The following is a 72,089-nucleotide window of genomic DNA, read 5'->3' as shown; positions in this document are numbered from 1 at the left end:
GATTAGAGAATTTGATATTTATGTTATGGCCACATGTTGTGAGGCAACTCACCTTTGATCCAGTGTAGTTGAATCTTAAATCAGTACGTGCAGCATCATAATGACTACAAGCAATACTATCTCTACACTGAGGCAACAGCATGTTCATCAACTTGGACTATGTGGTCTAGATATGTGGCTTTAGTCAATATTGTCAGAAAGTACTCACAAAGAAGACATTCAAAAATGTATCAGTATACAGTATATTCTTGTAACACTGGCTTGTATAATTAAAAACACTGTTAGTAACACAATATTGATATTTGTGACTTGAAAAACATGTAATTAGATGTTGGTAATGCTGCTGTAATAACCAAGGTAAGATGGAGAAAAGTAATTTGAGGGCAGTTCACTACAATGCGATGACAGATAAGACAAATTGTTATATGTAGTGTAAAGTAATACACATTTATTTCAAAATAAAAATGTTCCAATGGGCGAAACATTCTAAGCCATATTAAGCATTACTAGATAGTCTCAGATACAAATAAGACCAATCATCTATGGACTGAAACACTAGTTTGTAATAGCTCCAGTCCACAGAGGGCAGCTGTAATTTGTCAGTACAAGGTAAGATTCAGCAAGGGGAAGAAATCTACTGTAGGTGCTACTGTAACAAATTGAACATGCTTACTTCCAACATATGAACCAAGCTCCTGATTTGATAAAAGGCTTATCATCAGAAAGGATCACGAACAACAAAAAGTGATCTTAAAAAACATGCCACTGGAGCATATAAAACTGCCTCGCTTGATGTGCTGAAAGTGAGATAAAAAAAGATGGGGATGCTTGTCTCATACCTTACAACCTTCTTTGACTTAATTTGAGTACCCAAATAAATAAGTAAATTGTATACACTATGAACACTACATCTGAATACATAGCAATTTACTAGTGACAAGGCCAGAACACATCATAAATAAGTTCATTTCTCTTTGCTCTTAAACAAACACTGGGAGCATTTTCCAGAGAAGTGTCAGGTGGTTCCTAAAGAGCAGGAGTTTCTGTAACAGAAGAAAGTGCAGTAAGTATCTGAGGTTCAGTGTCTTACAGAGAACAGTTAGCATACAAACATCAACATCATCATGATGATTACATGACAGGGTGAAATCTATTTAATTTGTGGAGCACTTGCTACAGTGCAGAGGTGAAAAAGATGTTACCAAGTCATTGCTGTCTGACCAATGTATGAACCATCTCACACTGAAAATGCTCAACATTAAGTTCAAAATAAATCTCCTTACCAGAGGGGTATTCCACAAAGGAGGCTAAAAGTGGGAATTACTATGAAAATGACTAGTTAGCCTAACAAATCAATCTTGAATTAATTGCTTCCACAAAGCCAACGTAATCAGGGTAATTCAAGGCTGTTTTGAACAATCAAGATAGTTGTGTACTACAGTATACATATATGTATACTTTTAATTTACACATTCATGTCCGAGTGTAACCTATGCATGTGCAAGTGTAGCAGATGGATTTCTGCTCTCTAGTATTCTGCGTTGTGTAGTTTGTCAGTGAGACACACACTGGACTTAGAGCATCTGTGGGATTTATTCTTAGAAAAAAAAGGAAAACACCAGCATCACACACCACGAGTCATCGGCACCTCTCCAACATACAGCTCCTAGCATGCGTGCTCACTCAAGCTGGGCTCAGAGGTGTAACCTGCAGTATATAGCTTATATTATGCATACAGACCACAATGTGAAAATATGAGTGCACAGTATAAAACAGTATCCAAAATATAATAAAGAAGATTAAAGTGCAACGAAAACGGTATAAAATACATTTACCATAGTACAAATCATTAGATTACCTCACCCACATCAATCCATTTTCTTTCATAGTGCAAAAATATCAGGAACATAGGCTAAAATAAATACTTCAAAGAGACCTTCTTTTCTGTGTCATGTTCTGAATCAGCCTATCAACAGATTTCACTAGCCTACCTACCCTTGTCCTTATTCTAGACACTGTACTGCTCACTGTGCTATGGGGATTGTTGGCATTGAACATCCCAACAGCCACACTTGACGTACTCATTGGTCTCTGGCTCACACTATCATCCAGCTCAACGTCTTCGGGTCCTTCATCAATGTCAGGGCATTCTGAGGGTGTACTGGGGACAGGACTGCCTAAAACCCAATTGGTTGTTCGGTCTTCTGTAACATCCCTTGTCACTACCTCCGGCACCTCGCTTCGTGTCCCATCACGGCTTGACTCAGTTGACTCGGCGAATGATGATTCAACATCCTCGTCCTCCAACTCGAGTGGCAGGAAGTTTGCGCACAAGAGGAGGTTGCGATGCACTACCTTTTCATGCCCACTGCTGGTGTTCTTGATACGGTAGGTATGACACCTCGGGTCTCTTGCAACCACCACGTATGGGACAGACTCCCACTTGTCCGCCAACTTCCTGCATCCTCTTTCACCCTTGTTGGACAGCAGAACTTGATCTCCCTCCACGATGTCATGACCTTTGGTCCTCCTGTTATACACCTCGGCCTGGCGCTGCTGGCTGGTGGCGGCATTGACCTGGGCAGATGACAATGCCTCCCTTAGATCCTCCCTCAACTTAAGGACGTATTTGTCATAGTCGGCAATGTCGCAGTTTCTCTCCACGTTGTGGAACATCACGTCGACTGGGAGTCTAGGGATTCTTACGTACATTAGGTAGAACGGAGCATAGCCTGTTGACTCATGGGCGGTGCAGTTGTAGGCGAAGGTCAATGTCTGCAACATCTGGGGCCATTTCTGCTTCGATCTTGGAGGTAGTGCTCTGATCATACTTCCCAGTGTCCGGTTGAAGCGTTCAACAGCACCATTTCCCATGGGGTGATACGCCGTTGTCCTCGACTTCTTCACTCCAGCGATCAGCAACAACTCTTGAATCAGCTGACTCCCAAAGTTAGCTACTTGATCGGAGTGGATTCTCTCCAGGAAGCCGTAGACACAGAAGTATCTGTCCCAGAGTTGGCGAGCAACTTGCTTTGCTGACTGATCATGACATGGGAAGGCATGAGCCATCTTTGTGAAGTGATCAGTAACGACCAGGACATCCACATTCTTTCCATTTGGGACTTCAGCTGACCAAAAGTCAATACAGACCATCTCAAGAGGGCTTGTTGTCTTTATACTTTCGAGAGGGGCTCTACCTTCGGGTTCTGGTGTCTTGCTCACCACACAGCGCTTGCAGGACTTGACATATTCCCGGACATCTCATTCCATGTCGGCCCAGAAGAATCTCTGTTTCGCCAGGTATAGGGTTCTGTACTGTCCTTGGTGCCCAGCCTCATCGTGAACACCTTGCAGAGCTTGCTTGACCAGTGCTGCAGTGATGACGTACTGGTAGCGCCTCTTCCCAGTCAGCGGGTCTTTGAGCCCTCTGTATAGGATGCTGTCCAACATCTTCAGCTTGTTCCACTGCTTTAGTGTTTTCTGGACTCTGAGAGGCTCCTTGACCTGTTCTCTCCTAGATGGTCTCCTGCCACGTGTCACGTAGTGGATGACTCTTGCTAGTACAGCGTCTCCCTGTTGTTTGTCCTGGAGCTCTTCCAGGGAGAATACAGGTAACGCATTTTGGCCTGGTGGAGTGAGCTTTTGTACATCATGGGTCAACCAGGAGATCACTCTTCCTTTCGATCCCTTCTCCCACTCAATTTGGCCATCCAGGACTGCTGTCACCTCGTCACTGCTCATGGAGCGACATCCCACTTCAGACTCACACTGTTTCACCTCTTGACAGTTCGTGCTCAGCTGGAAGACGTTCTGTATGGAGTCATCGTGGATCTGCTGTGCTTCTTCGAGCAAGGCTCCATAAGGCTCTGCCATGAGTCTCTCGCTGACTCGTGTCTTGATGAACGGTTGTCTGCTCAGGGCGTCTGCAACGACATTCCTGCTGCCTGGGATATACTGGATGCTAAAGTTGTATGGTGCCAACTTCGACACCCACCGCTGTTCACAAGCGTTCAGCTTTGGCTTTGTGAGGATGTAAGTTAGCGGGTTATTATCTGTCCAGACAGTAAAGGAGTGTCCCTTCAGCCAATGACTAAACTTGTCGCACACAGACCATTTGAAAGCGAGGAACTCCAAACGATGGGCAGGGTACTTCGTCTGTGCACGAGTCAGGGATTTACTTGCGAAAGCGATGGGACGAGCCTTGCTCTCTCCTTCGGGGACTTTAGAAAGTACAGCGCCCAATCCATCCAATGAGGCATCCGTTGAGAGGACAAATGGGCGGCCAAAGTCAGGATGAGCTAGCACTACAGAGCTCAGCAGAGCAGCTTTCAGCTGGTTGAATGCGTTACTCTGCTCTTGAGTCCAATCGCCTGGGCTGAGTCTCTTGAAGTGTGTAGCACGTCTTGCGTTGGTCTTGCCCGTTGCAGCGGCGGTCAGGGAGAACAGAGGCTTTGCCATGCCGGAGCAGTTTTGTATGAACCTCTGGTAGTACATCACCATACCGAGGAAGGACTTGATCTTCTTTGCTGAAGGCGTGACTCCATCCTCCATCATCAGGTCCGCTTCACTCATGGCAGTGATGGCTTGCACTTTCTCAGGGTCCGTGGCAACTCCATTCCCATCAATGATGTGCCCCAAGAACTTGATGCTTCGCCGAAAGAAGTGACACTTCTTCTGAGCCAACTTCAATCCATGTTCCCTCAGCCGACCAAAAACCATTTCGAGTCTTTTGATGGCTTCTTCTTCATTTGGGGCAAAGACTAGCACATCGTCGAGGTAGCACATCAGAGTCAAGAAGTTTTGGTCTCCAAAGATATTCATCATGAGGCGCATAAAGCTTGCCGGGCTATTACACAGGCCTTGTGGTAGTCTGTTGAACTCATGGAGGCCTACTGGTGTAGTGAAGGCGGTAAACTTCTTGTCCTGCTCGTGCATGGGGATGTTATAGAACCCCAACGTCAAGTCCATGGCGCTGAATATGGCATTTCCCCCTAAAGCAGCCAAACAGTCAGCTTGGTGGGGTACTGGATGAGCGTCCTTCACTGTGCGTGCATTAAGCCATCGGTAGTCCACACAGATACATAGATCATCATTCTTTTTCCATACGAGCGCCAGCGGAGAGGCCCACTCGCTGGAGGACTTGCGTATTATGTCCTTCTCCTCCATCTCAGAGAGGGCTTCTCTCAGCTTCTGGTACTGGCCTGGTGGGACACGGCGGTATGGTAGTCGGAATGGGCGGTCATCCGTTAGATGGATCCTGTGGACGAAGTCCTTGGCCTGGCCACAGTCCAACTTGTCCTTGGAAAACACGTCTCCATACCTCTGTATGAGCCCCGCCAGCTGGCCCTTCCAGTAGGGTGACACTTCACATGACTTGATGTCAATTTCACCCAATCCGAGACTGTTGAGTTTGTCCTGAAGGGTAGGAGCTACAGGAGTGTTGTGGACATGATCAGTGTTCTTCCGTATGCTTTGACCTTGTGCCTTTAACTCTGTCAGGGGCATGGTCCATCTTGAGCTCGAAGTCTTCTAGTGCCGCACATGGCGAAACATCAGCTAGCTTCATGTTCCTCCTCAGTGTTACAGGCTTGTCACTTGGGTTCACGACCTTTACAGGTACCCACCTGTCACCACTCATCGAGGCCACGGATCTCCCTACCATGATGCTTTTCCTGTGTGACTGAGATTTCGACGGCTCCACTAGTATGGCACTTCCCTCTGAGACCGGAGCATTACCAGGAAGCTTGCCCCACACTATATGCTCATGCCTGGGCATGAGTGTCACAGCACTAGCAAGCTTCACAGTTCCGATGAAGTCTGGAATCCTGTTGCCCTTCCATCTTGTTATGCCCGAGAGCATGCTTAAGAACTGTTCAATGCTCGGTTCGCCAGAAGAGTCAGCTTTGCTCATCACACGCCAGTAGCTGGGGTCTTGCTTGAATTGACGTAGCAGGTGTTTGAGTACATTGGTGCCTACTATCATCTGGTCACGTTGGCCTGGTATGACTAATGTGGGCACGCTTACTTCGTGTCCATAGACACTCAACTTCAACTGATAAATGCACTTGGGCCGCACTTGCACACCGCCACAGCCCACCAGGACAATATCCATGCTGGATTGAGCGCTCTCTGGTAGCAGCCTTGCTTTGTGGAGCTCCTCTTCAGCGTCTTCACTCATCGTACAAGCCATTGAACCACTGTCAAGCAGGGCCTGCAATACGACTTGGTCATTCACCAGCACGTCAGTGTAGAATAGATCGTCCGCCTTCTCAAGCCTATGTTCTGGCAAATTATGATACTGCCGCTCTGAGCAGACTTGCAGCTTTCTTCGTACATGGAGCTTAGGTCTTCTTCTGTTTTGAGGGTCTGACACGATGCACTCACACTTTGCCCTCCGGAGTGTGAGTGACTCAGTTTCCCTGATTGGGCGTTCGGCTCTCTGGCTGGGTTTGGTGTGGCATGGCTCTTGTGCAGTCCCTCTTCAGGTGGCTAGGTTCCAGACATCTGAAACACCTCTTCTCCTTCATGCAGTGTTCATGTGTGATATGTGTCTTCTCACCACACACACAGCAGGAAGTGGGGCGTATCCACTGGGTCGGCTGTTGGATCGGTGAAGCTGTCCTAGCCAGGACGCCTTCCAGCATGCTCAGTACTCGCTCTAATGCCCCCGCTTCTGAAGCAGTGACTGCACTCCCCTTCGTCTGTGTGGGTAGTTCTTGAACACCGGCTCTCATCGTAGTCAACTCCTCCGCCACAGGACTGTAGGTAGCTGCAGCTGCTGTCACCATGTTGGATCTCTCTGCCTTAGTGGACCTCTTCCTTGTCCGATGTTCCCTTTGGTGCTCGTCGATGGCCTCTTAGACTTCCTTGGCTGACCATTTGCTGATGGGCTTACACCTGAACACACTAGAGAGGTCAGGGTTGGAGCAGTTCCTGATGAACATCATAGCAATTTCTGTAGACATGTTCTCCATCTTTCCTCCACTCTTTCGCAGGTGCCTGTCAGCGTGTTCAGCTGCTGTGTTCAGTCGGACCCAGTAGTCCACTGGGCTCTCATCTGCATCTGGCTGTGTGGCATAGAAATCGGCCATCGGTAAGCTGGACATGGGGATGTCACCAAAGTATCTTCTGAGTATGTCGTATATTATTTCAGGATGTGTGGCCTTGTCAGAACTACTCTTCAGCCCTACCTTGACGATGTTCTTTGCCCGCCCCAAGAGATGACTGACGACTTCATCCACCTGTTCTGCAATAGCAGCCCTTTTTGCGTAGATACACGTCCATCACATCTATCCACTCTTGGACTGTGTACTTGTCTGTGCCATCTCCTCTATACATCGCTGGTTTCTTGACATCTGTCTTCACCACGACGTTCAGTTGAGACATGTCAAGTGTGGAGGGTGGAGGCCCTACTAAAGGGAGAGTTATGGGGGGTGGGGGACTTCTTGTGGGGGTAGGTGTTTGATTGGCCAATATGCGACTAACAACAGAGTCACCAATCTGGGTCCCTAGCTCTCCTAACAGGTCACGTAACTGCTCTAGGGTGTCACTGTTAGTAGTAGCGGGAGTGGAAGTCTTAGGCTTCACTACAGGCGTGGCATCATCCATATCTGGATTACTACTAAAGCCTAGCTGCCCAACCTGCCCCCTGTCTGGGTCACCTGCATGCATCAACCCTCTACCCCTCCCAATACTGGCAACTGGTGTAAACTCCATTGTAGTTCAAATGCAATCAATACAGTGCAATCTATACAGTGCAATCAATACAGTACAATCAGTACAGTTAACTGTATAAAACCAGCGTGGAAAGTAATAATCAGATTTTTAAAAAAAACACTTTTATCAACAGTCACTACGGTCCTCGGATTCTCCCCGCCCACAGCGCGATGCGCTTACTTGCTCACAGCTTGACCTCGGCGATCTGCACCAGTTGTAGCAGACGGATTTCTGCTCTCTAGTATTCTGCGTTGTGTAGTTTGTCAGTGAGACACACACTGGACTTGGAGCATCCGTGGGATTTATTCTTAGAAAAAAAAGGAAAACACCGGCGTCACACACCATGAGTCATCGGCACCTCTCCAACATACAGCTCCTAGCATGCGTGCTCACTCAAGCTGGGCTCAGAGGTGTAACCTGCAGTATATAGCTTATATTATGCATACAGACCACAATGTGAAAATATGAGTGCACAGTATAAAACAGTATCCAAAATATAATAAAGAAGAATAAAGTGCAACGAAAACGGTATAAAATACATTTACCATAGTACAAATCATTACCTCACCCACATCAATCCATTTTCTTTCATAGTGCAAAAATATCAGGAACATAGGTGTAGCGACTAGGCTTACTGGAAACAAAGTAAAGAGTCGCTGAGAGGCTGAAATAGGGCCTTGTTTGCTGATTGTCTGACGCGCTACCAAAAAAGATTCGCTGAGATCAAAAATATACGTTTTATAACTTTTATTAATGAAAAAAGGATCAACTCAGAAAAATATACTCAAAATAATCACAGCGATCAGAGACAAAAAACAGCGGTCAACAAAAAATACAGCAACCCACTCACCCTCTCTCTTTCTACCAGCTGCCATGCAGGTGAACAGGTGCTTAAATTAACTATACAAATATCACCGCCCACATCCATGTGACCTGATTATATCAATCACCGTGATTGTGAAATAACATATAAACAACCAAAATAACCAAAATAAACCATCACAATAAATGATGGTGTTTCTACACACCAGCCCCTAATTATTAAGTTATTACATAATAATTACTCACATTACACAAGTTAATAGGAGGCATGAAGCAATTAAAAGCTCAATAATCAAAGTTCATAAATTGACTTTACATTCCTGTCTTCTTTCTTCCTCCTGATCCTGTAATGAGTCATAAGTCAGTAAGACCAGAGGTTACCAGCACATAGCCTTAGTCAGAGTGATCTTTACCATCACTCTATGTCTGTCAGTCAAAGTCAGAGTCAAGGTAGAGGTCAAAGTGTCACAATGTGCACCAGCCACTCCTTATCCAGCTTTGGCCTCCTGTAACAGACAGACCTTGGTTATTGGCCGGTCCAGGCAGCTGCTCTTTGTTTTGATGCGCACCTGACGCACAAAGCCTCTCCTGTCTGGAAAGGTTTGTAGGACTCTTCCCATGACCCAGGAGTTACGAGGTGCTGTGTTGTCCACTATAAGCACTATATCTCCAGGGACGAGGTTGCGCTTCACTCCTGACCATCTCTGATGCTCCTGCAGTTGAGGTAAGTATTCTTTAACCCATCTTTTCCAGAACAAGTCTGACATGTACTGGACCTGCTTCCATCGCCTGCGCGCATATATGTCTGCCCCTTGGAAGTCTCCTGGTGGCAAAGATGGTAAGGTCTTCAAAAGTAACAGGTGATTTGGCGTCAATGCTTCCAGGTCATTAGGATCCATGGATGCTTTGGTTATTGGACGGCCGTTGATGATGGCTTCCACTTCACAAAGAACTGTGTGAAGGCCTTCCTCGTCCAAGTTTTGCACATTCAAAGTGGAATTGAGGACTTTCCGCACTGATCTAATTAACCTCTCCCAAGATCCTCCATGATGTGAGCCAGCTGGGGGGTTAAAAGTCCATTTCATTCCTTTCTGGAGAAGAACATCATTAATCTGCGATTGATTCCACTGCTCAATGGCTGTTCTCAATTCATGCTCTGCTCCTATGAAGTTCGTCCCGTTATCAGAGCGCAGTTCCTGAACTTGACCACGTCTTGCTATAAAGCGTCTGAGTGCATTTATGAAAGAGTCCGTGTCCAGTGAAGGTGCCACTTCAGTGTGGATTGCTCGTATGGCCAGGCAGGTAAAAATGACTCCATACCTCTTCACTACACTCCTTCTGCTCCTCACCTCGAAAGGTCCGAAATAGTCTACTCCAACACGAGTAAACGGAGGTTCATCTGGAGTAACTCTTTCAGAAGGTAAGTCTGCCATCTGCTGGGACACTGGCTGAGCATTCAACCGTCGACAGATGACACACTTTGATAGAGCTCTCCTTATGGCTGTACTAGCGCCAGTGATCCAATATCTTTCACGCAGTTTGGATAACATGTGGTTACGACCACCATGTCCCACCTCTTGATGGATGTGCCTTAGAAGAATGGCTGAGATATGTAAATCCTTAGCCAGTATTATGGGATGTTTAGATTCTACAGGCATAGATGACCTGCTGAGCCGACCACCAACTCTCAGAACACCATCTTCCATCAGTGGGCAGAGTGTGTAGATGTGACTATGCCCCTTCACACTTTTGCCCTTTTTCAGCCTGGAGAATTCCTCTGGAAACCTCTTCCTTTGGCTAAACTTGATGATCTCAAGAGGTCTTCCTCTTGAAAGTTTCCATATCCTTCTCCAATGAACGTCGTCGTCGTTCCACATCTAAGTCAGACTGTGCAAGAACCATGCTCAGTTGTCTCCTCTTCTGACACAGAGACAAGAGCCAGGTCTTAAATCTCCAATCCAAGCCACAGACTTCCTCAAATGGGTCCAAGAGTCAAAGTAATGGATCATGCGAGTCACTGCATGAACCTCCTCTCTGGCCTGTACAGCATTCACTACAACAGCTTTCTTGACCTCAGGGTCATCTGATGGAAGTTGATGAACATCGTCAGGATTGACAGGACACTCACTCTCAGGTTGAAGGAGAAAATGAGGCCCTGACACCAATGTTGCATTTTTGAGAAATGCATCCACTTTCACACCCCTGGAGGCAACATCAGCTGGGTTGCTTGCAGTCTCAACATACCTCCATTGAGAGGGTTGTGAAGCCTTGCAAATTTCTGAGACTCGGTTGGCAACAAAGACTCTGAATCTGGAAGTCTCGTTCCTGATGTATTTGAGCACAGAAGCACTGTCCGTCCAAAACACAGAGTCCTGAAGATGCATGTGCAGCTCTTTCCTCCACAAGACATCAATGCAACTTGCCATGGTGTCCAAAGTCCAATGGTTTCAGACATCTCATGATGTTACATTTCTCCAAATGGCAAAGTTCATCCAGCCAACTTGTCCACTCCTGAGCAACCGACTCAGGTATGACATCATCCCAGCCAAGTGCACTCCTACACAGATCCCTTTAGATCTTCTTCGCAGACAAGTCTCCACACGCATTTGCAGATCTCTGCCACGGCAGAAGTGTAGCAAAAGTCACGTGTAAAAAGACAGCCAATTGAGAGGCCTGCCTGAGTTGTAATTGATGACTTGTCTGTATTTCCAGCTCTTGGAGCAAAATACTTAGACTTTTCAGCCATTAATATCTATGTACGCATTTACAGATTTATGTACGCATTTACAGATTTGTCTACACATTTACAGATTTATGTACGCATTTACAGATTTGTCTATGCATTCACAGATCTATGTACGCATAAGATCTATGTACGCATTTACAGATTTGTCTACACATTTACAAATCTCAATACACTTGCAAATCTGAATACAGACTTGGAGATTTTTTTTACACATTTACAAATCTGATTACGCACACACGGATTCTGAATACACATTTGCAGATTCCTGTACACATTCACAAATCTCGGTATGCATTTAGTGATTCTTTTACACATTTACAAATCTGATTACGCACACACGGATTGAGATACAGCTACACAACTCTCCACACACATTTGCAAATAGTTTTGCTACAATAATGGTTCCATAGGTGTCCTAGTGGCTCAGTGGTCTACAAAGCATGTGCCGTGTAAATGCAATGTCCTGGGTTTGAATCTGGTCCAGTACCTTTGTTGCATGTCTTATGTATCTCTTCACTTTGATCTGTCCAATAAAGGCAAAAATGCCAAAAACGTACTCTTAAAAGAAGACAAATGAGTGTCAGAGCTGCAATGTCCATTGGTGATACTGTGAAAGACAACAGAAAAGCTATACAACTGATTTCATTTGAATAACAGTTGAAAATAAAAAATGATTGGCCACTAGGCACACAGACCAGCAACAAACAGTAAATGCTTATATGCTTAGTTGAAAAAGGAAACTATTTACAATGGTTGAGCTAGGCCTATCTATAGTTAAAGGAAGAATCCTCAATACAAACGTAAATCCTAAACAAATGGATAGCCCCAGTGCCAAAAATGAAAAAAATGGAATGGGTGTATATACTGCTCCCTCTTTAATTGACTGGCAGCTATTGACACAATTTGGCAGGCAAGTGCGTGTTTTTAATTGCATTTGCTGTATTTTATGTCTATAACAGTTTTGTTTACATTAGTAATATTTGAAAACAATACAGTAAAACAGGCCCATGTGACATGCAATGGGTTAGAAGGCCTTGTTCTCTATTTACAAATCAAACTCTTCAAGAATGTAAGCGAAAATGTCCCAAATTTATATGGCCAAAACATCCAGATTGGACATTTCATTGGTAATTGAAACTAAAATATTTGGCTCAGTGGTCAATCCTGTCTTATGTAAAATAAAATGGTGCTATTTGAAGAAGGTCACATATAAACTGACTTTCAAACTTTCAAAACACTCTGTGTCTGCAGACTCATACATGTGTATTAAAACACTTAAAACTGGGTTTAGCTCTGAAACCCTCACTTTAGTATTGATTTGCCATGTTTTGTGTTTTAAAACCCAAATATTGTATAAGAGGGAGTACAGAGACCGCAGTTGTCAGGTTCTGAAACACCATAAGCAGTGCTATGTAACCACTGAAACGTTGGAATTGGTGTTTAGGTGGGGCTCGAGTTGAAACACTAATATCAGTGTTTGGGAGCACTTTAAACACAATATTTTGGTTTTGAAACATTTTTGAAACTATTGTTATCTAAAAACTACAAAAATGCCACGTTTGGAACCATTTTACACAATCATAGTTGTCTTGCACACAATATGTTAAATAAAAAATAGTTGTGATGTTTCAATAAAAAATATTAGCATTATAGTGGCAGCATAAGCTACTTTCACCATTGATTCCAATTAGAGCAATATGAGAAGTGGACCCAGGTAAAATGACTGCCATATGATCAAATTCCAGAATAGGAATTCTCTATGACATGTACCCTCTACTGTTTTATCTCTATGGTAGTAGCCTTGTCGAGTCGATAACGTTGATAACAGATCCAATTCCAAAAGACTAAATACAACCCACATGAAAACGCAAAATGAATGAAAATGAATGGAGAGACATGACCCACACACAATACCCTCACCGAGAATCGTGCCAGGCGCTGCAATCTTCTTGTGATTCGAATTCCCAAGGGTAGCGAGGGCCAGTCTCCTTTGAAATTCATGTCTGAGCTTCTTGTTGAAGTTTTGAATGATGAAAGTTTCACCAAGCCCCCCGAGCTGGACCGTACAGAGCCCCTCTGATGACATCTCATGTTAATAAAAAAATGCGTGGCCACGACTTAGTAACGCAAGGGAACGGGATCCTAATGCGTGGCCACGACTTAGTAATGCGTGGGAACAAGATAATTATGTCGTGGCCAGCCGCTGCGCTACAAGACCGCATACAGCGCTGTGCGCCCTTTTAGCGCTGTGGAGGCCTGGAGAGCGAGACACAGAAACTGGAGGCAAGAGCGGGTCACTATTTAATTCAATAATAATACTAGTAAACTTTATTTCTGATAGAAAATATGTTCAAAGACAATTTTACTAATCGAAAGTCCTGTCTGGAATAGCTTCACCTTCCTATTCCTGCTGCAATGGCTCTAACAAGTTCATCTTCCTCATTATCCTTTTTTCTCCAAGCAGGATTTTTATTCTAGCGCGAGTAAACAGGTTTACATAATGTCACCAAATTGTACAGTAATGTGGAAATAAGAATAACGCACATATCATCATAAATTATCATAAATTAATATATCATAAATTAGACCTACTCGTGTGATCAATCAATAAGCTATTATGGCTCACAATATATAGTGGTGCATAATGGCTGTGCGTAATGATATACCGTAAAACTTCAATTAAAAGCTGAGTCCCAATTAAACGCTGAGTCCCTTTTACTGGCCGGGTGTGGCTACACGTTTTGACAAATAAAGGCCGGTCTCAATTAGAAGCCAGTTGCCATTGACGCTGAGAAGCGTTTTTTTTTTTTTAACTTGCATTCAAACGTCAGTCACATTTGCTGATCGCCATGGCAGCAAAGTAGGTAGGTAGGCTACCGGTATTTTGATAGGGGCTCGCGCTCTCTCTCTCTCTCTCTCTCTCTCAGTGCATGAGGTTGGCCTAGATGCGCTGTCTCTCGGAGCGAGATCAAATGAATGATTCGTAATTGATATGTTATTCGATAGCCTAATTTTTATACAAGTAATATTCATACGGTACTGGTTTAAATAAACAATTTGATGGTATTTCCCATCTTTGCTGAGCAAGAGTTTTGTGCGAAAGGAATTAAAGGCCTGTCCCATATAGACGCCTGTCCCAAATATAGGTCGGTTGAGTTCAGTGTTTGAAGCAAATAAAAGCCCGGGCTATTAATTTTACGGTAGTGTCTGCTGTGGCACTGTTAGTAAGCAGATAACTAGTCTGATTTTTCTGGCCCATGATGATAGTTGGTATTTATGTCAAAATCAGGTTAAACGGGTGTGCATGCAATAAACATGGACATAAACACCAAGTAATCTGTATTATTTTGTATGCCCTCATGTATGTAATCACCCCCTTAAAGGGACATTTAAACATAAAAAAGTTTCAGTCTTAAGAAAAAAAGCGATTCATTGCGATTAATCACAGAAAATTGTGTAATTAGTTGTTTTTTTTTAATCAATTCCCAGCCCTATTACACACACAATGAAAATGAAGATTTTCACTTTTAAAGGAAGCACACTCTTCACATTGGTGACTGAATAAAGTGCTAAATCTCCTTGTCACTCAAATTTTTTGCCATTCATTTAAATTTTTCACAAATTTTTCCATTGATAAGCACACACAACGCTTACAATAATTTGTCAAATGTAATTCCTAACCAAATGACAGACCCTATTTTCAAATGTCTAAAAAATTGAAAAATACATTAGATTCTCTTGATGAAGGCAAAAATTGTACCCAAAGATCATTTAAATTTCAATCTACAATTGTAAGAGATGATATTTAATTTAAAGCAGGTGTGCACATAAAGTAGTAATGTCACTTTTAGGTTTAGACACCTTATTTCTCTGGATGGATATTTCCCAGAGGGATGGAGCTGATTGCATCCATGCAACTTAAAGAATGTGTAGCTATATTGTTTGCTACATTACGACATGGTTGTCATTTTAAAATGATGTATCATGAGAAACAGATGTTAATTTCAGGCATCCTTTAGCCAGAATATAATATGATAGATACAAATATTATTTGAGATAATATGTGCTCATACAAATACATTCTGCAGTCGGCGATTGTCTGACACTTACAAACTGCAACTTCAGTTGACAAGTTTGATGTATTCTGTTTTTACTGTTGTCTAATCTATTTTTACATGCAAATCATGCTGCCATTTAGTATTAGAAATCATGATATGAGACAAAATTTACTACAAGAATTTATATTTCTATTTGGCAGATAATGGAAACTTTATCTATGTAAAACATATGGAAGACTTAGACGTAAAATTAATTTTAGATTTTTCTTTAGAGGAAAAACACAGTTCTACCCAAAGCTTTTTTCTGCATCTGAGGTGTAATTATATCAGAGTATCCCCAAATCAGTATTCAGCAAAATAACAACGTTGTCATTCCCAAATACATGTTGACCTTTAAAACAAGCAAAATAAAAGGCATGCAATAATCCACAGTAATACTGAGCTGAGCTTTGGCAGAAACCAGCCACTCGAGTTTCCTCCATTTTATCCTTCTAAAGGATAAACAATATGAAATGCTCCCTCAGACCAGCCAACACTCACTCGTATTACACCACCATCTTCAATCCTAGTCAGTTCTGAGACAGTTTTTAACACTCAGGTATTTAATAGTCATTTTACTTCAACAACATAAGCCATAAAACATGAGCACATAGCCCAGTTTCCTTCAGTGGTGCTTCTGTAAGCTCCTCCCCTCCAGATCTGAGCATGCTGGGACTCTGGTGCCTCCTGTTGGTGAACTCTATGAACTGCTACTGAGTCTTCGACGAAGGAGAGTGGCCGGCTTGGTTTCTGTGTCCTCTACATCACTTTCACATTGTCTCTGGAGGAAAGGAAAATGCATTTGGCGTCAGAGTCTGCCGGATATTTTTGTGACTCCACTGAATATACCCAATTTTATCTAGTAAAAGATACAATGTGGATTTTACTATGACTGACTATCTACACCTATGGTCTATTCATACATGTGCTGGAGGACTTACAAAATAATGTTTTTATTACAGCTGTAGCTGCATGAAACCACTAGATGCAATCAAAGCCTCTGGCACTGCCCACAATTAATCAGAATAGCGCAACCCATCAACCAAATTGCTCACAGCGTAAACAACTAGTTACATACAGTGTTTATACAGTGTTCTCACCTGTTGTAGATCTGGATCTGAACTGCTTTTACACAGCAGCCTCAACCGGTACAGCCGGTTACACGCTGACACCATGTTATAGGACATCTACAGAGTGAGAGACAGCGACAGAGAGACAGTCAGACATCTGGCCAGCTGGTGGTACTACCATCCAAGAAATGTGTATGCATGGCTTTGAATGCAATTGAGGAACTTGGATACACTGGTGGAGGAACTACAGTGATTCCTGTCTGCCTGGGATTCATTTAAATACATGATTATAGGAAAAACTCCCTCTGATCCTTTTACACTGTTAGATATCATCAATTTGTGATGTTCAAAATATACCCCAGGACTTTTTTTGTGATGAGGTCTTGCAATTTACTTTTTTGGTTTACCCACTTTTCCCCAACCTGCCTCATCTACTTCAGATAGTGATTTCCTTTTGCCCCATTTACACTTACACAATGCAACCAAGACGCATTGGAGAGGGTTTGCTATCCAATTGCTCAAACTGACCTCAATTTCTGAGGTGGTCTGAGAGACGTTGCATCCTCAAGTTAGTCAAGTGTAAATGCATCGGTCTTGTCAAGCCACATATGTCAACACTCAACTCCTCCAAATGGAATGTCACTCAACGTGCAGTCTTCAGTTGTTTGTGGAAGTACTCAGCACATCATGGACGACACACCAAGGTTTTGAAACAATAGCTGCATACAACAGCCGCTGCTGCCTCCTAAAGCAGATGAGTTGGAGCTGGCAGAGGCGGGTTGTCGGTCTAACTTTAAGAATACGCAGAAATTCATACAAAAACAGAATTTCTGTGGTGCCTGCCATCTCCACACAATCCCGGACAATTAGGGCCTCCCTCATTTGCATACATAGCGGGAAAGCAGGGCGAGATTAAATCAGATTTCTATCTATTTTTTATCTATTCTAATTTTTCTATCCAATGGAGACACACTGAAGTGGCCAGGTGTAAATGGATATTATGGATACTATCCGGATAAGAGATGCATGACATGACAAGTGTAAAGGGGCTTTTGTTTCCCAGAATGCCTTCTGACAACCTGCAGAGAAGGGGCATGAACTTTACATATAGTCATAGCTAGCTAGCCAACTAGTTTGTGAACATTGGGCCGTGTCGGGACTGCGTCCCTTAACTAACCCTTATTTAACAGTGTTAGGGAGGATTTTTCGCTTAAGTTGTCAATAATTTTAGTACCATGCCAGTATAGTATTTTGTAAAGCAAAAACATTCCACTTCATATTATTGTTTTTGTTAAACAGAGCTCCCATGATGGTTTTAGTATGTTTTGAACAAGTGATGAATTGGTACTTTTTGACCACTGTTTGAAAACAAGTCAAAGGTTGTACAGTAGTTCAGTTTTTGGCATTGAGTTTGGTGTGAACTCTTCTCAAGTGCTATTTGACATATCCAGCCATTGGAGATGTAAGGAATTTTAATTTGTGACATCTTACATTAAGGATGCATCATATTTATGTATTGATGATCAACATCACAACCTTATTTTTTATGTCTGAGTGGAGCCTACCAGTGCATCATAGGACACCCTGGTGAAAACGTATCCTGTACAAATACACCACTGCAAAAACTACATTTAGGTAAGTCATTCTCTGTCTCATACAGTCCCTGGAATATTAGTCTTATAGAAACAGGGCTTTTGACTTGCTTTCCTATGGTATGCAGTACTCTTGCAGTGCATACATGGCTCAATTAGAAAACAGACCATGTGGTTTATATAACACAATGTTTGGTTTGGCATACATATACACACTCACTTTCCATTTCCTCTTGGCGTTGAACTTTTTGAAGTTCTTCATATTGATTGAGGAGCGATTCCTATTGGTCACCTGTTTCCGTGTGATGGGCTGAAAGAGAGGACAACATTTATGATTCATTATGGGAAAGCAAGCATAAACACATATTGTGAGCAGGGCTGTGGGCCTTAATGTGGTGGAAGATTTGAAATAACCTTGATCCATGGATGAAGCAGACATTCCTCAGCTGTCAGTCTATCACTGCAAGAGAGACAGATCAATATGAACCAGATCAATATTCTCTCTCTCTCTCTCTCTCTCTCTCTCTCTCTCTCTCTCTCTCTCTCTCTCTCTCTCTCTCTCTCTCTCTCTCTCTCTCTCTCTCTCTCTCTCTCTCTCTCTCTCTCTCTCTCTCTCTCTCTCTCTCTCTCTCTCTCTCTCTCTCTCTCTCTCTCTCTCTCTCTCTCTCTCTCTCTCTCTCTCGGCTGGACATCAGTAGTGGCGCTGGGCAGCGGAGACTCTGTGGCGCTGGGCAGCGGAGGCTCTGTGGCGCTGGGCTGCTGAGAGAGCCAGTGGCGTCGGGAGCCATGGGGACCTCGCCTCCTTTTGGAGACTCCGCGGTTCCCCGTGAAAAAGGCAAGGCGAGTCCCTTCATAGGGCGACCGCTGGACGTCAGGGTGGCTCCACAGCAGATCCATATTAGTCTCAGGGAATGCAGAATCAGGACAGGTAGGTAGCGAGCTAGCCGGCTCAGGACAGACAGGTAGTGGGCTAGCCGGCTCAGGACAGGCAGGTTGCAGACTCACAAACCCGAGCCTAACCGACTGGAGTGCAGGCTGGTTGCGAGCAGTCCGGGGTGCAGGCTGGTTGCGAACAGTCTGAAGTGCAGACCGAGGTGCAGGCTGGAGGCTAGCAGGCCGGGAAACAGGCTGCGATGCAGGCCGAGATACAGGCTGGAGTCTAGGATGCAGGTGGCTATCATGCTGGTGGTTAGCAGGCTGTGAAGCAGGCTGAATCACATGGCAAGATGCAGGCTGGAAGCTAGCTGGCCGGTTGCTAGCAGACAAGGCTGCTTGACGGGCAAAGTAAGCAAAAAGGGAAATAGTCTGTAATCCAGTTGCTGAGGGTGTGTCTGCTGGGTCCATGACTGGCCGGATCATACTGTTACGGCCCGGTGTGGTGAGGACCCAAGTGCAAACACAGAGACAAGGGGCAGGAGCACAGTTCAAAAAACAGTTTAATTACTGGATTGGAAGCTGGTAGCTGGAAGCTGGAGCGAGGGCCTGGGCAGGCAGTTGGAAACCCTGGAGCTGAGGATAGGCCCGCAGCTCGGCCAAGGCAGGACAGGGAAGGAGCAGAGGTAAGCCAGGCAGAGTGGGCTCCCAAGAGCGGGGAGCCGAACTGATCCGACGAGGGAAGCAGGCGAGGCAGGAAGGCTGGAGTCTGGCTGGCAGGCTGAATGGTAGCCGAGTCCTTGGAAAAACCAAGTGTATGATCCGGCGGAGAGTGGATGGCAAACTGGGGATAATATACTGTGGGCTGATAGGAAGCAGGTGAGCAGACGAGCAGACCGGTGATGAGCTGATTACAGGCAGGTGTGGAGGGAAGAAGCAGAGAAGGGAGGAAAGACCAAGGGCATCCAGTGGCTGGCAGGAGGATGGCAGGACTGGGGAGCGAAAGGGGTGGTGACCAGGACACAGGGGCAGACAGGGGCAGACCATGGCAGACACAAGGGCTAGGGCTAAGAGGGCAGACACTAGAGCTGAAAGGGGCAGATCATGGCAGACAGGGGCAGACCATGACAATCTTAGCCCTTAGGAGAGCTCCTAAGGTGAAAAACTATTAAGAGTAGGGAAGAGGACTTTTAGGAGGCTTAGGAGTTTCTTAAGCAGAGGAGAAAATGGCTGAAAGACGCAGAGGCAGGAGAGCGATTAGAGATGTGCTTAAGTCTCCCACTCAATGCAATAACGCTATCTTGGCTGAAATTAAAGTGATCACAACATTGAGATATTTGGCAACTGGAAAAATGCAACAGTGCAGAAGTGATGATCCATGAGGTCTATACAACCTTCCATCAGCAGAAGAATTACAGGTAGTACTTAGTAAGGTAGTATAACATGAGTTAATGCATTAATTAATGGTGCAACAACAATGCAAATTAATACATTTCTTTATTTTAACTGAGTAATTAAATTAATTTGTAAATGCAGTAATTAAACTGTTCATGACCTATTTATGACCGATCTGTCTCAGTTTTGGAACTTCTTCTTCCATTAATACACCATTTACTAACATTAACTAAGCATGCCCAAAACTGTACTCATCACAAATCCCTTTAAAAGAACTTCATCCTTCATTAATGGTTTCCTGTTGATTAAAAGACATTAATTAATGTGTGTTAACTATTTGCTGTTTTCTTACAATAAATTAATGTTACATATCATTCACTCCACACCTATGGAGGACCAGAACTGTCATTTTAAGAAATCAATAAATGAATGAATGAATAAATAAATTCTATAACAAATAAAGTAATAAGTACATCAATGAATGAATGAATAGCTAAATAAATGCAATAACAAATGAAGGGATAAATAAATCAACAAATGAATGAATCAATAAATGGTAAAATAAATGTGGGAATATTTATAGAAAAGCGTACATTAATAAATAAAAAAACAATAAATGAATACATATCTCACATTTTTATTTATTAATTCATTTTATTCATTTATTTATTGCTGCACATTCGATTTCCATTTCTTCAAGCATATAGTAATGAGGTGAGTCAGTGGGCATGGTAATGTGTGATTAGGCATTAGTAATCAAACTAGCATTATAGATAGCTCGATTGGTCATGAACCAGAACCCGCCCAACAGGCTATTGCAGCAGTTGCAACTAGCAAAGAATGGTGGCGGACAATGCAACAACTTGGGAGTCTTGGCGGGAGAGCGACCACTATTGGATGATCCATGTAAGGGTGCAGTGATCAATTGCACTTGCCTTGCTGTCACATGCTCATTAGCGTATGCCTGACAAAATGGGAAAGGAAATCGAATGTCCCAAGAAATAAATGAATGAATGAATGAATGAATGAATGAATAAAAAATATGGTATTTATTAATTGATTGATTTTTGAAAATATGTATTAATTTATGCATTTCTATAAATGTTCCCACATTTATTTTACCACTTATTCATTCATGAATTTATTGATTTGTTTATTCCTTTATTTGTTAATGCATTTATTTATTTATTTATTCATGCAATTATTATTTCATTCATTTATTGATGTATTTATTTATTCCTTTATTTGTTATTGCATTTATTTATTTATTCATTCATTCATTGATTTCTTAAAATGACAGTTCGGGTCCTCCATACACACCAGTGACTCCTTAGAGATCTGAAAAGCGCTGCTGAATTAATGGATGGTAGCCATTTTCTAAAGGCAAAGGTGTGTGTAGCAAATAGATCTCTGTTTGTGCATGTAAAGGGGTTCATACTGAACTGTAGAAGTATTTTTCATAGGTGCTTATGTTAAAATTGAATTACAATTTTCAATTTTATATTCACTGTAAAGCGTAATCATGTAAAATTATAAATTCACAAAATGGAATTGCATTCAGTCCATTTTGTGAGGGTATGTTTTTTTTTGTGTGGGTATGTTGGAGTACGGTGTTGTGCTGGGGTAGCGGAGCCCATAGCAATTCTTGCACTCTGCCCCTTGTGAACCTCTTAGGCCTATGACTTCACACGCAGGGGAGTTCTGGAAGTTTGTGTGATAGTAACTACTTCACACTCAATGTAAAAAAAGTCAAAGGAACTTGTGGTCAGCTTCCATTTAAAGGCTGTAAACTTGGTCCCAATTATCATTAAGGGGGAAATGGTAGAATCAGTGGACAAGTATAAATATTTAGGCGTTACTCTGGACAATAAGTTGAACTGGAAGGACAACTCAATACAAGAAAGCACAATCTAGCCTCTATTTCCTGAAGAAACTGAGGTCATTGTAACAAGATGATGATGTTTTATCATAGTGTTCTTGTTGGTAATCTCACTTGACGTTCTGTACAATAAGAGAGCCATGGCAAAAATTCTGAGCATCTTAGACATTATACAGTTGATCATGCACTCTATAACACATTGACACAACACAGAAGCCATTTCAGTAGTATATTCATACTTCCCAAAATGTCTACAGAGTACAAAGTTAATTTGTTCCCAGTGTGATGAGATTGTGGAATGACATCAATGGTCAACAGTAGGTCAATAGGGGAATACAGGATAATAATAATAATAATAATAATAATGATAATAATTAAGTTTATTTGTATAGCACTTCTGTTCCAGAGCTGAGGGACCCTGACAGGATGTGTCCAGTAAGTAACAAATATTTTACTTACTTGGGATTTTTCACTAAGAGTTTCTGGATGAAATCTTTGGCCATGGCGCTGGTCGTGCTGAAGTAGCGCTCTTCAAACTCGTAGTTCATGGCGATGACGTTCCTCAGAGTCTCTTCATCAGCCTCACCTTGGAACGGCGACAAACCACTCAGTCTGAGGAGTATAATATATATATATTGGACTAGAGCCTGTCAATGTCCAAACCTCAACCCCTCCAACAGATAGAGCTTTTAGTGATCCTAAACCTGACAACAGCCCCAAATCTGGTGTATTCGTTAAATAGATTGCAGCATATTTGAATAGTTTTTCAAGCCCAAGGCTGACCCAAACCCAACCAATTAAATGAGAATTTCAGCCCAATCTGGCGCAAGCCCATGAGACATAAATGTAAAGCTCTAGAGAGCAGACAAGTTTAGACTGGCATGGTTATAGATTTGAATAGATTGCGCAGTCATATTTCCCCAACACATGATGGTCTCAACAATGATGGTGGAAAAATAGTCACATTTCACATTCTTTCATATATTGGAAACCAGTGTCAGACAACTGGTGTGTCCCCCTGTGGACCTCCTGATCATTACATTCACAGAAAGACATTTAATGCCTACAGCGTGCACTGTGCATACATTCATTCCTCCGTGCACCACTTCAGTTGATTCCCAAATACTTCTTCAATGCCACCACACACACACACACACACACACACACACACACACACACACACACACACACTTGCAACTTACAGTATGTAGGTAATAACTCCAATGCTCCTGGAGGAATAAGCAGAATGCAATAAAAAATCTTGACAGAAAGCCAATTAGGTTTCACCATTACCATGTCATACAGAAATTAAACATTTTAAATTTTGATAATTTCATTAAATTTGCTAACACAAAACTCATCCATAAATGTGTACATAATCAGGTTACTCAGGTTCTAGTTGACATGGTGAAATCTCTTTGGGTCTCTGGCACAACCACAAGGGGTGCTGCTGTGGGGAATTGCAAAGTGCCTTATTGTAAAACCTCCTTTGGACAAACAGCTTTTTCTGTACATGGGGTTAACATATGGAATTCATTAAACACACAGCTCAAAAATGATCATAATTGGGATCACTTTAAATACAAACTGAAACAGTTTTTGAAGAGCAACCAGTCAATCATGGGTGACCTTTTCTCTCTCCCTTTCTGTTTTTTTTTGGGGGGGAATACCTGTAAATAACATCTTTGGTACCATCTTTCTTATGTTGACAACATCCTTTTGTGTGTGTATTCTATATCTGTTGTATTCTATATCTGTTTTTAACAAAAATCTAGGGACAAATGTTACATGTGACATCAGACTATTTTTTCTAAAAATGTTCTATGTCTGTGTATCTCTCCCTACTCACATACATAGGCGCCGATTCCGTGAAAATGCACTTGATAGGCCTACTGTATATGCGCCAGCGGCCGGGGCTAAATTTACATTGATTTGATAGCAACTCCACCCGCTGCGCGGCATAGCCCACGTTGCAAAACAAGTTGATCCAACTTGTTTTGCGATGTGTAACGATATTATAACTTGTTTGGCTTGTTAATAGGCCCCTTGTAGCCTACACTGTTATGTTGCATTCTTTATGGGTGTACTATAGCAGCGGTGTCTCACAGCCACGGTGGTGTCGGATTGTGTTGGATTGTGCACTTGGCCTATGATTTATGTTCATGTGAGCCTTTTTACTAAATAATTTCGGTGGTATTATTATTTTCCGTGCGTTTCATGGTGTGTATCGTTAGTTAAACTTTTGATCTCCAGTGTGTGTGTGTGTGTGTGTGTGTGTGTGTGTGTGTGTGCGTGTGTGTCGGTCGCTGTTAATTTCCTATGGTGCTGAAATGCGTGCATTTGACTACTTTTTCCAAATCCGTATAGCAACAAGTCATGTAGGCTATGGTTATTGCAGAAGGTTTATCTTGGGCGTGGGGGTGGGGCATTCAACTGTTTTGAGCACCCACCGGCAGAAACATAAATCGGCGCCTATGCTCACATAAACATGGAAATTAAATGAAGTGAAACTTGTGAAGTCAATGGAACACAGAACAGGCCCTAACATGCCACAAACAGCAGAGATTACATCCGGATAGATAGGAGGAACAACTGAGAGCGACTGTGTTTTTATAACGTTACAGAGCTGCATAACAGCCTGTGTGTCTCTCTGTGTGTACTTCTTGCATGAAAAACATGCATACATTTTTGTTTTTTTTGTAGACTAGAACATGCATCTTGCATGTGTTTATGCATAATACACCTATGTGAAGGGAGAGCCAACAAACTCACCATATATCTACTGCTGTGCTGAGAGGTTCATAGTTGATCACCTCAGGGGCTGAGGGAGAGAGAGACAGAGAGAGAGAGAGACAGATACAGACACACAGAGAGGGAGAAAGGTTACTTTCAAGGCAACTGCATGACCCTGTCCTCAACAGAATGTGCAGTAACGTTAACCTATCAAGTACATAACAAAGCTAGAGGAGCTATTGCATGTATACAAATACATGCTGAAAAAAGTTTGCTACAAGGCAGCAATCAATAAAGCATAACCCGCATTATCATGAAATAACTGTCCAAAGATTAATATAAGTTCATTAAAATCCAATGTGATGCACAATTCATCCTCATATGAACTCAATTTGGCCAGCACTGGTGAACAAATATCTTGATACTTGGACAATGCTTTTGTCAAATGCTAGCACTGTACCATGTAAAGCCACAACCACTGCTTACAAGACACAGCCAGGAAATAGTTTTACAGTGTTGTAACCATTCCACCCTCATCAGGCTCAACAAGTCACTGCTGTACTGTGCTTGTGTTTGATAACAGTTTGACATTGAACCTAACGGCGAAATAAATAAATACCTGTATGCGCATGTGCATTTCAACAAAGTTGTATTTGTGTTCAAGTTGCCTTTTGCTCATGCTGTAGTCATCCATAATGATTGATATTACACACAAAATGAAATGGTGTATTTTCACTGGAATAACTGTTACCCCTCACATAATCATTCAATAAGTATCTAAAGAACTTCCCTTTTCACCAGTAAGTTTAACCACTTTTTCTTGCACAAAACACATTCAAACACAATTAAACAGCATTTCCTGCATTTTCTCTGTCTCCATGGAAAAAGCTGGGACTCACTGCCACTGGGGAACCAGTCAGAGTGCGACATTATTGCCAACAATGGAGACACGGCCAAAATACTTTCACTGCAAGTTAAGCAGCAGCCATGTTATTCAAAACAGCTCCTTTAAGGGTATAATATCTTTGCTACTGCAACATTTAAAGAGACATTTCACTTTCTTCTCATGGTCTCTGTACTACCTATGGCCATGGGGAATTAACACTGGGAACCTGGAAAGTAAATATTGCATAAATCTGCACAAGGCTATTCTAACATTAAAAAGCTCAAAAAAATGTTATACATGTACAACATATTTGTTTTTCATGTAAAAGTAGTTTAAACAAATTGGCAAATTGGCATGTTGCAGTATTGTAAAGAAAGCACTGGCTCACAGATTTGATCATGCTAAAAAGGTCTATGTTCAGTTTTTTCATGAATGAGGATCAATGCCATTGCAACTTTAAGGGTAGTTTTTCTGACTGCTCTATAACCCTTCACTGTGACAGAGCTATCATGTATAATCATTGTGTGCCCAAAATATTCCACCTCTTCTAACAAAGCTGCTCATAAAAGCCTTACTTAATTGACAGATAGGAGTGTGCCTTTGCAGAGATGAGGTCTTTGCAATCACACCTTAAGGGCAAATGAATATGCTAGGAGAAGTACTGCCCTTCCCCTGGTCATACCATGTATCGATATGATTTATTGGGGCTCATTTTCCTTAATTATTTTCCTTATTATTATTTTTCTTCTCATTGTGCAGCCTTTTCTGTTCCATAGTTGCAAGCATGCTCTATTGCAGGAATGAGCGTTTTCTCTATTCAGTTTTGCATTTTTGCTGTAGTTGTGTGCTGGTCTGTGCTAGTGTTAGCTGCTATGCTATGAATGCAAGATTAGGTCTAACCAAGCTAGCCATGCTGGCTTTAACAAAGCTAGCCAGGACCCTCATGTATGACTGCAGCAGTGATGTTGGATCACTGCACCACTCTCCCTTGGGACCTGCTGGGCAAAATTCAGGCATGAGTATAAACAGATGGCAGATAAGTCATATCTGGCTTTGCTTTGACAGGCTAAACATTCAGGTGTCAAACTCTGAATTTGATCATGACATGTTTCAATAGCCAGGGGAGACAGCATGAAGGTTTCCATTCTCTTGCTATGCTGCAGGACCACTGAGGGCTGCCAACAGTTCATGGCTAATGGGGGCCTAAAGAGTAGTAGAATGTCCTACTCAAGTAGAAGTATTGTTACTTTGCTGATATTTTACTTCAGTAGAAAGTAGAAAGTACTTTACTTAAGTAGCTCATTTAAAATGTACTCAGAGTAAAAGTTACTGAGTTACTTTTTAGAAATGAGAACATGATGTGATCTTAAAGTACGGGAGGACAGAGTTCAAGCGTGATTTTTTTAATTGGAAAATTTTTAAATTACACAATAAAGTACACAAACAAAGTAAAGCCAGATTTCTCTTCTTTGCTGACTGACTGTTCATTGCGAATGGCTCCATAAATGGTCAATTTACGATGGTCCAGTTTCTGTTCCTTATGGAGAGCCACAAAATGTGTACTAACCTGCATGCAACATTGAATACAGGTAAACAGCCCTAAGTCCTGGATGAGTTACGTAGGATAGCCAATGCCATCCTATATCTCCCAGTGTTTCCACAGGCAAACAGATAGCAGAGGCCATTGTAGCCCACCACCACCTATGGCTGATGCTCACTGACCTGCAATAGCCCAACAACTTTCAAATCCTCTACCTGGCAAAACTTGAACCTGAGGCCTGTTACATACTCCATGCAAGGCAGCATACACTTGTAAGTTCTTGACCTACGCAAGCTGTCTGCTTGCATAGTACACACACGTCCAGCAGCTTCCTACAGCCCTGTCTGAGGTAATACTGCATTTATCTACAAGGGGGAGCAAAGCCACTAGTCTGGAGCATGGAAGTATTATATTATCTGGAGCACTAACATATCAGCATATCAGAGCATAGTTTTTAAAATGGCTACTGTAGAGGAATGTGTAGGCCTACTTTCTCCATTGCCGCCAAAAGAAAAAGTTGAAAAGAAGATGGTATGTGCAGATCAGTCTCTTCTGGCTGAACCACTGCTATTTTCTTTTTTTTACACAGGAAATTACTTATTCTTTGGTAGATGTCCATTTAGCAGTAATTTTCATTTAGCATCGCTACCTAAACGCATGATATTGCACCACGTTACAAATTTTGGACCATACATTTTGCTACGCAAGAATGTGGGAAACACCTCTTGCATTGCCCTTTACGTTGTTGCATGTGTTGCTTACATAGAGTATGTAACAGGCCTAACTGACAGAACGGTAGGCTAGATTTATCTCAGTTTTCAAACTGCCCAATTTTGAAATATCCTTTTGTTGCAACATGTTGCACTGAGGTTCAGTGGTTCAAGCTGCCCAGGGTCGGTACCAAGCGGGGGCATTCAGGGACATTGCCCCCCCTCACAACATTCTGTGCCCACCCTCAAACAAACTGCCTAAAAAAAAAAGGGTGATAAGTTGTCTTTTTTAGGTTGTCATAAAGAAGCAATTCGATGCATTATTTATGACATTTCATATAATTTATTATATTTAAAAAAATACAGGTACAAACTTGTGACTGAAATGCGTCATGGCCAATCAATTTTGTGTTGGCATTGGGGGCAGAACCATAGCTGGTAAGGCAGAACCTGGCGGACCAGCATAATTTACCAGTTGGACATGGACACCTGAGGTGACAATTGATGTGACAAGCAGCCTAGTGTTTCAAGATTAGCCAGCTTGCTTACAAAAATGGACATTAGAAAATGGTGTGTTGCGCCTAGGCCTAAACCTACAGCGAGCACTGCGCCTGATAAAGCAGGCAAAGATATAGGCACTAAGGCAAGTGCTCGACATCAGCAACAGTGGTACACGTGCTAGCAAAGAAGGCTCAGTGCCTCAGTGACTGTGGATACAGGTCAGGTGGGAGACAGCATTCCCAACCTCCCTCTACTTCTATTTTGGGACAACCACCTACTACAGCACCTGATGATCTTGGAATTGATAAACCAAACCAAATCATCCTACCACAGTACTCTAACCGTATGTACAGCAGTAAAAAGCATTCATTGTAAGTGCATGGTATCATAATCGAGACTGGCTTGAGTATAGTGTCAAGACAAATGCAGCTTTCTGCTTTCCCTGCTGACTGTTCAGTACCAGTACCCGGGCAACGGACTCAGCCTTCACGGTCACCAGAACCATCTTACTTGTTATGCCATGTGGAAGGAGCGAGAGAGTCCTGCTTGCACTGGAAAGGAAATATCAACATTGGTTAACGAAAACCAGCAACCAATATGTACTACATTTCCTCCATTATTAATGTTATAGCATTTCTCGCTGAAAACCAGTTGCCTTTAAGGGGGTTATTAGATGCTTTTTGAATGTCTGAAGAAGGCAGTGGGTTTTTCCTTTCATTACTAGACTACACAATGAAAACAGACCCGGAATTGGCCAACGTAGTGAAGTCTATTGCCCGCAATGCTACTTATACTAGCCACGACATACAAAATGAACTGATTAGTACACTAAGCAGTGTGGAGACTGAAGCCATAGTGGAGGAAGTTGGCGACTCATGGTATACGATCAAAGTTGATGGAACTCATGACCCTACAGGATGTGAAAACATATTCATTGTCATTCGCTTTGTAGCTGAATCAATTGAAGTGACAGAACATCTTCTTACTATAGCTAGTGCTGATGCAGGAGACGCAAAGACAGACAGGCAGACACCATAATAACAGAACTAACCAAAGCTGGGTTGAGCACCTCAAAGATTCTAAGCCAGGTGTCCAAAAGCTGTGCCAAGTTAAACTAGAACGAGAAATACAGTACCTTCACTGTTTAAACCACCAGTTGCATTTAGTGGTTGTCCAAGCCATGTCAACAGAAGCAGCCATAGTGGATTTCTTATATATCTGTGGTGCTCTGTATAAATTCGGTAAGAAGCCAACCATTAGCCAACCATAAGCGGCTCCTTCTCGCCACTGTGTCTGTCATATTAAAAATTTTGAGGACATCACATCATTGCTGACTGACATAGACACTGTGAGGGCCCATGGCGCAGAGCTCAGGATGGAGGCTGTCAGACTGCTGCGAGGGTGACCAAGCTCAGCTTCTTATCTATTGCAAATTTGATGCACAATGTGCTTCTACTACTGGATCCCCCGCACAAACTTCTACAGGGAGAGGACACAGACCAGTTGACTGGATTGGGCCTGGTGGCAAGTGCAACGGAGTGTGTTTGCAAACTGCGATGTGAGGAAAAGTTCTCTGAGGTGTGGAACGCTGCCAATGATGCTTACGCATCGCTGACCCCCACCGCGCCCCCGAAACGGAGACGCACAACAAACAGAGACCTGGAGCAGATTGTGGTTGAGGAGACCACTGAAAACAGGGTCCAAGGAGAGGCAACTACAGAGGCTGTACTACAGCACTGCTGATTTGGTACTTGGAGAAATGGACAAGCGTTTTAGTGAGCGCAACACGCAACTTGCTGGTGCACTTGCTGGGCTGGATCCAGAGAGTGACACATTCCTTGATACTAAGACTATGATACTATACATCATGGAGCTGTCACAGTCACCTATCATTGAAGCAGAAGATGCAGTTGCAAAGCAGTTTATCCGCACACAAATGGATAAAGAGACAGTGGAAGGAAAGTGGACTATTAAACATATTCTCTCTACACAACACAAAACTCTTCAGGCTATGCCAAGCAATTGCATTCAAACATGCTTTGACATTTGGTGCATCCATGGCAATGTGTGAAAATTCATTCTCTACTCTGAAAAACATTTTCATGGACCACAGACCATGCTCCATGTTTGCAAGGCCCAGTTAGTTAGCCTTTTTGAGTTTCCTGGCCTAATCTATTCATTCTGTGTTGTTATATTAGGTGAACAGCAGTCTGGCTATGCCTTCCCATACAGAAATCATACAGAAATCATCTAGAAATCAAGGACTATTGATACACACGGATGTACTGGGGGGTGCCACCCATACTCCGGTACTCCTCTCCCTGATGGAAGTGGTGGGCCAGGCCGAAGTCGATGAGCTTGATGTTGGGGTGCGGAGCCTCTTTGTCTGACAGCATGATGTTTTCTGGCTGAATGGAGATACAAATGTTATTCTGCAAAAGTATATATTTTCTTAAAATTTCATAAAAATATTTGTAGTTGTTTTCTGAGTTTGGAGTCATTCGCTCATACCAAGGAAGATCCTAAAATTTTATTTTTATTCTTTTATTTTTTATAGGTATTTTTCTGTACCTGTAATAAACAGATTTTATTAATCATTCTAGATATTTCACATTGGTATAAGACTGTCCTAAAAAAAAATCTTAACAGAAACAAATTTGATTTTGTTGAAATTCATCTTTGAAATGTTTAAAAAAATGTCTTCAAAACATCATTCCTTTCAATTAAGCGGGAGAACCAATCAAATATGCTCATTCCTATGTTTGTTCTCTATTATTCATCAATAGGAGTTTCTCACCCCCAAATCTGTAATGTCATACTAATGTATAACTCCATAGTATGGAGCCAGGAAATGTCTAAAGGAGTGTAAGCTCATCTTTAAATGGCTTTAAAAAACCTCACAACTTTTGCAAAGACTTGAATGTAAAACTGGTAGGACACTGTCATTAGCTTTACCTCCACACTGTGACCATTTCTATTTTGGTTTCCTAAAAAGCATGTTAGTGGTAAGACCATCTCCATTGTGGGCCAATGACTGAAGATTGTTTGAGTATTAAAATGTAGACATGAATAAAGAAGGCAATATTTGCATTGCCAAGGATGCAATATGGATATGTTTTTACTGACAAATATTACTCAAGCTCAGAAATAATATATGACGTGGATAATCATTAGTGGGAAATCCAAAGAAAGACAGCATCATGTCACATGGTGACTCCAGAGTAGCTCTATGTATTCCTACAATATATCATTATCGTGTAGCTAAGGGTTTGAAACCACATTAAGACAAAATTGGAGAAATTAAGTTTTTTCTCATTAATATGGAAACTTATGCAGCTAGGTGCTCCAAAATGTAATCAGAGCATCTGTTCTATAGGGGGTACCTGTGGTGCACATATGAAGTTTCTGTCATGTATTGTTGAGTTATTGTGTTACCAAGAATGTGTCTACACACAGACACAGACACAAACACAGACACCACCACGACAACATAATGCCCCACATTAACAACAACATAATGTCCAACAACATAATGTCGCCCATGGTGGTGGCGTACATAAAACAAACATGCAATGTAAAACATCTTGAGGTTGAAAGGCCCAACCAGAGAAACATGTTATGGCCTGCCACCTTAAACTAGACAGGGAAGGCAGGATCAAATGAGATGGATTTTAAAGAGCGAACATTTTAGAAAATAATGTTCAAGCAAACATTTTAGACATAAATGCAGTGCTTTTCCTACATTTTTTATTTGATTTTTTAAATAGCATTACTATTTAATTACAATTGCTAAATAAGATTTACTGAACATTTGTGGGGTTTTTTTTTAAATTAAAATGATGATCAGAAACCACTGTAAAACACAGCTTCTCACCATTTATTACTTAAATAACCATCCTATATGGGTGTTCGTTTAGGGTGAAAAATAATCCCACATGATGAATGGTCATTGTTTTTTTGTTTTTTCTCGGGTGCCACTGTTGAATAAATGTTAGGGAAAAACACAAAATTGTCAGTCCACTAAGCTTTACCTTGAGGTCAAAGTGGGCAATGTGCTTGCTGTGCATGAAGCCCACTCCCTCCAGTATCTGCTCCATGAACTTGATGGCCTCACTCTCCAATAGATTCTCCTTCTCAGCAATGAAGTCAAATAACTCCCCTCCACCAATACTGAAAACGGAATCAAACAAAAAGAGGGTGAGATAATAATAATAATTATAATAAAAATAATAATACTAATAATAATAGCAATAATAACAATACTTAATAATACTTAATACTAATACTACTACTAATAATAAGAATAATAAATATGGCTGCAAGCAACCATAAGGCTGCCAGGATCAGCTTAGCCGTTTAGACATGAGGAAAAAAAGGGAAAAAGGTGGAGAAAAATCTGTTAGGCCTAAATAATGTCTTCAAATTGAAAACTTAGAGCTCATAACAATAGGCTGCATTAACACTGGCATATCAGCATAGTCTATTAGCATTAAAGATTAGCATAGTAGTATGAGTAATCAGCAGGCATCATACAATGAACAATTACCATATAACCTATTAGCAGAAATAAAAATGATATGCAGTAGAATAAGATCATACTGTGAATACAGCAACTTGTGACAACCTAGGGCTATCAAATGATTACATAATCCGGTAACCCTTTATTTTACAGTCCGCTAATTACCTGGTATTTACTAGGAAACTAGATGGTAACAAAATATAGTTATTAGGAAAGTAGAACTGGCTAGTGAATACTAAGTTATTACTTAGTAAGTACATGGAAACCTACCAGGAAACTAGATGGTAATGAAATCTAGCTATTAGTAAAGTACTCCTAAGAAAAGGATAGTAAGTACTAAGTTATTACCTAATAAGTACATGGAAACCTACTAGGAAACTAGATGGTAATGAAATCTAGGTATTAGTAAAGTACCCATAAGGAACGGATAGTAAGTACTAAGTATTACCTAGTAAGTACATGGAAACCTACTAGGAAACTAGATGGTAAAAATATGGTTATTAAGTAAGTACCCAAATAAATGGTTAGTAAGTACTTAGTTATTATCCAGTAGGTACATATTACTTACTAGGAAACACCACAGTATGTACATGGAAATACCATATGTTTCATTGTTCTTTCAATACATTGGTGAGTTCCAGTTGCTTACCTTTATATACCATTTACTGCCAATCCGAAAGTATCCTGCTGTTGCTTGATGATGTGTCATAGGTGCATATGCAATGTTTTCAATGAACTAGCAAAGTACCATGTTCTTTCCCGGTACTAAATTATTACTTTTTGTGTACTAAAAATATACTAGGACTGTAAAATAAAGCCATTCATATGTCCCTATAAATACCAAGTACTTTCTTACCAAGTATACATAGACTACATGTGAGTTCGACATATTCACATGTGATTGGCTTTATTCACATGTAAACTGAAATTTGAAAATAAAGTATGTTACAAAGTCACATGGAATTCGACATTTTCACATGTGATTGTCTCTATTCACATGTGAAAAAAGGTTTTCACAGGTGAAAATGAAGTCTGTGTCAAAGTCACATGTGAATTTGACATGAGATGTGAAAATCACAAATCACAACATAAAAAAATGTTTTGGCAATGACCATGTAAATTTTGCCAGTAAACTAAGCAAATTATATTCAGCAAATGGTAATTAGGGCTACTGTGTTACAAGCAAGGAGGTTCCAAGGGAAAACAAACATTCAAGTTCAAGTTCAAAATGCAATTCAAGCAGAGGAAGTGCGCAGGAGGAAGAAAATAACCGCTCTCTCGTCACTAGTGAAAAGTCAACTAAAGGCAAGCTGCTATATCAGACTTTACAGTCATCAGAGTTCATCAGCTTCGGTTTCTTTCAGAAATGCACCCCAGCGTAAGGTCTATATATCGTGTAATACAAGAAGAACACACTTTATTTTACCATTTTGGTTTTCATCCGACCGTGGATTCTCCAAGGTAAGTTAGCTTGATTTACCTTAAATGTACCTTAGCTAACTAACGTTACATCACTGAAAATGGCAGGGCGCAGTGCTTCCCGAGCCCCTTCGTTAACGCCACAAGTTAGTACATTTTTATTCAGTAAAACGTCTGATTCAGACTGTTTTGTTTTGTAGCCGATGACGAATTGCATCTAATTTTTCCCCGTAACGTTATTCCTTTGCGGGTTCAAATGTCGGATGAAAAGTAACGTAGTTTATCTCTGTGATAATATAAGCTAACGTTAGTTAGAGATTAGCTCAAAACAGAACCACCAAGATGTGATCTGTAAAAGAAAGTTGGCATTTACATTGAACAATCAAGCAGACTGCTATGAAATGAGTTTTAAGTGTGTGTGTGTGTGTGTGTGTGTGTGTGTGTGTGTGTCACCCGTAGCGCCACCACTTGGATATCAATTTCTAGCTTTGGCCTAGCTAACGTTAGACCAAAGCTACAGGACCAGCCACTGGTGTCAACATTTAAACAAATATGGCTAGTTTAGGAACAGGTAACTCACTCTCTTCTCTCTCTCTCTCTCCCTCACCCCCACGTTTATGCAGAATTCACATATTTTACATTTACATACATATTTTCATATTATAATCAATGTAATTGCTCTTTTTTGTATCTGTCTCTCTCCCTCTCTCTCTCTCTCTCTCTCCCTCTGCCTCTCTGTCTCTCTCTCTCTCTCCCCAGGTTTATGCAGAATTTACATGCATTAACCGTGTTGATCGAGCGTTGGACAGTCACACCAGGGGCTTGCTGAAGATATACAGAGCCAAACGAGGACAAGCAGGACAAAATGACATGGAAGATTTACTGGAGAAACTGGATGCACAGGTAAATAATCAATTTGTCAATCAAAGAAAGATTGATTTTCGTGGCTTTATCTCTGCATAACTAGTTTTTGGCATTTTTCTTTGTGCTTCATTTCAAACAAGATCATTTCTCAAGCTTGGACATTCTCTCTTTCTCCTTCTCTTCCCCTTCTCTTTCTTTCTCTTTGTTGCAGACTACAGACTTAACTGCACACGGGAGATCTGCTGTTCTTCGGGGTCTTCCCCTACTTGAGAGATTCGGCTTCAGCAAATCACACTTATACACTCTTATTTACTTCTTTATTATTCTATTTGCTTCAGCAAGAACACTATTATTATCCGTCTTACTCACAATTCACGCTAGCCTTCCCAGTCAAACAGCTTTCAATATTCAAAATCTTGCTATTCTGAATGGCTCCTTCAACTTCTGAGCAGTCTCTCTACTCCACTCTAGCTGTTTAAAAGACTTGCACTGGCTTTCACTCTTTCTACTGCTACTACTACAGACATGTCTGACACATCTGTCTATCTAACCAACTGTACGGTGGCCATTTTAGGACATCCTCAGCTGCCTTTTTCATTCGTAGATGCAGTTTGTCAGATTTAGATGGACTTGTGTCAGGGTTTGCTGTACTTTGTCAAACATAGATGGTGCTCGTAAGATTTAGACCTGTTTATTAATGATTTTTGATCTACTCCTCTGGTTGACGTTTATTTTATTAGCTAACTCTGCCTATGTCAAGCCTGAACACCCCGGCGTTAAAAACAAGCACATCCTTCCACTTGCTGTCAGAGTTTGTCATGATGAATGCTGCTGATACATTTTCTGGGACCCATGTCGGTTACATTACATTTGGTAACCTGTGCAGCCAGTTACTTTTTTGACATATTAAAGTAACACAGGTCTGTCTGTTTTTATGTGCTGCCCTTAGTTCACAACCATTCACACTACAGCGATAACAGGAGACTTTTTTTTTTTACATTAGTAAATTACATTGTTCACACTGTAACAATAACTACAACAATGGTGCACAATGATAATGGTAGTTGTAATTGGGATAACATTGTACGTTTTTTGTGAAGTCTGAACAATAGAAATTCCCTTTGACTATTGATTTTGTTTTAGAGAGTATTAGAGAGAGGCACGTGAACCAAAAAGTAGAAGGTACAAATTTACATCATTCAACTACATATTGGTGCTGTGTGAATTCTCTGCCAACTACAAATAGCTTTCATGTCCTTTTATAGTTAGGAGTTATCACAACAGTGTGAATGAACCTGTATTTTATCAGGTCTTTTTTGTAGTAAACTGTAATGCTGTAATATTATTTCTTGTCTTCCATAGGATACTGAAGGGTTGGAGGCACACATGACAGACCTGGCGTTGGGGATTCTTGAGGTGGTGAAGGACAATGCAGCCCTACCAAGATCGCTTCCCACTGTGGTCGATGTAACTGTTATCCTGGAAGAGGAGGTTGTTCTGGACAACTTAGGAGACATCACAAATGCCTTTACTGTTCTGTTTGGTTTGCTTTACGCATTGAACATGGCGTACTGCAAGGGCCTAAAGTGCACCTTAGAATTTAGGAAGGTCTTTCTGGGTGTTGCCGATAAGTGCACTCCAAGAGTACAGTCTCTACGAAGCAAGATATTCCTGATGTAGAGTAGCAAGAGATTTTGGGCTGCTCCCAAAATACTTGTTTTTCAAATAATGCTGTTCAATTGTTAAATTTACAAGAGAATATAGACTATAGGAGTCAGGATGTCATGTTCATGTCCAGGTGTAGTTTATTACGTTACAAATATTTATTTATTTATTTTAAACAAATGCAATGTTTTTTGTTCATCAAATAAGATTGGGATTTTCATATTCTGGCGATATGTTGAGGCATCTAAACATCATGTTCCATTTGCCAGGCATGTAAACACCTTATCCTGTTTACTGGTGTTTTTTTTAAAGATGCAAATGCATCACATATCATCCTTGTGTCTCTACCCTGTTTATGGGAGAAGCTCATTGGCTAAATCAAACAGCGGGAAAGATTAGACCATTATATTACCATTAGATTAGACCAGTTCCCCATAGGGGGATTGTAAGTTATTGGTGATATGTTGGGTATTCAATAAATGGCATAATGATTTGGAAGGTGTTAGCCTGTATATGTGTTGTTTGTTGCTTATACTGCTTATACTTATATATGTGTATATATACAGTAGAACATTCACAAGTGAGAACTTCCAGCTCCAGATTTTATATTTTGAAGATGTCACAAGTTCAATTCTTAGTTCACCTATCTACCAAAGCCAGAAATCAGAGGTCATGTTCACATGTTAAAAGCACATGTGATTCATCATGTGGTTTTTGGACACATATGTTTTACATGTTGGTTTTTCACATCTTCATATGTAGAAAACCACATGTGAATATCCCCACATGTGATCTTAAAAGCATATGTGATTCATCATGTGGCTGTCCATATGTAAACCACATATGAATGTTCCCACATGTGATCTTGAACCACATGTGGTTTTTGGACACACGTGGGAACATTCACGTGTGGTTTACATATGGACAGCCACATGAAGAATCACTTGTGCTTTTAAGATAATGTGTGGGGATATTCACATGTGGTTTTCCACATATGAAGAATTTAATCGCATGTGAAAAACCAACATGTAAAACACATGTCCAAAAACCACGTCATTCAAGATCACATGTGGACAAGCACATGTTGAATCACATGTGCTTTTAAGATTACATGTTGGAATATTCACGTGGTTTGAATCACATGTGGAAAACCAAAACACATGTGTCCAAAAACCACATGTGGTTCAAAATCACATGTGGGAACACTCACATGTGGTTTTCCATGTGTTTTTTCTGTAAGGGTAGTACTTAATATCCTTTTCTTATGGGTACTTTACTAATACATATCCATCTAAAGGTAGCCTATATATACTTGGTTATAAAGTGCTCTGTATTTATTTTGCAGTCCTAATACATGTTTGTAATCATACAGTAAAAGTGTAGTACCAAGAACTTACTTTGAGTTTAATAACCATTTTAAGGTAGTCTATGTATACTTGGTAACAAAGTACTTGGTATTTATAGGGACATATGAATGGCTTTATTTTACAGTCCTAGTATATGTTTAGTACACAAAAAGTAATTATTTAGTACCGGGAAAGAACATGGTACTTTGAGTTTATTAAATCCAACCATTTTAAGGTAGTCTATGTATACTAGGTAAGAAAGTACTTGGTATTTATAGGGACATATGAATGGCTTTATTTTACAGTCCTAGTATATTTTTAGTACACAAAAAGTAATAATTTAGTACCGGGAAAGAACATGGTACTTTGCTAGTTCATTGAAAACATTGCATATGCACCTATGACACATCATCAAGCAACAGCAGGATACTTTCGGATTGGCAGTAAATGGTATATAAAGGTAAGCAACTGGAACTCACCAATGTATTGAAAGAACAATGAAACATATGGTATTTCCATGTACATACTGTGGTGTTTCCTAGTAAGTAATATGTACCTACTGGATAATAACTAAGTACTTACTAACCATTTATTTGGGTACTTACTTAATAACCATATTTTTACCATCTAGTTTCCTAGTAGGTTTCCATGTACTTACTAGGTAATACTTAGTACTTACTATCCTTTTCTTATGGGTACTTTACTAATAGCTAGATTTCATTACCATCTAGTTTCCTGGTAGGTTTCCATGTACTTACTAAGTAATAACTTAGTACTTACTATCCTTTTCTTATGGGTACTTTACTAATACCTAGATTTCATTACCATCTAGTTTCCTGGTAGGTTTCCATGTACTTACTAAGTAATAACTTAGTACTTACTATCCTTTTCTTATGGGTACTTTACTAATACCTAGATTTCATTACCATCTAGTTTCCTGGTAGGTTTCCATGTACTTACTAAGTAATAACTTAGTACTCACTAGCCAGTTCTTTTGGTACTTTCCTAATAACTATATTTTATTACCATCTCGTTTCCTAGTAAATACCAGGTAATTAGCGGACTGTAAAATAAAGGGTTACCCATAATGCTATATTTATTGGCTTGCCTCGTTGGCGCTAGTACTTGGTGGTTGCTGAGGTGTACTAGGTGGTTTATATGGTGTTTCTAAGTGGTTGCTAGGGTGTAGTAGGTGGTTTCTTGAGTGTTTCTATGTGGTTGCTAGAGCGTACTAGGTGGTTGCAATAGTGTACTAGGTGGTTGCTAGTGTTTCTAAGTGGTTACTAGGGTGTTTCTCAGTGGTTGCTAGGGTGCAGTAGGTGGTTGCTAGAGTGTTAATAGGTGGTTGCTAGGATTTTTCTAAGTGGTTGCTAAGGTTTTTCTAGGTGCTGGGTAGAGTGTACTAGGTGGTTGAAGTAGCTGTAGTGGCAGTAGTAGTAGTAGTAGTAGTAGTAGTAATACTAGTAGCAGTAGTAATAGCAATCGCAGTACTGACAGAGGGGCAGAACGAGAGGTAAGCTCTTTTCGAAACAGTTCCTGTGAAGTAACATTAAAAATTAGAAGTTAAAAGGAACTTTTATTTTGAAGTTCTGACTTTTATTTTTGTAATTTCCTGTTGGATGGCAGGCGCAGCCATTTTGTTGCTTGAGGGCACCTGTGAGGGAAATATTTGACTGTTTGTGTAATACTCACCTGTGTAATTGTTTTTATTTACAGTTTTACCTTTTCTCCATTAAAAACCCATGCCAAGTACAACACATGGCCTGTTCTTTGGAGGAGTTCTTTGGAGGAATGCGTTAGCTAGCTGTTTCATTCTATTCATACACTGGATGAGAACAGTATAGTTCCCTAGTGTTGATAGAGGAAAGCCGTCTAAAGGATAGTGAGCGCTGGAAGAGGGAGGCCAGTTTAGTGATTAGATTAGATTGATTTAACAAAACTGGGTGCTGGTAGATGGACACCAGCTAGCTAATACTGAAAGCTGGTAGATGGAGGCTTACTCACACTGAATACAGAGAGATGGAGCCCAGCTTAAATTCAAAACTATGCTGAGAGGTGTTATAAAAGCGTGAAGCAGTGAAAGAAGAACAGATTGTTTTTTAAAATCACTACCACCAATGATACACATGATTCACTTGGCAACCATTATGGTTGGAGAGATCTTTGGATGGACAATACTGGAGAATGATTGGGTCTGATGTATGAAGAATAAGCAGTAGAAGACCAGCACTCTAGTTGTTGAAGCGAGGCGGAAGAAACCCCCTGCATCGCAACTGTGGTGGCAGAGCCAATCCTGCGCCAATGGCTTGAAGGGGAGATTACATTTTTGAAGAACCAGTTTGAAGTGATGAATAAACAAAGATCTGGTCACATGAAGAGTGGATGTGAAAAGGGGAGAGGAAGGGTTATTATGAGGTCTGACCCTTATGAATTGAAGCATGGACTTATGAATGTTTAAGTGAGAGTCTATAAAAATCGTGATGAAACATCAATCACTAAGCAGTAAGAAACAAGAAACAACATCTCCACACGTGAAGTAGGTCAATGCTTGGCAACCTCCGATTAGCATAACTGAAAGTTCGGTGTCTAGAATGGACCAATTCAGACGGATGTTAGACTGGGATATGTAGAGGGCTGCCTAGCTGGAGAAAGGTTTATGTACTTGTAAAAAATGTTAATGACGCAATGATGCAAATGACATTGTGTTGGCTTGAGCTGGAAGGGCAGCTAGTTGGACTGGGAAGGCAGCAGGTTGGAGTGGGAAACATTTGCAGAGGTTGTACTGGAACAGTAGGAGGTAGGAAGTAGGACATCAAAATCAATACAAGTGTTTTTAAGCACGCATATAGATCCAATGAGAGACTGCATGGTAGCTATCAGGGAATCCTGAATTCCTGGACCGGCTGAAGGTCCTGCCAAGGTGGACAGGGCAGCAACCAAAGTGAGCAAGGCTGGTGGGATGGACACGGACATAGAGGAGCCATCTTTGCGGCATTTTGACAGCTGACCAATTCTTGCAGTTAGAAAACCTGGAGCCCCGGAGATGGAGAAATGCCCCTCTCAGAGACCTGGGTGAGGATCTGAGAGGCATCACACTGTAACCCAGCGGTTAAGCAGTCCGCAATACAGGCACTCCTACGGCAAATAGAAGAGCTGGTGGAGGCTGATTCCACTCTCTACCTGGAAATTTAATCCCCCTAAGAGAAGCTCGTCCTCGGATTTTAACATGGCAACCGGCATTATTAATACTATTAATAAAACTGTATAGTATAGCCCCAAAGGTACGCTAGATGGCGTTGAATTGGATGTGCCATTACTAGCGTCCTAACGATCTACCAAGTCCTTCATTTTTATGTGCCATATCACAACGGCTGCTCCATGGTGATTCAAACTTTCACTTTTCCTAATCAAAGTTCCAATAAAGCCCTTTGTTTTCCCAAAACGCAGCTTTTGGGAGTCCTGGATGACTGTAAAATATTTTAAGTAAAACAGAACTTGCTTCTTAACCCATAAAGTACCGTGCGCATCCCTTCTCTCTCACAGGTTTTGCTATATTGCCGAAGGACTTTTATTCTGAAGGGCTGTGTGCGGCAGCGTAGGGCATCAGCGAGCTAGCATTTGATGGTACCGTCGACACGAGGGGTATTTAACCATGTCCCACGGGAGTGTATTCAGGTTTTCATCCCAACCACAGACTGCACCAGGTGATTTCACTGAATAGTTCCTCCGCTCTGGTTGAAGGTGTGCTAATCAGTGAAATTGCCTGGTGTAGTCTTTGGCTGGAATGAAAACATGCATACACTCGGCCCTCCATGGTACATGGTTGAATACCCCTGGTCTACATGATACTAAGGCACGCCCAAATCATCGCGATCTAGTGTCTCTTTCTGGCTAAACACAGTAGGTGATGTGTATATACTCCCGAGAAAGCAAGAGAAACCATGAATGAAACTAGAGGGAGAGAGGTGGGTGGCATTGGGTAGTCTTCCTGACTGAACTTGTGCATAAGCTTGTGCTTCACAAGAGCACAGTAGGCTCCATCATTAGAAAATGGAAAAAATATGGAACTCGCCTGACTTCCTAGAGCTGGTCGTCCAACCGAAGTGGGAAACCAGGCAAGAAGAACCTTGGTCAGGGAGGAGACCAAGACCCCAAGGACCACTCTGACAGAACTACAGAGGTCCTTGGCTGCAATGGGAGATCTTGCCAGTAGAAAATCAGTGTAGCATTTCACAAATTTGGGCTGTATGACAGAGTCGGCAGAAAGGAAGTCACTGTGGTCTGATAAAACCTATAGTTCAGTATTTTGAGCCCTGGGCCCAAATAACATGTTTTCCGTCATGATCCCTATTAGTAGAAACCATAACTTCGCTAGCCGCCTGCTCCGCCTGTCTGGTGACACCGGGCTGCCCCCTCCTACTCTACTGCAATAGAAACCTAGGGGCATATGCGACAGTCTTTGAAAACTATGATAAACATTATTTTGCAAAACACGACGCTCACAGTATAATCATACTGGTGTCAGTATGTTATCTTTAGCTGGGCGCTAAAACGATAACGATATCTATCGCGATAGAACTTATACTCAATATAAACATAATACATGTTCGATAGAAAGGTCGATAGAAATCATTGCTTGGTTGGTTAAGTAAGCAACTCCACACAGCGGAGAGAAAGCCTTGGAACAAAGTAGGTTACACCAAAGACCTGTGAAAGAAGCGCTGGCGCTGTTTCTTCATTATTTCCTATGGAAAAGTTGCACTTTCAGCGCTTACGACCCAAAACAGGTACCTCATCTCTCTTTTTAGCGCCGTGAGCGCTGGACCTGTTGTCAAGTTGAAGCTATTTCAAATTTGTCTGCAGCACCGTTCATCAATGTCACTTCAGAGTTCCAATGAGGATGAAGCAGGGGCGGGACCAAGAGCCGGCATCCTGCCATTTTGTAGCTAACGTTAGCTAGGCTAACGTTTATCATAGCAACAACACCCGGAGACATCGTCTCAGTTCCCTGCTCCAGCGCTCACCTGGTGCTGCCAAAGCGCTCAGCACCAGCGCTTCAAGTGCAGCCCTGCCTCGCATTGCGGTGTTGCTGTACAAATCCTACACGTGCGAGAAAGAAATTAATGTACCGTTGGAGAGAGGTTAGAGCATAGGCTCAGAGGGAATCTTTGTAAATCATGTGAGTTGGCAGATTTTAGATTTCAGGCATTCAATATCTTAATGATTATGTAAATGTTGTATTTTGCACAAAGGATATATGCTGACCAGAAATTACAGTTTTTTTCTGAATATTCTACCTCACAGTTCTTAAATTGTACTGCCTTGCATTTGTTTTTTGGCAGGCACTTAACAGTAGACCTCATTTTCGTGTTTTCTTCTGATTGAAAATTTAAAAAAAAGCCTCCAAGTAACATTGGTATCTTCAGCTTTCATTCAAAAGGTAATTTTTAAGCCTGACAAAAATTACTTTGTTTATATCGTGATATATATCGATATCGACTGATAACATTTTTTTATATCGTGATAAAGATTTTTGCCACATCGCCCAGCCCTAATGTTATCTTGAAATAAAAAATAAAAAAAACGACAGTCTTTGAAAACATACTGAACTATACAAACATACCAAACTATTCCTTTAAACCTCCCCATGCAGTGCCTTCAATCTTTCTTTACCAGTTCCTGCTATGCATACGCCAGAAAGGAGCAGAAAATACTGTCATCCTCATAACCATCCTGTTCTAAACTCAACTATCCACTTGCAAACACACACATACACCTATATACACACACGTGTCACACCTAGCTGCATTAAAACCGCAGATATAATCCATGTGTATAGGTCCTCATGCATTCAACTGCTGCCATTGACGAAGCCACCATGACAGACATATTTGTGCATGCACAGAGACACACACCCACACACACACACACACCCTTGTCAACTCACAGCTCCACAATGAGCACCACCTCAGCTCGGCTCTCGAACACGTCCCTTAGGGTCATGATGTTTGGGTGTTGCAAGGCCTGGAGGACCTCCACCTCACGCTCCACACTGCTCCTCTCAAGGCCCAGACGGCTGCATGAGCTCTTCCGGATCTTCAGGAACTTCCCTGCCCAAGGAGTCCCACTGGCCCGCTCCCGAACCTCCCGAACCTGACCAAAATGCCCGCTACATGGATAGGGACACAATTCAGAGTAAAACAACAAGCTTCAGATTCAGCAAGATTGCGGTGCTGGGACAATATGCAAATTTTTTTGCACCTCAGTTGCTTGAGCTAAGAAGGGTTTTTGTCTTATTCAAGAAGTTTATGCAAATCAAGTTGCGGTGCACACTAGAGTTGTCGCAGCAGGTGGTGTTCCCGGTGGCATACGGTCTTGGATTTGACACTGGTCTTATTAGCCCCACACCGGGAACACCGTTATTAGTGTGCTTGCTGAAAGCAAGTCACACTTATATACTAACTTATTATTAGTGTGCTTGCTGTAAGCAAAGCACACTGTTATTATCCTGCATACTTATTAGTGTGCTTGCTGTAAGCAAAGCACACTGTTATCCTGCATACTTATTATTAGTGTGCTTGCAAAGCACACTGTTATTATCCTGCATACTGTTATTATCCTGCATACTTATTATTTTTATTCCGTCTTCCGGACAGAAGTTGTGCGCGCTACTCCTACAGTTTTCTACACTACATAGACATATGAGGCATCAAAACGTGCAGCTCATTGAGGGGAAGTGTGGTATTACTTTTCTAAGAGATCCGTCATGTAGTTTTTGAGATATTCACGATTAAATTACAGTTTTTTTCCAATACACACACATGGGATTTTGCATAAAACTATCTGTAGCTCAGTAACTATAAGAGCTACAGTTCCCAAACTTGGCAGATAGGTTCAAATTCTCCCTTTCTAGTCAGGTGTAAAAAATTACACCAATTGACCTTATGGTGGCGCTATATCAGCCATTTACATTTTGGTCCATAACTTTTGAACCGTAGGTTGTAGAATCAAAATTCTTGTTCACTTTGCCCATTATCTCTATTAGGAAATGGCACCTTTAAAGTCGAAATGAAATGAAAACTCCATTTTTAACCCTTTTAGATCACATCCCCGGTCATATTATGCACCTATTTAACAATATATGCCAAAAAAATACAAAAAATCAATTTCTTTGTATTCTTATATCAAAATCCAATCATGTTTTCTTCCTGTAAAACAAAATATGCCATGTGCTTACGTAAGCATGAACCAACCAATTTCAACCAGTAATATCATGACATCCACCCATCAATCATTCTTCAACCTCTAGCTAACCACACCGGTCATATAAAACCGCACTTCACCGTTTCTGGGTCATAGTAGCTGACAGAGCCAGTGGTTGCGTTAGACTTTCTCATTGTCCGTCATTTTGACGGACAGGGTCGTAAAAATTCCGTCATAATCTATTATTACCCGTCATTTTAATTTTAATTTTTTTAATGATAATGAGACATAGCCTATTTAATACCATTTAATTTTCAAAAACAATCACAACAATAACATTTAATATACAGAAGAACAAACTTAGATTATGCATTTATCATAGGCTACTATAAAGCAAGGAATGTCTGTCTGTCTGTCTGTCTGTCTGTCCTTCACATATCTCGAGAACCGTTCGTCCGATCTACTTCACACTTGGCGGGTGTATTGCTGGGGACCCAAGGACAGACAGTGTCGGATTTGCTGCAATTTGGACACGCGACACTTTCAATTAATTATTAATAAACTTTGAATAAACAAGCAAACAGCGCTCTGTGCAGCAGCGGCGCAAATGGGCACTGCACTAGTACGAGAGAAAAGATTAACAAACGGAGGCACTGACCATCCTAAACAGGCAAATATGAATGATGCAATTTTACAGAATTAGACAATTACAATTAAAATATGAACAAACCATTTACAAGAAATTAAATTGAACTCAATTGACCTGCTGTAGCCTAGCCTGAACTCAAACCTTCCTCCTGGTCTGCATGCACTTAAACTGGGTGCTCGCTTGAGCGTAATCAAACGCATCAAGGGAGATTGCTGCAGAGGCGATTGTCATTAGGTTTTGCGTCTTTGCCTCGGACAGACGGCTTGTCATGGCCGTTTTAATTTTGTTCTGAAGGCTGAACCCGTGCTCTGCTGCCAAACTGGAGACTGGAATTACCAGCGCCACTTCAGCCAGAGTTTTGAAGTCGGGGAACATTTCTCCCAGGGAAGTGATCAGAAGTCGGCAAGACATGGGATTTCCCAATCCTGCAAGCACTCGCTTCACCGGGAGGAAATCCCGCAGCATGCACTCCTTCTACAGTAAACAATAGCTAATTAATATGCACACTCGCCACCAACTGGACAGGGGGGTCTACTACAGGTGGTCTACATGTGGTTATTGACAGTGTTGCGTGTGAATTACTTAACGTTAGGGTAGATCGCCCTCAATGTAATCTGTCAATCTGACGGCCTTCAGATATTTCTGTCATTGTTAAAAAAATTCCGTCAATGACGGAAAATATTCGGTTAATGCGACCCCTGGACAGAGCAATATGGAGAGAGATAGGAAGAGATGTGTGTTTGGATATCAGTGGGCAAAAACTTTGTTTTCATTTCCAAAACAATGTCGCTGAGGTCTAATTCATTCATCTCTACCTTGTCCTCCTCTTAATCTAACAACAGGTGAGGGAGGAATCACCTAGAAACACACTAGCGACCACTGGCAAAACCCTACCCGCCACTTAGCAACATTCTAGCAAAGACCAATTCATTAAGTGAATGTTGCTGCTTCTGCTCTCACTCACAATGTCAATATATAAGCGATACGATGTATAGTCAGTTAGACAGGTGGTCAGTTAGACAGGTAGGCAGTTAAACAGCTCAGTCAGTTAGACAGGTGGTCAGTTAGACAGTTGGGCAGTTAAACAGCTCAGTCAGTTAGACAGTTTTTTCAGTTAGACAGGTGGGTAGTTAGACAGGTGGGCAGTTGCCCACCTGTCTAACTGACTGAGCTGTTTAACTGCCCAACTGTCTAACTGACCACCTGTCTAACTGACTGAGCTGTTTAACTGCCTACCTGTCTAACTGACCACCTGTCTAACTGAGCTGTTTAACTGCCCATCTATCTAACTGACCATCTGTCTAACTGACTGAGCAGAGTGATAGACCAGTCACAGACAGCCAACAGAAAGGGTGAGCTGTACCCACACTAAACTGCACCCGTGTTTTTTACTTTTTAATTCTGTCTCCTTCATCTGTCTTTATTTTCACACACCCAGACACGGATGTACACACCACGTATGCTGGATATTATGGGCTGTCACAAGCAACACTTTGCACTCTCAGCAATCACACGCATTTTCTGTTCAGCTCATACTGGAATGAGAGACGTCTATTCAACTTTTTCATACTGTTTATACTTTTTAAGATATTTAACTTTTATCGCTAATTAATTCCACATACACAATCATGGTGTAAAAGGCAGTTTATAGTACAGCGATTTATGATCGTCACCACCGGCGATGATCATATTCTATCGTCGGTCGCAATGACATGTTGTTTATACTTCCAGCGACAGGCGAACTGTCATCGTTGCGATGGTCGTTGCGCCAATCGCTGAGACTTAAATTGGATTGAACTTTGACCCCATCGCTGGCTCAGTTGTCATGACAACATTATGGAACTCTTTTATCCTAACGTTGATTAATTCTCTGAGCTCAAATTAAACGGTAATCAACAGCTCTGGAAGACCATACTTTTGTAATAGACTGTAGAATAAAACATACACTGAGGAGACAATTTATGCTATTTATCTAGACCTGGATAAAGACAATAGATTTACTTGAATGAAACTTCTTATTTAAAAAGAAAGAGTGAAAAATACAGTACATTAGGCTATTCTGCAGACTGGTTTACAAACTGTATTATTATTATTTTCCTTTCAAATGGTTAAATTTTCAATTAGTGCAATTAAGAAAATATATTTCATTACATGGCGTTATTAAAAGCAGACTGCAGCAGCTGGTTGGAGTCTGTAGGCTCCGACTCGCTTTCAGAACAACAATAAACAACACAACCTGGGAATATCTGCATTACTTTGAACTGATGGAAGAAAAGGGTAAAAACATTATTGTTACCTGTACATCTGAGAACTGAAAGCACTTGGCAATGTGTTGTGAGCGCTATCCGCTGTTTATTTTTTTATACCAGACATGATTAATCGAGGCTGCCTCTGTGATCATACTAGTTTACCATAAAGACGATCAGACCCCGAATAAATGAAAGCTGCTTGTTAAGTAGATAACAGATAACTAGATAACAGCAGTGTACTCGGTGATGATTTCTATAGCCTACTAGTGAGAACATCACCAAAAGACATAAAGGTTAAGTTTTTAAGCGGGTAACTTGAAAGCACTCGACTGAGTTACTTTTAATAAAGACTAACTTAGTAAAGTAACTAGTTGCTATTTAGAACTATAGTAACAAAATAAAGTAACTAGATGAGAGCAAATGACTGAACCTCTGCGATGCGTTCTATAATCGCTCTAGTGTTTATACTTTTTATGAGCAACAGCGTCCAAAATCAAAGTTGAGCGATGATGGAATGTTGGTGACTTTGTAGCGATGTGCATCGGGCGATCATAAATCGTTGTACTATAAACTGCCCTTAATGTTCACAGCAGCTGATGTCATCAACTGCCACAGAGCTCATCAGCTGCCACAGGCTCAGTGCAGCCACATACACACACATACAGTACATCTGTCTCTCTGACCACCTAACTGACCACCTGTCTAACTGATTCAGCTGTCTAACTGACCACCTGTCTAACTGATTCAGCTGTCTAACTGACCACCAGTCTAACTGATTCAGCTGTCTAACTGACCACCTGTCTAACTGACTGAGCTGTCTAACTGACCACCTGTCTAACTGACTGAGCTGTTTAACTACCCACCTGTCTAACTGACTGAGCTGTTTAACTGCCCATCTGTTTAACTGATTCAGCTGTCTAACTGACCACCTGTCTAACTGACCACCTGTCTAACTGACTGAGCTGTCTAACTGACCACCTGTCTAACTGACTGAGCTGTTTAACTGCCCATCTGTTTAACTACCCACCTGTCTAACTGCCCACCTGTCTATTTGACTGAGCTGTTTAACTGCCCACCTGTCTAACTGACTGAGCTGTTTAACTGCCCACCTGTCTGACAAACTGTCTAACTGACTGAGCTGTTTAATTGCCCAACTGTCTAACTGACCACCTGTCTAACTGACTGAGCTGTTTAACTGCCCACTTGTCTAACTGACCACCTGTCTGACTATCCACCTGACTACTGATTAACCTACACTGATTATTATGAGATGTCCTATGGTTGTTATGGGCTGTGCAGTGTTATTATGGGCTGTCCTGTGATTGCAAAACCTTAGAAGCACTTAGAAAACACCCTAACAACCACTTGCAAACACCCTAGCAACCACTTAGTACACCTTAGCAACTGCCTTGAAACATCCTACCAACCACCTAGTACACCTTAGCAACCACCTTGAAACACCCTAGCAACCACTTAGGAACACCCTGGCAACCACCTAGTACACCTTAGCAACCATCTTGAAACACCCTAGCAACCACCGAGCACACCTTAGCAACTGCCTAGTAACACCCTAGCAACCACCTGGTACACCTTAGCAACCACCTAGCACACCTTAGCAACCACTTAGTACACCTTAGCAACCACCTAGAAACACCCTAGCAACCACTTAGTACACCTTAGCAACCACCTAGAAACACCCTAGCAACCACTTAGAAACACCCTAGCAACAACTTAGTACACCTTAGCAACCACCTAGAAACACCCTAGCAACCACCTAGAAACACTGTAGCAACCATGTAGTACACCCTAGCAACCACTTAGAAACACCCTAGCAACCACATAGAAACCCCCTAGCAACCACATGGAAACACCCCAGCAATCACCTTTTACAACTATCTCCTGAACTATCTACCTGTCTAACTGATCACCTGCCTAACTGATTGAGCTGTCTAACTTCTTACCTGTATAACTGACCACCTGTCTAACTGACTGAGCTGTCTACTTCTCACCTGTATAACTGTCCACCTGTCTAACTGACCACGTGTCTAACTGACTGACATGTCTAACAACGTGTCTAACTCACTGACCTGTCTAACTTAGGTATTCTTATAATTCCAGCTGCTTGCAGCAAGCCCACACAGTTTCTCTAGGAACTGTTTGTAGGCGACCCGACCCGTAACGAAAATGCACAAAATTTTGCACAGCAGTCCGGTTCGGTCCAAAACGACATATATTCAATTTTGGTGCCAATTCTCCCCATGGTGGTGCTATAGCAACCGTCTAAATTTCAAAACTTTGAAAATTCATTAAAAATTAGCCGTACGTGCTACGGCTTTGCAACTTTCACCAAAATGTACGCCCAAGTGAGAAGAAACTTTCATTTTTTCAAAAACTGTAAAACTAATTAAATCTAACTACTGTCACATTTTTGTTCAATTTGCACCAAACTTGGTACACGGCATCTTCAGACTGTCCTAGACAAACTGTCTATTCAGATTTTTGATACATCAAAAATTGAGCCCACAGTGCATTAAAATGTTACTTCAGTAAATGGTACTTTACACATTTATCTTAATAAATATGGCAATTTTGTTTTTAATCGTCACAAAAATATTTTGGCAGGCAGAGGACATGTTGTAGATGAAATGTGGTGAATTTCATCAATTTATCTTAAAATCTGAATTCTGTGGTAATTTCATAATAGAAATGTGGGATTATCACCTATGCCCAATCACTTGTCCCTTTGTTTTGTTTCCCACTGTGGCACACCAAAGTGGAAGTTGGCAGAGTGGTTAAGCACAGGGCTTGGGACCACATGGTTGTGAGTTCAAGTTCCTGGTGAACTGTAACCATTTTGAAGTTTCATGAAAAGTAAATCAACACTAAATCACATAGTGCAGAAAACTCACACACAAACGTGTAGTTACCACAACATCTACAGTGACTGATGCTACTTCCATTACAACAACTACTACTGCTACTACTACTACTTCTAATACTGCTACTACTACTACTACTACTGCTACTACTAATACTGCTACTACTACTGCCACTACTACTGCTACTACTATTACTGCTACTACTACTACTTCTAATACTGCTGCTACTACTACTGCCACTACTACTACCAGTACTACTTCTAATACTGCTACTACTACTGCTACTACTACTTCTAACACTGCTACTACTACTACTGCTACTACTGCAAATAATACCATGACTACTACTAATTGTGTTATTCCTTCAACAACTAAAATTACTAATGGTATTACTGCTATTACTTTTTGCTACTTCTACTGTTTCTAATACCGATAGTCCAAATACTACTACTACTGTTAATTGTATTACTTCTACTACTGAGTGCTACTTTTATGACCTTTACAAGTCCTAGTACTGCTGCTACTACTACTACTACTAGTACTACTAGTACTACCACTACTACTACTACTAATGCTGTTACTAATACTGCTACAATTTTAAACTAATAATTCAACTACTTCAAACACTGAAACTACTAATACCATTACTGTTGTGGTACTACTGCTACTACCACTACTACTACTACCACTATTGCTACTACGAGCAATACTACTACGACTGCTAATTGTATTACTTCTACTACTGATATTACAGCTGCTGCTTTTACTACAGCCCATAATACTATGAATTTTAAAAACATGATTACCTATCCTTCCATGTATTGATAACTACAGGACTTGTAGCTGTCAAATAAATTGCTTAAATATTCAAAAAGAAGAAGATGTTTAACCTCATTCAAATGAATTCAACTGTCCACTTTTTTACTGAAGCAAGCACACAAATTTTCTTCAGAAAATTTAGCCTTTTCTAGTTACACTTATTGACACATATTCAGAGCTTCCATGTTCAAGTTAGGCTACTAAATGATGAACGGACATACAAAAGATTTATTTTTTAATGGGATTAATTACTTGTCTTTACCTACAGTGATAGCAATGTGTCTGGTGGAATCTACTGGTAAACAGGGGCAATATGCCAGTCTTTGCACTGTACTCGTGTTAACTGTTAAGTGTTGAGCAGTTTGACACATCTCTGATTAAAAAGTGTTACTATTTACAAATACTGTTACAAAACACAATCGAGTTTGGAGTGAATTGTAGAATTTTAAGTTTCACTTTCACTTTTGTGACTGTCTTTGATAGCGCTTAGACCACCGTCTAGTGGCAAAAGGCGGTATGACCAGGGTTGAGGAGGAAAGCAATACCAGTGTAGAAATAGCACCACCTTGACAACTCTAGTGCACACAAACCCTCGAAAAGAGCACTGTGCAAGCAAATAGCCCCACTCAGTACCAACTGCAAGTACCAACTCCATGCTAATCCACCAAGGCTGCCACCCTTGGGCCATAAAGCCCCTTTGTAATTGAAGTGTTTTCTGATTTGATCTGAGAAAAACCCAGAGGTTGTTGATTTATCCTAACTTAATTTGCACATTAGGTAGGCTAACCTACAGTCTGCCCAAAAAAAATGTATCTAGTTTGCATATAGGAAGATCTATAGAACGCACAACAACCCACAGTGCAATCATTTGGCTTCAGAACTCTTGGAGTATGCTGTTTGGGGTATTTTATTGTTATTTTTTGCCCTTTTTGGAACTCTTAAGTCTTCACTCCAGTTGTTTTGGAGAAGGTTGCTACAGAGCTGCTCTGGCTAACTCACTGTGAGTTATATTGACATACAAACTTCACCAGTGTTTCAACTGACATGAGGGTGGGTAGATAAATAAAAATTTTTGGATGAACTATTCCTTTAAGTTAAAGGAGCACATGCACTGGACTGCACTGGAAGAATGCATTTACTGAACATACCAACATGTGGAAAATAGATCAGGAAAAGATTTGTTGTGTCGGTTTCTGTAAATGTTCGGTAAACCACCCAGCCCTAAACCAATCCTTTGTATTGTTAAATATAGTTTTGGGGTAAAATCAGAAATCATCAGAAAGCTCCCCGAACAATTATTATAGTATTTGGACCACAAGATAATAATGTTGCACCTTTTGTGTGAAACTTCAAATATCGTAATACTGCATTTTTTTCATATTACAATTTTTGACATTTGACAATAAAGAGCTGCAATCATATCCCTCAGGGCAATAACATGTCAAAGTCAATTATACTCATGAAAAAGATCATTCAAGATCATTTGATAGAAAATTTGTATAGTCTTTCATAAAAAAAGCCTTATAATGTGATTACTGAATAGGCCTACTTGACATACCAATACATCATGGGGGAAACTATCATAATACAGTTTTCCCCACTTCACTCAGTCATATCCATACCTTCCCAGAACTTCTCCAATCTCATAGAGGTCTTCCACATTTTCAAGCTTAAAGACCGCCATGTTGACTTGCTTCTTCGTGATCCCTGTTGGTTTCCTGTTGATCCACTATTGGCTACTGAGCAGTCGACTTCAAGTGATTCACGGTGCTCCAAACTCTGCACTCATCAAGCATTTCCTGAAACCAGTGTCATTAAACAATGGGAAAGGAGTAGGTGAGAGGTGAGGGGGATAAAAAGAAAGAGAGAAAGAGAAAGAGAAAGAGAAAGAGAGAGACATAACAGGTCAAAATGAATGGTAGAAAGGAAGGAACACCAATTGGGTCTGTAAGAATTAGTACTGAAAAGGCAGACTGAAGCCAAATGATGGCAGATAAATGGATGACAAAAACATTCTACATTCTAGATGAGCAGACACAAGTATCTGGGGTGACACTGACCAATCATCACACAGATGAATGAACATTATCATGTCTTTCATTTTAGATACCTAAATATTGTGTCTTGTTTAATTACTGATTTTGAATGCATTCCCTAAAACTTAGATACTCAACATAGTTTATTTTAAGGGCCACTTTTGCAAACTGACAATTGATATTATTGTATATTTTCAGTCAAACTTCAACATTTGCTATTGTCATTCATCTTTGGTTGAGGCAGGAAGTAGAAATGTAGGAGGACAGAAGTAGAAAACCTAATTACATTATCCAATACCTGTTGAACAAATTAAACAACATTTTGGATAAAATTTTTGGATATGATTTACAAATATTATGAAGATACAAACTTTGACAATGCGCTGTCTCCTGCACATTCTGTAGGGTGTGGTCAATAATATTCCCTCTCAGTGCGCTGCAATACCTTTAGATGCAGAGAAGTAGGGCTGAACAATTAATCAAAATTTTATCGAAATCGCAATATGACTACAATTTTCAAATCGCAGGAGGCGCAATATTTGTTAAAGGCGAAATGTGTGCCAAAATACCATTTTAAATTAAATATTGTCGTGCTGCAGAGATGTCCTGGCCTACACATCATATTCTACAGACTTAAGAAAACATCTTTGTTTGGTACAGATCCCCGCAAAAATCACACCATAATCATTTTAATACGTTTTTCAATGAAAATGATGATGATGAATAATGATGTAAAAATTATCATTCCCTCTAATATCGCAAATCATATCGCAATTGCAATATCAGTCACAATAATCGCAATTAGATATTTTTTCAAAATCGTTCAGCCCTAGAGAGAAGGCTTTTGACCAGCTTGAGTGGCACTATCTGGCACTATTTATGACAGGTCCTGGAGCATATGCTTAACACTGATCTCACTGCAGTGATCCTATCAGGTAATAACTGCTCAGCCAAGTTTGCCATTTCCTGAGGTACATGGTAAGGGTGTCCCCTATGTCTGCTCTCTCTCTGGAGCCATTAGCAGAGATTATTCATCAAAACCATGGTCACATCTCCATGTGACTTTATGATGATGATGACATTCAACATCTCATATCATCTTACTACTGTTTACTCCCCGTGTTATTAAATGCATTCTCTGTTTTTGGGACTAAATTGGAATTGCTATCTCTGAACACTGCTACAAACTCTAAAATCTCACTACTGATATCCCGATTTACAGGAAATTTCGTTATTTTGTTTTACACAGTTTTTCTTCAATCAACAATTGGTCATCGACCCCTCAGTCAATCCAATCCATGTTGTTTCTGTGATCAACCTCTTTGTCCACCAGTGGGATACTGGAATGAACTGCATTCTACAATTTCTATATTTATTTAGAATGGCAAACCCCCCATTAAGCAATATGTTACAGTGTTTAAAGGATAACGCTGGTGTTTTTTAATGCATTTCTTACAGTCAACAAATCCTATGAAAATAATAAAATCAACAATGCGTTTGCTCTATTACCATTTTCTTTGTTTGTCTAATCCTAACCGGACAACTGGTTGTTATGTGACCTTAAGGCGCAACACTCGTTACGTTATGTAACATTATCATCGTTATTTTGAAAGAGACGGAGGTAAGTGTTGTGAGACATTCTCAAATTTTTTATCCACTCTGTTTCCTCAACATTGCGGTTGTTCCTACCTGTTCTGCGGTCTTTGCCCAGACCAAATGTTGCAGTTAAAGTATCACTGTCATTGGCAGTTTATTAAGATGTAATGTTACGGATAAATTGGCGACTCAGGTAACTGGTGTTATGGCGTCAAGTAAACCGAAAACACAAGCGATGGCAGCCGCCATATTGGTCTGAAGTAAACGTTACTATGGTTACAGACATTATTTACAGCCATGGAAGGAGTGGAGTGACTCCTGTTACCCATACATACAGTCTGGTCATTTTACTCCGCTCTGCTCCAGTGTGTACCAGACAGTACGTAGATTTGTGATTGGCTGATGCGCAAAGGTGTACTCGATAATGCTGGATGGCGTTTCGTGGGCACATTAATATCGATATCATCGCATACAATGTCATATCTCCCACCCCTATACACATCTTCCTCTTTTTGATAATCACTTAAAGGATATTGTAGGTACAATCCCTCAGCTGTCCTGAAAACTACAGTTCCCTATGTAAAGAACTACAACTGTTTCCTGTTCATTTCACAGAAATGACCTATCTTAAAAACCAAGTGCTGCCATTGTTCTCTCTCTTTCTTGGGCCCCCTCTCTCTCTCGGGCTCTCTCCTTCTCTTTTTCCTGGTGGCTGCACAGAGGGACTGGTGTCCCTTCTCCTGCAGGCCCAAGGCCTGTGCTGTCTCCTGCCTGCTCCAAAATGGAGTGAATACACGCAGCCTACCCTCTCTTCCCTGCAGAAGCAATCTGCGGATGTGAAAGGAACTTTCCCCTGCTAAGAAAGCAGAGTGACCAGAACCAGAGGCCTACACCAGAAGCCCAAAACCCTCTCTTTCCCTCCACATGCGACAGATGTGGCCAACAGAGAGAAATACAGCTGGATCACCGACCCAGACATCAGGACGCAACGAAACAATCCTTTTCCCTGGAAAACCAGAGTTTTGAAACCGCAAGCTTCGAACCACGCACAACGCGACAAAGGACTCCAAGTAAGACTGTAACAACTGGGCATATAGCATAGCAACAGAATTAGGAAAATGACAGATATATGCTAATGCTAAATTGTTGAGATGCATTGCATTTACTGTTGGTCTGTTAACACCAAATAGCCATTCCAAGTGTTAGATAGGATAAATGCACAAACTTAAGGTTAAGGCATGTATTTTACCTCCACTAACATAACATCAAAGAATATTCTTCTCATATTCCATTGTTAGATAAAATCCCGGAATTCTCATTCAGCTTAGTTCACCAACTCTACCTAGGCCTACACAGCTTTCCCTCCATCTAGGCCTATGGTTTTACGACCCTTTGTTCCCCTCTCCAACAAAGGGCCAGTACCTGGCCATGCGGCCAGCATCCTCACACATACCCTATAGATAAGGACACATGCACGCACACACACACACACACACACACACACACATATACACACACGCCAGTAAATAGTTTGTATTTGTTTGTGTTACTTTTAATACTTTTATTCAATAAATTGTGTGTTGATTCTAAAAGGGTCTTGTGTCTGTATTACATAATGCATGAATGAACCAACCTCTGCTGTTAAAGACCTCACCTTATCCTTCAACCCTTAGTTAAATGATCAATATTATTAATTTAGTGTTAACTAAAGGTATAATAATGTATTTTAATTGAGATGAACTATTAATATTGAAATTTCAATAATTATTCAATTGTTAGTTGATATTCCAAATTGATAGTTACTTTAATGAGACTGAGTTTTAGACACTGTGGGAATATTTATCTTAACATTTGTGCCACCTTATGAAAAGTTATAACTCTTCATAATCAGTGCCACTGTGTGAAAAGACTCATATTCCTTACATTCATGTTACCCACATGGGAGGACATTCCCTACAATACTGAAAGGATGTGTTTTATTTGCTTTTTGGGTTCATCTGTTGGAGCTTACTTTGGCCCTTGAGTGTGTATTGGAGAGCAGCGCTACTGGAGGAACATAAAGCTCTACAGTGAAATAAGTGACAAACTTTTGAACACAATCGCCACGATGGCAAAAACTTAGAAAATATAGGCCTAGCCCAGGTTGAAAATAACTGGAATTATCCTTTAATAATTTTGTTACCCTGCTGGTCAGAAAAAGGTATTCATAACTTGGCAGACATTACTCTGGATAATAGACTCTGTGTTTCAGGACTTAAAAAAGGCATATAGTCTCCAAAGCACTTATTTTTTCTTTTATTTACAACTTTGCTCTGCTCTCAATGCCACAGTGTTCCCTGGCGTTCCAGTCTTGACAGTCACCAATTTCACAAACTATACACATCTGGTAGTAACCGTGGTCTTGTTTCAAAACTCTACTCTTTGCTTGCCAAGACAATGAAGCATTTGCCAACCTGCAGTATCTGGAATAAGAATTTAGACATACTGAATATTAATTTGGTTAATGTCAGTAAATCCTGATCATCAGATCATCACTAATAAATAAAAATTGAGCCAACAGTGCATGAAAATGGTACCGTACACAGTCACTGTAAGTTCACACTTAATACATAATGAATATCCATGAGAATAAATAAGTTTTACAATCTTTGTATATGAAGTATGACAGCAATGTGAATGCTGCCCTCATGCAAACAATTATAGTCAATGGAAAATAGAGCGTCTTTAAAGAGTAAAGTAAACCCCAAACCCAAATCTGTGTAAAGCCTGACATCTAATGACATCACCACCTGTTGTGCTATTTAAACATTAGCTCTTATCTTATTGAGTCTTCAAAGTAAAATGAATACAAACATTTAGCCTATATGTCTCCATTAAGAATGTCAATTATCAGATTATTATCTTTAAAAACATTAATAGAAATATAAAACATTCCCTCTTGATCATAGTGTTAAACAACAGCTAGTCCACCCACTTCTCAGCTGGCTCAATCTATTCATGACTTGCCATTGGCACCAAAGGTTGTGAGATTGAATCAAGGGTGATGCTGAAGTAAGTACAACTCTATTTAGATATAGCACTTTTTAAAACACGCTGTTACAAAGTGCTTCATTGAAACAAAGAAATAATAAGAATATATACAAATAAACATACACACAGACAATAGATACCTACAAACATAAATACACACATACATACAAACAGAATACACATACAGTACTAACAGGACAGCCCCCACTATCATAAAAAGAACAAACTATAAAACTGAGTTTTTAGGCGCTGCTTAAAGCAATCAACTCAGCTCAGACTCAGCTGATCTGACAGGGGGAGATGGTTCCAGAATGCGGGGGCCAAAATAACAAAGGCAAGGTCACCTTTTGTTTTGTTTTAAGTCTAGAACGAGAGATATCTAGAAGTCCTTGATCAGAGGACCTTAGCAACCTGTGCTGTAACGGCTCAGTCATTATGTAAGCCTTAATAGCAGCCAAACAGTCATGGAGAGTGACCAGATAGTTCATTCGGATTTAAAAATAAATACAATTGTGTATCATCCGCAAAGCAATGATCAGAGATACAACCAAAGTGACTAAGAATATGGCCCAAGGAAAGCATATATAACAAAAACAAAATTGGCAATGGACACAGCAAACTTTCTGTTAGACAGCTGGGAGGAGAGCCATTTCAGAGCATTTCCAGAATTACCAACCCATTTCCTAAGCCTATCAAGGATGGCATGATCAGTGGTGTCAAAGGCTGCACTTAAGTCGAGCAACACCAAAACTGAATATAGCCGCAAGCGGCAATGGATGGGGTCCAAGCACTTGATGACCTCTGGGGCCTCTGAGGTAAATGTGTCATGTGGACCAATGTGCAAGTGTGACATACTTAACGTTTTGAAAATTGAATAGAGTTTGTACTGTATATAATGACTGACATAAATACAATGGATGTGCATGGCCATTTAAAGTTATGATGCTGGTATAGCGCCACCTATGGGCAAAATGGCAACAAATTTACCTCAGAGTTACCTCAGAGTTGAACCGTACACGTGTACCAAATTTGGTTGATGGGGCCCAAATTGTTATGGCAATTTTTGTATATTAGGCCCCGCCTACAAATTTTGAAAGCCAATTGTGGCAAAACAATATGGAATATCGAAAAACAGTCCAGACATGCTGTGAGCCAAATTTGGTGAAGATTGGATCAAATTTGAAGGAGAAGTGAAAAAACAGTTTTGGAAAAAATTAAAAATGCCGGAAAACCTTGATTGTGGAAATGGGCATGGCCTATATACATAGATGCGGCTTGACCCAAGGAATCCAGCAATAAAATAATTGTCTTTCTATGATTTGTACTCACCCAGTTATGGCCATTTAAAATCTAAAACGTTGCTGTAGCGCCCCCTATAGGCGCAATGACACCGAATTTGGCACCTATCTGCCAAGGGAGCTGTAGCCCTTATAGTTTCTGAGCTGCAGATACTTTTATGGCAGAATAATAATAAGAAGAATAAAAATAACTAGAAAAGGCTAAATTTTCTGAAGAAAATTTAAGTGTGCTTGCTGTCCTAGCAACAGTCCCTTTGACTTGGTGTTTGTATATGCACTAGGTAGTGGTAGTAGTTGCAGTAGAACTAGTAGTAGTGATAGAAGTGTCAGTGTAGTAGTAGTAGTAGTAGTTGTAGCCTAGTAGTAGTAGTTAGGGATGCCGCGATCGATCAGCCAGCAATCAGTCGGCCGATATTCAGTATAAATATGAGATCGGAGAATTCCGATAATGCTTTATAGTCGCCGATTGCAAAAAACAATCGATGACGCAAAACACATGAGCCATGTGCGTTTGTTTACATAATGGTCTGCACTCCTTGGGCCGGACCAGGCCGCTCTCGTGGTCAGAAGCCTAACGTCTTTTTTTTATTTTTTATAATTGGGGTGGGGAGTAAGCTATTTGGTGTGATAATCAGAATGTTATATGTATTATAACATTGTAACCTTAAACCTTATGTATCAATCACTGTGATCGATACATATTCACATCTCAGTCAGCAGCGGCACAGCGTCTCCTCGTCTCCTCTGGCACCGTGCGCACGCAGGCAGGTTGATAACCATGGATCCCGTGCGTAATTCTGAACAGATTTCTGTCATTCAAATTTCTCTGTAATCCGCAAAGTCTGATTGTTAATTCCTTGTGTCAATTATGTTTTTATCACCAGTCAATCAAAGGTTACGATTTGAAATGTAAGTGTCGGGTTTTCGCTGCCTACGGTACCACACTCGCTTTGCGAGTCTTCTGCGAGAGGAAATAGGCTATTCAGTAAGATCCCGCACGTAATTCTGAACAGATTTTTGTCATTCAAACAACTTGGAATTAGTTTAGCTACTTATAAACAGCCAACTTACTAAGAAAATTTCGGTTTTAAACCGGGCTCGAGCCCATAAATGCAGCCAATGGGACGGGCCGTGCCGGGCTCAGACAGAATGTGCACGGGCTCGGGTAGGGTCGGGCTTGTTTTTTTGGGCCCAATCTAAGGTCTGGTCGAGACCCTAACAGCGGAGAGGCAACTGAAAAGTCTAATTTCTCTCCCTCTTAAGAACATTCACTTAGGCTATACAAAAACAAAGACTGAAACGGATATATATCTTCGGAGGGTGTCTCCATTTATTTAACTCGACTCAACAACACAGGCAAGTGGCAACAGTCTGAGTCTTGTGCTTCGGTTATCTCACTAAATCATGTTGCTACCTAGAACGCACATGGTTTTGTTTAGGTGATCAAGTAAATATTGAGGTAGAAAAAAAGAAAATGTGGATACTTTTTAACCAGGACTCAATTTGATGGATGAAATGTATGTAAAATGGAAACTGTTAGACCTATAATACTGCTATACCAGCTGCTATAACAAAACAAAAAAACGATCGGTATAGACCATCGGCGATCGGCGGCAAAAAACGTTATCGGGGCATCCCTAGTAGTAGTAGTAATAGTAGTAGCAGTAGTAGTAGTAGCCTAGTAGTAGTAGTAGCAGTAGCAGTAGTAGTAGTAGTAATAGTAGTAGCAGTAGTAGTAGTAGTAGCCTAGTAGTAGTAGTAGTAGCAATAATAGAACTGTTCCTCCTCCATATTAAAAGGAAAACGTATAAATTCTGGCAACATTTAAACCAATCAGACCAGCAATCATTAAAATATCAAGCCCTTCTTTGCAACCAGCATTCCCTACAATGTGGTTCCCTGAACCAGCTGGTATCAGACCTCAGCAGCATGTCAACACCAAGACGCACACCAACACACACCTAGAGACCAACACACACCAAGAGACCAACACACACCAAGAGACCAAAACACACCAAAAGACACAATAAAGTGCCTTGACCTCCACTTAAAACAGCGCTACACAGATAAGTGGAATAACGGAATTAAAAACCAGAATAAACTTCAGCGCCATCACACACTTAACAGACAAATGAAATTGGCCAAATACCTTCACATTCACGAAGTTCAAGAAAGAAACATTTTTAGGAAATATAGACTTGGGGACCATAACCTGGAAATTGAAAAAAAAACCTTCCAGGTTTTGTCTTTGGGTTTCCAGGTTTGGTGTTTAGGATTCCAGGTTTGAAATAAAATTGGAAAACCAAAGACCAGAGGCTCTGCAGCACTGCAATCTCATGGAAATAGAGACAGAAATACACTTTCTGTTCTCATGTCCAATGACAAGATAAGAGAAACCTATGACCCTAAATTGAAAGAAATATTCTCTGCTCTCTCTGCTACTATGAACCTATTTTTTTTATTAATATTGATTGTATATATGTCCAAGCTATTTGAATGAACATGAACAGATAGCAATTGTCGTTGTACAATATGCATTATTATAATATTTTAATATGTATAATATTTGACTTCTTAATATGATTGTTTATTGTTGATGATTATATTCTTGCTAATGCTCTGGCAACAGAAATTGTCTTGCCCTGACAGTAAAGCTTATTTGAATTTGAGAGAGAGAGAGAGAGAGAGAGAGAGAGAGAGAGAGAGAGAGAGAGAGAGAGAGAGAGAGAGAGAGAGAGCTGGAAAGACTGCAACTTCTATAATCCGTGCATGAACTGTCATATTGGAGAAATGCATCTATTTAATTCAATTTAAGGCATCGGGCTGTGTGCCCCTCTCCCACCCCTGCCACTCTGTGTGTGTGTGTGTGTGTGTGTGTGTGTGGACAACGTGAGAGAGACAGAGAAAGAATTAGGACGATACCCACTAATTATCAAAATCCAAAAGAGAGCCTACACAGAGACTCTAGAGAGACGCCCCCTCACCCAGCTGGTTCTGGGACTATGTTCACAAACACAAGCAGAGCCCCCAGACAGAAACCCCATTAGACTAAAGCAAATTATAAGAAAACAAAAAGAAAACTATCTGACACATTGGAAAGAATCAACACCAGTGATGCATGCATCGGTAAAACGGCGATATGATATAAATGTAAAGATTTTACTTTTCACACTTCAGTTTAATACAATGCATGATACTGGTCACTCTGCTCTGGAAAATACTTATTGGTCAAACCGTGGGACAAAATAAGAGTGCTGCTGTCCCGGTGTGTAGATAAACGTCAATGGCGGAAAAACCGGATCTTCACTGTCACAAACTACACATCCTTCCTGTAGCAGAACTCGTGCTGCCATTAAGGGTTGCCAGATAAGATATAAGTATCAGCTTAGATTTATAGTTAATATCTCCGAAACCTCGAGACAGATCTCTTAGAAAAATACAAGCACACTCGCCCGATGTAGAACGCACATTTTGATGTATGATATGTCTATGTAACATGAAAACTGTAGATGAAGAAAGGTGCCAAAAAAATGTCTGCAAGAAAAAAGAGAATAGTAATAGCGTGCTTTGCCTACAGCAAGCACACTAATAATAATCCGACCAAAAACAATAGGGTTTCCAGCACTATGTGCTTGGACCCCTAATAATCCGACCAACACTACGTGCTGGGACCCCTAAATATTCACCATTATCAGCACGCATAAGGATGTCAGTAACTCTAGTAACTCTAAGCAGAGCAGTTTCAGTGTTTTTGGCTAAAGCCAGATTGAAATTTATCAAAGATGTTATATCCTTCAACCACTGCTCAGCGACTACGTTTTCAAGAATTTTGGAGATGAATAGTAACTTGGATATAGGTCTGTAAAAGATCAAGACCAGGTTCCTTTAAAGGATCAATGTGTAATATTTCTGTTTTCTTGAAGCATAATATGACTAGTAAATATCAGCAGGGGTTGTGAATGGTACTCAGTGAAACAAAGTGAACAGCTCACGGTGCACGCACTGTGGAGATTTCTGCATTCAAAAACATAGGACTGGGCTGAGGAGGAGGTGTTGTTGTTCGAAGTGTTCCAGTGTTGTACCCCCCCAAAAGATTGTTAACTTGTAACTCTTAAGTTCGGTCCCCAAAGACTTAAGTTCGTTTGGAGAACGCTGCTACGAAGTTGTGCTGGCAACTTCACCTGTGTTTCAAATGGCATGAGGGTGAGTAGATAATGACTAAGTTTTCATTTTTGGGTGAACTAATCCTTTAAGGGTAGTTCTTTCTGAACATCAGCAGATTGTGGGAGTTGTGTGAAAATTCACAGTTAAGGTTTGAAGACAATGTGTGTACCTTAGTTTCAGTCGTTTTACTCATTTAACATAAAATGTACACATTTAACTTAAAGCTACACTAAGCGATTTTTTTCTGACCACTAGAGGGTGACAGCAACCGCAATACATTTGTAAACACACACAGCAAAGCTACCCAGCGACGGAAGCCCTTAAGGACAAATATCGGAGAAATATCGCCGGTTACCAGTCTCGCTTTGCCAGATTTTTCTCTTGCTGAAGGTTACATATCCCACAAGTGAAGAGGTAGGTAGCAAGTTTACTACTTGAAAACATTTACTCGCTCACTTCATCGATTCGCCATTTCTCGGGCCGACTTTGACAACAAGCTTTAGAAAAGAGGTGAAAACAACAACACAGCTGGTCCGCATGTGTGGCTATTTGTTTATATCATTACGCCTCACGGAAATCTCCACGTAGCACACGTTAGTTTCAGGATTGGTTACAGGGTCTGAAATCGCTTATTGCAGGTTTAACAACTTAACATCACTTAACATTTAAATAAAAAAGTGATTTCACTGGCTTTTTACTTCAGTCCGCCAACGGAGTTGGACGGGGGTTAGCCTATGTTTTCACCCCATTGCATCTGTCCATCTGTCTGTCTGTTAGCAGGATAACTCCAAAAGTTCTGAATGTATTTGCATGAAACTTTGTGGAAAGTTTGGTCATGGGACAAGGAAGAACTGATTAACTTTTCACACCAATTGGAAAGGGGGGTGTGGCGGTGGGTGTGGCTTCTCATAAAAAGGCATATAACTTGCGCACAAATTCACGTAACACCATCACACTTTGTGTGCCTATCAGCAGACATAAGAAGAGGCATTATTGGTCCAATCAAACAATATGGGGGCACTGGAGAGCTCATTTCCCGTTTAGACATAACCGTCCTGCCAATTTTTCCAAGACTTGGTACAGTAGTAGAAGGGCAGCCCTAATGGCTACTGAGCAGATATAGTGCTGATTGGCCACGTGGTATTGTGATAATCACAAAAGCTTCTATCATGTCATCATAGTCATCAAAATGTGTGTGTCTCCTGATGTGAAACAAGTTGGTAATGCGGCATGGAAGAAATTAACTTTTGGTGAAAATCCAACAAGTGGAACTTGTTGACAGTTGACAATTGCATAGCATCGGTGGTGGTATGCTCTCTACTGAGTGCCATCTAGTTACTAGTTGACACCACTGAAAAGGAAAGAGAGATGTGCATTTTTCCTTTTTGCTTTTAGTTTGTCAATACAGAAAAGGAGTAAGTATTGCGGAGGCGTGGACAGGAAATGCTCTGATTAACGGAGTGGACTGATCTCAATTTCGGAGTAGTAGCCATTACTATTGGCAGTAATATTACAGAAAATAAGGGGTGGTGCTATCCACAGGCTGGATTTTATTGGGCACTAGATAATGGCCACAATGACCTTGATAAACAATACCTGGAGCTTCTTGCAAATCCCAATGAGTTTTTATATTGCTATGTCTTGACAGCAATTTCTGTAAGCTATCCACTGTACTACTTGGGTAGTGCTCTGTATCCACTGAACTACTACCAATTTCAGTCAAAGATGTGTTGTGGGCGTAGGCCTAGACAACAATATATTTGAGATCGTGATTAGCTAAAATAGCAAAAATGTTTTGATATCAAAAACAAGGATAGCTACAAGCCTTAGAAAGGGGGTATTCCATAGAGGAGGGACTTCACAGGACAGTTTTTGGAGCAGTATGAATAAGTTATCACAAGATGGAGCACAGCAACCTATGATTACGACTTAGGCCATAGTCTATTCCTGTGAGGTTTGGGCCCAGTTAGAGGTGAACAAGAATACTTCACACTCACTTTTTTTTGCAGTTCTGCTCTACTGGATAGCCACAGCAGAGAGACAGGAAAGACAGGACAGAGAAAGGGGACGACATGCAGCAAAGGGCACAGGCCGGACCTGAATCCACAGCACCGCAACCAGCACCTAGCCCCAATGCCATGCACTCCACCAGTTGAGCCACCGGGGTGCCATGCACACTCACTTTTAAGTTGGCCTGCTCAGTTTCTATGCCTTCTTAGCTATATACAATGATGTAGTGAGTGCCCCATTACTGATTTCAAATGTGCCCTTAGTGATTCTTTAATGCAATCATTTTTGAGGTTGTTGTAAAAAATATACTATATGTTCTTATACACAGTGGAAAGGCAATGGTGGTGATAAAGTGCATCACAGGATTGTGTTTTCCCCTTTTATCTTTTGAATAAATCTATTTCTGCATTAAACTCATTGTACCATCTGTTGGATTTTGAAAGCTAAGACACACAAAGGCACTCCATAAAACAATCTGTTGAATTTTGTAAACAATGTCCCATTCAATTAATCTACCAGGGAGCTTTTGCTGGAATTACACTATTTGATTTCACTTTAAAGTTGTATTTGTGTAACCAGTGTAATTTCCCATTCCACATTGTTTTTGTATTAAATAAAGCCCATTTCACTTGATCTAAGTTCTGTGTTAATTATTTGACCTCATTAAGTCAAGTCAACAATAGACACGTCGGCCAACTGTGTACTAATAAACAAATCCATGCTTCAAGAATACAATCAAGTTTAAAAAAAAAAAAATTACTCACCCAGTACCATGACATCCTTCAGTAAAAGCATGTTCATAGTCTTAAATTATACAAATGAATAATTTGTATAATTTAAGACTATGAACATAGCTATATATTTAACAATCACTAGCTGTGTCTGAGCTAGCTGGTTTACGTTAAAAGGCAAGCTGGGAAAATTTAAAAAATGTTATAGTGTAACATGAATTACTTATTGAAACATACGGGCTGACAAGTTTCATTGCCTCCCTCGTCTCTGCCATGCTCTCTTCGGACAGGAAGATATTACTTTAACAGCTAATTACAGTTTAACAACTTGGTTCAAACAGACAAACACTAACGCTTTTATTCTGAAATTGAGGTCCGTCCTGTCCGGAGTCAAAGCTGTCCTGCCCACTCCTCCGCAACGTAACGTTACTGCTTTTCTGTATTAAAAGCACATATGCACAAATGCACATATCTCTTTCCTATGTAGGATCTAGGTGACATCATTCAGCAACACTAAGGAAAAGTGAATGGGTAGATTTGTTTCCAAATTAAGGTTACTGTGAAAGTAAACTATTGCCCTATAGTCTAAAACACTGAGTCAGCTCAGTCTGACAAACTGTTGGTTTTTGGCTTTGTTAGCTAGCTAACTAGCCAACAGGCTGATTTATTTTGATAGTGTAGGCGCTACAGGTAGACTAGAGGAGTGATAGTTTGCTAGTGTACAGGAGGTTTGACAGCGGCGGAATGATTTGACAGTGCACAGCTACAGAGGAGCGATAGTTTAATTGTGTACAGGAGTGAGTTGTCTGAAAAAATACCACCATATGACCAGCTACAGATGCTTGCTACAGTCTATAGGCTACTGTAGGCAACTGCGACTGGAATGTTTCAGAACAGCAGCAGATTCACTACCAAAAAGTAAGACCATCCCTAAAATAAGCCTACAAAGTTAACCTAAAACAGCTACAAAATAGGTCTATTGGTTATTCTCTGTCTAGCTATCAGACCAATGACACAAGTAAAGCAAATTTTAAGTAACCTAAACAATGAAAATGGAAATAGAAATCAATATTTCATGAACATAAAGCACTCACCCACATCCAGTCTATCTGGGCTGACAATGCACTTGTTGGTTTGCTATTCCCAATAAATGTCGATACTCATATCTGTCCTCTATTCCCAATAAATGTCATTCGTATGCGTTCTACCCTGAAGCTTGTCAAACTGAAGGTTCAGACGCTCGCGGCAATCTGGCACGAAATGCGGAAAAGATCCTGCCCGAGCCACACCGCCTACCTGAGCAGCGCGTGTGCTTCGCGGAATCTGTTGCTTTTCATTTCGGCGCCCATGTTAACAGGTTAGAGCAGCCACACAGCTTCCGTGAGCAGCGCGGCTAGGCGCGGCTCGGCTGCGGCTCATCTGCGGCTCATCTAGAGATTCGGCGTGTCGCCTATTTTTTCCGCGTGACGGGGCTTTCACACCAGAAGCGGCAATGCGCATATTTTGCGCGAGGTAGAGCGCAAGCTGGAATCTCGGTAGGCTACAGAAACATATTTTCGCCTTTCCAGATGCACTAGCGGAGTCACCAGCAGTTTGTTAAACAATTTCAACAGCCTATGGGTTAGTTTTCTGTAAATAGTCCGTTTGAAATGGTGTAGACAGATTTACTAATGACATGAATAATGCCATGTTAATGCTTTCAGGTCTTAACATCGTTCAAAGCAGCTGAAATAATTCAACAATGATGCTATCTAGGCTTCTTTCGAATATAACGCAATATATTTTTTCTAACTTGGTATCCCCATCCTTTCGGATATTATCTACCATAGCTATGACTTTTTGGCCAGGTTCCAATATGTTTTTAATGTAGAGTTATTTTCCTTGGTGCTCCGTCGCCTACAAAACCTTTCAATATAGTTTCAATGTGTATATCTGTAGAATATGTCACAGACATGAAAAAATATTTAAAAAAAATTTAACTCAACACTTCCTGTTTCCGTTTCAAATTAAAAGCCCTCTAGCGTTTCTGTGGACAGAATCCCTTCATTTGTTAACACAAGGCTTTTATTGTGAAATATTTGCAGGACCGTGTTGTAGAAAATTTAGTGACTTGCACGGCTAAATTAGTGGAGTACCGGCTTTTAATTGTGGAAATACGGTAGTCATAGCAGAAACCCCACGTAGGCTATAATTATATTATGTTAATAAGTTAAAAGAACTCAGAAGAAAATCAGGTGAAGGGCAGTATTTTTCCGGTGTGCTCTTTCCCTCTCTCTCTCTCTCTCTCTGAACGAAGGTATACACAAACGACATGTATATATATATATATATATATATATATATATATATATATATATATATATATATATATATATATATTTAATGACATGAAATGAAACATTCTATGGCCATTATCAAAGGCAAACTCAATGTAGAAAGATAGGGCTGGAAGGCAGCGCCGCAGCAGCAACGCTGTCTGTGTGGACACCACAGGCGTGCGAGCCGCAGCAGTTCAGCGAGGTAGCCGTCACGCACAGGTAGAGGTAGGCGGTGTGGCCCGGGCGCACGCTTCCATGTCATGTCCGATTTACCATAAGTACGCGCTGCCGACTGGGACACGTTCACGTCAGCCTCCTAGTGGATTGCATTATTCACTGGACTGTCTTTGCTTTTAATAACAATTGTTTATGGAAAAAACTGCTCCGGTGATTCATTGATTCGAGATTTTCAGGGTTTTGAGGTGGATGAAAAATGGGTCCTAGTAGTCTTTATTGGAAAAACGGATTTTATTGTGCAGATTATAGACCCCTGTATGGCAGACAATATGGATACAGTATTGTCTGTGTCGTCAGTAGGCTACAAACTGCAACATCAGTTGACACATGCATGTAGTTTTATCCTGTTATGGGTAGGCCTACCTGGTCTCCAGGTCGTCTGGATTGGTCTCGATCACGCAGCTCACAATTCACGCCAGCGCACCCAGTTTTCCAGACAACACAAATTTACACGGGTCAAAATGAAATCAAATTGGTTCTTGTGGCATATTATTATTCCATCATAAACTACTGTATGTCCATGGAAATAGCCTATCTGTAACCTGTCACCTACAGACACATAGTCTGCTCAACAACGTCTATAGATCACACAAAGCTCTTCAAACGCCACTAATGAATTTTAGTTTAGAATTTTAGGACTGTTTCCAGCCATGACTTTTCCTGCTGGTCCAACCTTAGTCTGGCAAGTATTTGATGGCTTGTAGCGCCTCCCTGTGGTCATACTGCATGACTACTTCATTCCTCCCCTTTCTCCCATTCTCACCAGTCAATCATTCAAATCATTAGGCCTATAAGCCCATGTTAGATTTCACAAAAAGTTTTAAATCTCATCCATAGGCTTAGCAAAAAAGGTGTGGTCTATTGGTCTTAAGGTTACATTTTGGGGACTCATATTTTAAATAGAATCATATTCTGATGAACACACTGATGGCCTGAAGTTCTCAGAATAAACTATGGTCCTGTTGTGACTCGGCTTGTATTTGGATTGAAAGATTGTTTCCCTCACATAAAAACATACACTGTTCTTTAAAACTTATGTTAATCACTGGGCTAAGAATGTGAGAGATAAATTTAGCTTTTTGTGTTGGAATGAATGTTGTTTTACCATTGAAAACAGGAACAGGGTCCACACAACATTCCCTCTTATTCTTCACAATGGTGATGTATTTGCAAAATTGAATATGATTTCTGACTTTTGATTAGAACGCTTTTATGACTCTACAGTATCTGTCATCAGTTTGCTTTCCATTTGATAGTGCACTTAGCAGCCACATTTCAGTGGAATTTCAAGCCAGTGGCGTGCACAGACTCTGAAAGGGCCAGAGGTAAAATTCTCTAAAACGGCAATGCCCGGACTGTCCTGGTGATTACACGACTGTCAAACACCTACGATCTCTCCCAGTGAGCACTATCCCTGATTTCACTGTCTGGATTACATACTAGCCCTCTTTTAGCTCTAAATAGGTCCGGCTAAGTAACGGCCATTTCTAGCCCAAGTGGTGAAATTAAGTTTTACCATAAGATTAATAAAATGCATTAGAAAAGTATTATGATGACCCTTCTTTTTAAAAAATGACGACCAACTCCGCTGGTCATCTTTAAAAAGGGTTCAGAGTTTAGCTTATGGTAGCTATAGCTGGTTATTACAGTATTGTGGCGGACTCTATGGACATTATTCACCATAATCTGTGGTTTGGGTATGTTTAACACACGCAGTTATATTGTGTGCTTCTCAGGGTTAAGGAGACACGGTCCCTTTAAGAAAGTCTGTGTTTTCTGAGTGACGTCAGCTCGACGTAGTGTTGTTGTGTTTTTGGGCAGCGCGATGTAAATTGTCTGGCTCTGAGGTTTTCAAATAAATGACACACGAGTTGTCCGTCTCCACATTCCTGCCACTTCTACACTGGTGACCCCGACGTTTGTCTGCTGGACGTTTCCAGTGACAGCTCTTCACGAACATGGTGATTAACGTAGTTTCCCTCAAACTGCCGGAGTTCTGGGAATCGTCGGTCTCAGCCTGGTTCGCCCAGACAGAAGCGCAGTTTGCACTTTGGGAGATCACCGCGGATGCCACAAGATACTTTTACGTGGTGTCGGCCCTCGGGAGTTCAACTGCATCCCGAGTGGTGAGCCTCCTCAAAACTCCCCCGCAGCAGGATAAATATGAGACACTCAAAGCCCATCTGTTGAAAGCTTTTGAACTTTCCGACGCCGAGCGGGCTAGCCGGCTCTTCTCTCTGCAAGGCCTCGGCGACAGCAAGCCGTCTGAACTCATGGACAGGATGCTGGATCTCCTGGGTGGGCACAAACGCGATTTCCTCTTCGTCCACCTGTTCCTGCGAAAGCTGCCTTCCCAGGTACGGTCTGCCATGGCCAACACCGCCATCACTGACTGCCGTGCTCTGGCCAAGGAGGCTGATACATTTTTCCTGGCTGGTCAACAACACTGCGCGGCTGCGCTGCCTCCTGCCCCAGCTCTTTCACCACTGCCTGGAGG

General features: G+C 41.0%; 1 protein-coding gene and 1 long non-coding RNA gene across 7 annotated transcripts; one reads left to right on the top strand and one right to left on the bottom strand.

Moving 5' to 3' along the window:
• Positions 1–14,774: 14,774 nt before the first annotated feature.
• On the bottom strand, positions 14,775–70,204 carry LOC139933316 (death-associated protein kinase 2). Of its 5 annotated transcripts, none has more exons than XM_078290364.1 (12): positions 69,956–70,204; positions 53,795–53,911; positions 44,321–44,542; positions 32,592–32,730; positions 30,839–30,968; positions 24,963–25,011; positions 23,393–23,419; positions 22,650–22,802; positions 18,458–18,503; positions 18,264–18,353; positions 16,482–16,568; positions 14,775–16,162 (listed from the first exon to the last, which is right to left on the bottom strand). In XM_078290364.1, the coding sequence occupies exons 2-12, from the start codon at positions 53,854–53,856 to the stop codon at positions 16,082–16,084; spliced, it is 1,086 nt and encodes a 361-aa protein (XP_078146490.1). In that variant the 5' UTR covers positions 53,857–53,911; positions 69,956–70,204; the 3' UTR covers positions 14,775–16,081. The 5 variants fall into 5 exon arrangements, with proteins under 5 accessions (XP_078146490.1, XP_078146488.1, XP_071783481.1 ...); XM_078290362.1 differs by lacking the exon at positions 69,956–70,204 and adding an exon at positions 68,132–68,302 and having other exon boundaries at positions 53,795–53,971; XM_071927380.2 differs by lacking the exon at positions 69,956–70,204 and adding an exon at positions 68,132–68,302.
• On the top strand, positions 34,379–37,532 carry LOC139933314 (uncharacterized). Of its 2 annotated transcripts, XR_011785588.2 has the most exons (4): positions 34,379–34,540; positions 34,958–35,069; positions 35,258–35,401; positions 35,574–37,532. It is a non-coding gene; the product is annotated as an uncharacterized LOC139933314 (long non-coding RNA). The 2 variants fall into 2 exon arrangements; XR_013507503.1 differs by lacking the exon at positions 34,379–34,540 and having other exon boundaries at positions 34,919–35,069.
• Positions 70,205–72,089: the final 1,885 nt, after the last annotated feature.

Source organism: Centroberyx gerrardi, chromosome 19 (genome assembly GCF_048128805.1).
Source record: "Centroberyx gerrardi isolate f3 chromosome 19, fCenGer3.hap1.cur.20231027, whole genome shotgun sequence".
NCBI lineage: Eukaryota > Metazoa > Chordata > Actinopteri > Beryciformes > Berycidae > Centroberyx > Centroberyx gerrardi.
The sequence above is the reverse complement of the archived record's forward strand: the minus strand, read 5'-3'. Positions and strand labels throughout refer to the sequence as shown.

What these genes read in the sequence shown, in the direction of transcription:
- LOC139933316 (XM_078290364.1), bottom strand. Translation starts at nt 53,856, where the DNA reads ATGGCGGTCTTTAAGCTTGAAAATGTGGAAGACCTCTATGAGATTGGA. An exon ending in GGAGTTATTACCTACATACT is followed by an intron (nt 22,803 to 23,392) that starts GTAAGTTGCAAG and finishes TATACTCCTCAG; the next exon opens with ACTGAGTGGTTTGTCGCCGT. An exon ending in CTCTTAGTGAAAAATCCCAA is followed by an intron (nt 18,504 to 22,649) that starts GTAAGTAAAATA and finishes TCTCTCTTGCAG; the next exon opens with TGATAGACTGACAGCTGAGG.